General features: G+C 33.5%; 2 protein-coding genes across 2 annotated transcripts; both read left to right on the plus strand.

The window, feature by feature from the left end:
- The first annotated feature begins 41,338 nt into the window (after positions 1–41,338).
- LOC107901650 (ER membrane protein complex subunit 4) lies at positions 41,339–44,074 on the plus strand. Its single transcript, XM_016827727.2, has 6 exons — positions 41,339–41,655; positions 41,752–41,808; positions 42,488–42,641; positions 43,069–43,166; positions 43,266–43,331; positions 43,732–44,074. The coding sequence occupies exons 1-6, from the start codon at positions 41,527–41,529 to the stop codon at positions 43,765–43,767; spliced, it is 540 nt and encodes a 179-aa protein (XP_016683216.1). The 5' UTR covers positions 41,339–41,526; the 3' UTR covers positions 43,768–44,074.
- A 5,128-nt stretch (positions 44,075–49,202) lies between these two features.
- On the plus strand, positions 49,203–55,226 carry LOC107901649 (aspartyl protease family protein At5g10770). The gene is made up of 3 exons (XM_016827726.2): positions 49,203–49,570; positions 52,901–53,341; positions 54,219–55,226. Exons 1-3 carry the CDS (start codon positions 49,393–49,395, stop codon positions 55,040–55,042), a joined length of 1,443 nt encoding a protein of 480 aa, XP_016683215.1. The 5' UTR covers positions 49,203–49,392; the 3' UTR covers positions 55,043–55,226.
- Positions 55,227–72,089: the final 16,863 nt, after the last annotated feature.

The following is a 72,089-nucleotide window of genomic DNA, read 5'->3' on the forward strand; positions in this document are numbered from 1 at the left end:
GTTACTCTATTAAATATATATGTTTATACTTCGAGTTAGTCGATGATGCACTATGTTGCCAGTTTGACGTGCTAATTGACTAATTTGAGTTTTTTCTTGAAAATCTGAGTAAGGTTAATAGGATTATATTAATGCGATTTGGCATTGGTGATGTCTAATTGAATTTGTATATTTTGATATATAAGTTTTAGATGTTTGGTATATGAAATTACTTGTTTTAATGAAGAACGGAATAGGTGAGGTTGGTATGAAATGATTAGATGAATTTGTGATAATTGGTATAGATTTGTCGAAGTTTGAACGATGTTAATGTGATGAATGTTTTGATGGAACTTCGTACTTTTGGTAAGATTCGGGACATAATTAATTACTGCATTTTCATGTCATTTCGCATTATATATTGTTAAGGTAATTCATTATGACTATTCGAGTTGGTTTGGTTTGTTTGAGATTAATATCTGAGACAGGGATTAAATTGAATAAAGTACAAATTTTAGAATTAAGGTATATAAGTCATAAAATTGTGATGTGTTGGTTGATAGGGTTATAACGAATGAATTGCCAAATAGTAAGTGGCATCGCGATGTTGGGTGGACTAATGTAGTAACATGACAAATTGTTTGGTGACGTCATGACGTGGTAATATTGGCATTATAACAACAACCCTGTGCTCTGAAATTTTTACAATTTAGCCCTAATTCGATCACGGGTTAACTTTAAAACTTTTGTAAGATTGTATAGGACCCCAGGAATGTATATTTATTATATTATTTGTCTATAACTCTTGTATTTGCATGATTGATGATGTGTATATGTATCCAATTTGATCGTAGTTGTTCCGACAATGAATGTGGCACACTGTAGCTTGGACCTGACGATCGGGTCAAGTATATAGCGTGTTACAGGCACACTCCAATGGACAAATCTTTTGTTGGAGCGGAAGACTGCCTTCCTTGTATAAATCAAATTATCTTTTCTCCATGCTTTATCGGGCCTACAATGGGTAAAAAAACACTTTAAAGTAAGTTTGAATTAAGACTAATAATATATTAACTTAAAACATAAATTAAATATAAATAAAAAAGTTCCTAGCATCTACTAAAAACTAAACTATAAGATAAACTGAAATACTAAAATCCTACTAGAATAAAAAAAATAACTCTAAGTTATTAGACTTATCAGCAGTTGAGCTTGGAAATAGATTTGCCTTAAATCAATTTTTAGCCTTTCCAAACCATAAACGACGAGATGTGACAACTCATTAGTGCGGCGAGACGTGACAAGCAAGAAATTGGTCTAAGGAAAATTGATTTCCTTTTTAGGTGATAACTGATCAATTTGTTATTGGTCTATATCTTACTATTTTGACTATTAACTGATCTAAAATTAATCTGATTTTGACTAAAACATCATTTATACAAAGTTCACTACTACTTTAAAATTACTATAAAAATAAAATTTTCTAAAAAAAAATAAAAATAATTTCTAAAGTAAATATTTATTAAAATAATAAAAAATCTAAAAATAAAACTTTCAAACATCATGAGCCAACTTAAAATGACTAGAAATAAAGTCTTGGACGAAAATATTGAGCTTCGATTTCATTTGATGTGTCTTGCTTCATTGATTGGACCAATAGCTAAAAATGTAACGACCGGGAGTGGTATTAAAAATTACAATTTCGGAACCTCGTTTCCGTAAACTGAGTCTGTAAATATTAAATAAAGATATTTACAGAGTTATTATATAGATGAAATAAATTTTCGATGATCAATTTGGCCAAAATTGTGGTTAATTAGGGCCCAAGGTCTAAATTGTAAAGTCTAATCGCTATAGATTTTTAATTACAAAATGCCTTGGGGACTTAAATTATAAGTAACCAAAGGTCCAAAACAGCAATTAGGCCATGCCAAAGTAATTGTTAGTGGACGATATAATCATATGGCCATAAACTTAATTAATTTAAGATTTATTTGACTAAATTAAGGTTATTTAACTTAATTAACCTAAATTTATGTGGGAAGAGAGATAAAACTCATCTTCCCCAACCAAATTATAAGAAAAGAAGAACTTTTGATGCCATAGTTAAGGTTTGGAAGCATTTGGCCCTTAATTCAAGTAAGTCTCTAACAATTTTTCTTTGATTTTTATAGGCTTTTTCATCTTGGAAGTTTATTAAGTTAACCCAAGGATCAATTTGATCAATTAGTGATGTTTTGATTAGATTCCATTGTTGAGAATTGAATGATTTAGGTGTTAAATTGATGGAAATTAAGCTTAGTTTAAGAAAAATACTAAATTGTAAAGCTTAATTATTAGTTTCGCAAATTAGGGACCAAATTGAATAAAATATAAAATTTATATGAAATTTCAATATGAATAAGAAATAGGAGGTCCTTAATGAGTAATTGTGAAATTAGATTCCAATTTGAAGCTTTGGATTTAAAGTTATGTTTGTCTTGAGTTTAGGGACTAAATTGAATAAATTGTAAAATATGCTTGATAGTGTGCTCGTTTTGAGTTATATCAAAATAGTAGTTTTGGGACCACAAGTTTGATGAGTAAATTAATATTTTATTATTTATTTAGAGTCTACGGGATTTTATTAAGGTCGTATTAGAATTTCATCAAGAAATTTTGATTTTTGTATGATTAATTAAGTGGAAAGGACTAAATCGTAAAAAGTGAAAATGTGGAGTTCTATTAATTAAAAGGGTCAAATAGCTATGAAACTTTAAAGTAAATGGACTTAAATGGTAGTTGTACCATTCTTAAGGTTAGTGGATAAATATGGACATAGTTTATGTGATTTTTAAAGTTAAAGATTAAGGTTAAAATAGTAATTTGATAAATTAACTTAAACTAAAAATAGGTAAAAATTGGTATCATCTTCGGCATTGGTTTTTCTCCACCGAAATTAAGAGAAGAAGTAGCCATTTTAGGGCTTGAAGTTTCGACTAGCTTAAACACTTGCATGGTATGTGATTTCAGCCCTGTTTTTAATGATTGTTATGTTTTTGAGTTCGTTGTAGCTTAATCTAGCTATCCTGGGGGTCAATTTGTAAAAATTTTAAAGTTTGAGGGTTTTGCCATGAATGTTCTTGAATGGTTTTTGATGTTAAATGATAGATTATGAACCTTTGTTGAAAAATAAACAAGTTTTGTTAAGTGATTTTTGATGAAATTAGATTAGGGACTAATTTGTTAAACGTATAAATTCTAGGGTTTTATTGTGAAATGATGAAAAATATGAGTTGTTTCAAGGTCCCTTGCATGATTGATTAGCATGGATTTTGATTAAAATGGTTATATTTTAAGTTATAGGCTTAAGGACTAAATTGTGAGAAAGTTAAAATGTTAGGGGCAAATTGGTAATTTTTTATAAATATGAATTATGGATTGAATTGAATGTTTGAGGTTAATTGAAATACTTAATTTAATATAATTATCTATTTAGGTCAAGGCAAACCTCAATCGGACTTAAATCAAGGAAAGGCAAAAGCTTCAGATTAGTTCGATTTAACTTCCACGCCCCTAGTCATCGAGGTTAATTCGTATGAACAGCTATCATATTAATGCTATTTAAATTGTATGTTATTTTTTATTTATAATCTGAATGGATCGATGTATAAACAAATCAATGCTATGACGGTTATTCAGTCCCGATTGAACCTTAGGAATTCTTAGGATACAAATGACATGTCATTAGGGATTTCATGTTTCGGGTGCTAGTCTTGAATGTCCTATCGATGGTTGAGGTCTTGCATTTGTTTTGGATACTTCACAGCTCGTGTGAGCAGCATCGTGTAGCTTACATTCTGACCCACAGCTCGTGTGAGCAACAATGTAAAGGAAAGGTTACGGTTATATGTAAAGGCACACTTTGTGTGAGCTTTCCTGAGTATCCGAGGTAATTCTACATGGTTCAACGGGCAAGAAAAGGGAATGAAATGGTAAGTGTTCAAATGGAATGTATCATGAACTTAGGAAAAGGATTGATGAACTAAATTAGGGGTGAGCATTCGATCGAATCGAATCGAATCGAATCGAATCGAATAAAAAATTTCAAGTTAATCGAGTTGATGAATCATATTTTATCATCCTAATTTGATTTGAAATTTTCTCGAATCGAGTCGAGTGAGATGGAATTCAAATCGAATCGAATCGAATATATTTGTTGGAGTTAAATTTTAAAAAATAATTTTGGGTCCTTGTAACCACTGTCACCCATCGTAAGAAAATTTGTCCACCTTAATCAAATTTTTTATTAACTTTCATCACCTCATAATTTATTTATTAATTTTTTATATACTGGTTAGCTTCTTTGCTTGCTTAGTTGTTTCAATTATCTTCAAATTTTTGTCACTATGTATTTTGGAATTAAAAAATATATTAAATGTAAAAATATGATTTTTTTTAATAAAAGTTATTTTAAAAATAAAATGTAAAATTGATACCAATATAAAATTTTAACACGAATATTTTATGGCATAATTAATAATTCAATTTTAATATAAATATTCAATATGACTAAACATTTCAATAATATAAATAATATAAAATATGAAATTTAATTTAATAATATAAATAGTAGATATAAATAAAATTATTACTATTTATGTTTAGTGATTTTCTTTTGGATAATTTTGATTTTTTATTTGAGAGTAAAGGGTGAGAAGTAAAAGTTTAGGGGGAAAATAAAAAGTTTTGGGGAATAAAAGTTTGAGGGAAAGTAAATAGGGGTAGTAAAATTTTGAGAAAAAGTAAATAGGAGAGTAAAATTTTGGTGGGAAATGGATTTTGGGTAGATTGGAGGGTTGGTAGTGGAGGGGAGTAAAAGTTTTGGGGGAAAGTGGGAAGGAGTAAAAGTTTTGGGGGAAAGTGGGAAGGAGTAAAAGTTTTTAGGGAAAAGTAAAAAGGTTTGGGAGTTTGGGATAAAAATGTAAAATATTATAGTTTGATATTCGAATTATTCGAATTATTTGAGTTATTCGAATTCGAAAACTCAACTCGATTTGAACTCGAAATTTGAAAAAAAATTGAGTTGATTCGAATAACTCGATTAACTCGAATAACTCGATTCGTTTAACTCGAAATTCAAAATTTTTTTATTTTTTCGAGTCAAATCGAGTTTTGCTCACCCCGAAACTAAATGATGTTGTAAACATATGGAAAATTTCATGTTTTATGAATGTTTTCATTTATTATATGGATGAATATACTAACTTTTGAGTTGGTGAAGTTGTATAGGCTTATACTAAGCTTATGGCATTGGTATTGGTTTGTACTAGTTCTATGAATTGTTTTATAGAAATGGTAAGTTGCGTTTTAAGTTCATACGAGCTTACTAAGAATTCATTTCTTACATAGTTTCTTTCCTATGTTTTATAGATTATCGGAAGCTCGACTTGGTTGAAAGCTCGTCGGAGATCTATCACACTATCCAAAAGTCAATTTGGTAGTTTTTGTGCATTTTGGCCAAGGTTTATAATGGAGTTTTTGATGAACATGTAAAATAATAACTTGGTATGTTTGAACTTTGATCTTTATGGATTGTTGATGGACTTATAATGCTTGCTTAGGTAAGTCATTTTGTTCACTTATAAGTGCTTATATATAAGGTTGTTTATGGCATGTTTGAAATTGTAACAGCCCATTTTCGATAAAATCAGAACAGTGGTTTTGGGACCACAAATCCGATTCCAAAAAGAAAATTTATTTTACATTTATTTTATGGTTTATAGTACAACAATAATGTCGTATGAGAATTTCGTAAAGAAATTTTAGCGATTACATGTTTAATTTGATAAAGGACCAAATTGCACAAAGTGCAAAAGTTGAGTTCTAATAGCTAAAGGGATTAAATAGCTATAGAACTTTAAAGTGGAGGTCTTTATATGGCAAATATACCATTTAAAAATGCTTAGTGGTTAAGGATGATGATTCATCTATGGAAAATAAAGTAAAGAAAAGAATGAAATTGGAAAGTAAAAAAAATAAAAGATGATAATTAATTAAATAATGAAAATATCATCATTTTCATCATCTTTCCTAGATTATTTCCATGGAAACACTAGCTAAGATAAAGTAGCTCAAGCAAGCTTGCTTTGATCAATTAGGTATGTTTTCTTGTCCTGTTTTTAATGATTTTTATATTTCTGAGATTGTAATGCTTAATCTAGCTATCTCGGGGATTAATTTGTAAAGTTATCAAAAAATTAGGGTTTTTCCATGGATGAGTATAGTTGAATTATGAAGTTTTATGGTAGAAAATGTAAGTTTATTGAAAGATAAACAACTTTTGCAAAGTGAATTTTGATGAAATTGAGATTTAGGGAGTAAATTGTAAAGATATGAAATCTATGGAAAAATTTTGAATTTTATGAAATACATGGGCTATAAATGTTACATGTAAAATTCGACTAGGCTTGGAATAAGGATTAAATTGCATAAATTTTATTTTCCAAGCCTAGGGATGAATGTCATTAATTAAAAGTTTACGAGGAAAACAATAATTTTGCCTAAGATGTGAATTGGACTGAATTGAGTATAATTGCTTTAAATTGATGTTAAATTTACTCGTATAGATCCGAATAGACCAAATTCAGAGTTAGAATGAGGAAAGAAGAAAGTGTCGGATTAGTAGATTTTACGTACACGAACATTATTGAGGTAAGTTCATGTAACTATATTGTGTATTTTTATATGCTTGAATTGAATGTGTTTATGTGAATTGTATAAATGTCATAAATATATGAAATGATCACAACAATGCCCAAAAAATGTCAAATCCCATTTGAATAAATGAAAGTCGATGGATACAGGATTTCTTGTATTGGTTGTGGTCCAGCATATGTTACGGACACACCACAACTCTTACGAGTGTCCTATTATAAGCCCTCTTGAGCTTCCCGTTAATAGCTCTTCAAAGCATCCCAATAGGGTGTGATCATACATGTGTTGTGGACACACCTTAGCTCTTATGAGCATCCCGTTATATGGCTCTTCGTGAGCTTCCCAAATTAGGCTCTTCGTGAGCTTCCTGTTAAATTGGCTCTTTGTGAGCTTCCTGATAGTGCTCGCTTGAACTTCCTGATATATGGCTATCCGGAGCTTCCTGTTACATGGCTCTTTATGAGCTTCCCGATAAGCTCTTCGCGAGCTTCCCGATTAAAAGTTCCTTGTGAACTTTCTGATTATGGCTCTTATGAGCTTTTCGTTATATAGCCCAGATAAGTTTTCTGATATGGTTCTTTGTGAGCTACCTATTATATGGCTCAGGAGAGGGTTTCCCAATTATGTGCTTGAATGAGCACTCCCGACTATGAATTGACGGTTTCTGATTTGTACACTTCGAGTGTACTACCTGTGTATCTATCGATATTTTTAAATAAATTCAACGGGAAAAATCCTAACATGGGAAGATATGAGCACGAAATGAGTTAACACACATATCTGCCTAAAATACATGAAAATGATGATACATATCTGCCTAAAATACACGAAATGAGTTAACATGGAATTGATTTGATGAATGTGTTCATCTATGAATATAGATTTGTACACCTCGAGCGTACTACCATGTAGCTACTGATATTTCAAATGAATCAATTGATAAAGTCCAGGCATGAAATAATCTAAACTCGAGACTAATTATTATGAAAATGTATTTGAAATTCAATGATATGATTCGTATATGTTATATGAATACATGATGAAGAAAGCATAAGTATATGGAAATCTGATTATTGTTGAACCTATACATGTTTATTGATGTTTATATAGAATGTAAAACTGACAAGGGTGATGAGGATATGTGTTAGGGCTCATGATCAAATTGATTGAATGTGCCTTGCATGTTTATCTTGAATATAAATTAATGGTAAGTTAATTACCATGTTATACGAACTTACTAAGCATTATATGCTTACTCTGTTTTATTTTCCTCTGTTCTATAGTAATTCGAAAGCTCGTTGGATTGGAAGCTTGGCGGAGATCACTCACACTATCCATCGACCCATTTTGGTATAAATGGTAAATCAATTATGGCTATACTGGCATATATAGGTCAATTAGCCAATATTGGCATATAAATGTTTTGGTTTTAACTAGCCATTGGAATGACTTGTAATGAACATGTTTTGATATGTATAAATAAGGTTATAACATGTTTGGTGTGTGCTTAAATGGTTGATTGATAGAAATCATGTTGGTATATTGATGATTAATTTTAGCATATTTGGTAAAATATGCATATATGTGAATTTGATAAGTTAAGTAAGTTTGTATATTTGGTTACATGATGGTAAAGTGTCATCTGAGGTGCTTAAGAGCACATTGGTTGTATGTGGTAATATGTCCTTCATGAGACTCAGTTTTGACTTGAATTAATTGTTTTAAAATGGCTTGTGAATATGTTAAAGTATTGGTGGTGGAGGAAGACAAAATGGGTGAGAAACGTGGCTTGGAAAATAGCCTATTTTCGTCCACACAGGCAGAGACATGGGCATGTGCCTCAACCGTGTGTGTGACACAGGACCTAGCACAGAGGCATGTGGCCTGGCCGTGTGTCCCCTACATCTTTAAAATGTCAAAATTGAATGCTTAGAATTGATCACACGGCCTGGCACACGGGTGTGTGGATTGGCCGTGTGACCCAAATCAGAGAGTTACACTGTCTGAGACACAGGCATCTCTCTCGGCCATGTGAACCACACGGCCTGACCACATGGGCATGTGACCCTTGCACCGAGGAAAAAAATTTTAGATTTGGGAAAAAAATTTCTAAGTACCCAATTTAGTCCCCACTCATTTCTAACGTATGTTTTGGACCTCGAAGGTTCATATAAGGGACTTTATGTTTGATTTCTGACATGAATACTGTATAAAATGAAATATCTATCCAGTTGATCTGTATGTTTTGGTAATACTTCGTAACCCTATTTCGGTGACGGATACGGGTTAGGGGTGTTACAGAAATGGTATGATAATGGTTAAGTTTGTGGCATGTTTTGATAAGTGTTGAACTAGGATTTGATGATTGAAATGTGGTAAAATTGACATGTTTAGGTAAGTGTTGTTGTATGTGTTTGAGGTGCCTTGAACGACATATTTGTTAGTTGAATTAGGATTTTTGAAATGGAAAATATATGTATATTTAGATAAGGTTTTGGAGCTTTGAAAGTGTACTCAAGTGGTCTAATTGTTTATGCATGAAATGGTATTGAAAATGGCTTTATTTTAAGTTAATTTAGGTCCACACGGCCTGAGACATGGGCGTGTGACTCAGCCATGTGAGGCACACGGCCTCACGATGCGGCCGTATGTCATCTGATGATTTCTTAAGTTGCAAGTCAGTGAGTTATAAGGCCTAACACACAACTTGGCACACGGGTGTGTGACACGGCCGTGTGACCCTACTTAGAGATTTACAGGGGTGAGGACACAGGCTAGGACACAGCCATGTGTCCCTAGATCAAAGGTTACACGGCCTGAGACATGGGCGTGTGTCTCAACTGTGTGCCTGCCCTTACGGCCATGTGACCCCTATTTCTAAATTTTTGTGACTTTTTTCTAGACTTTCCAAATGGTTTCAAATTGATCCAAAATTACTTCTAAGATTTTTTTAGGGCCTCAAAGGCTCGATTTAGGGACGGTATGTATGTATTTGGTTGGTTTACAATGTGATTGTATTATTGAATGATATTAGGTTTAAATGGTTCTAATGGTACGGTAATGCTCCGTAACCATAATCTAGCGACAGAAACGGGTTAGGAGTGTTACAGTGATTGGTTTTGATTTAATGGAATTTGATAGTATTATATGTTTTATGATTTTATTTAGCTAACATTGACACTAAATAATCAAGAGGGAAAGGAAAATCAAAAATCGTCGACAAATAGCTCGAAATTTCGATTTGTATTTCTATGATGCGGGACCAATTTAATTATTGCATATTCATGTTATCTTACATCATATACTATTGATGTGAGTCGTTATTGGATTATTGAATTGAATTGCTACGGTTTAGATTGAATATCGAGACATGGACTAAATTGAATATAATAGAAAATTGTATGAAATTATTGATATGTGATAGTTGATATGAAATTGAGTTGATATATGTTGTATATATGATGAATAGGTGAATTTATGGATTATTTGGACATGATTAAATATTATTTGAACGATGTTTATAATGAATCAAAAATTTGATTACCTTATTAGATATTCAGACCGAGTCGGATATAGTTGGCATGCCATACCGTCAAATTACTGATTAAAACCATCCTTGTTGGGAAATCTGGGGTGGTAGATATTTGTACATTGAGTCATCATTTTTGAGCAACCCAGGGTGACAGATTGATTAGATTGAGAAATCCATTGTTGCCAGGCAAGCTGGGGTAGTAGTATGTATTGATATAGCATCATCGTTGTCAGGCAACCCGGGGTGACGGATCTATGGATCCGTTTCGAGTCCATTTATGGTTAATAGGGTTATAAACATGAAAAACGATAAATGATTTGTAATTGATTTGTAATTGATAAATGATATTGAACTTTAATATGTGACAATATGCGAAATCAACCAAAATGAGCCCAGGAGGCTGATCGTGTATTAAGATCTAATAAGCTCGGAAATGAAATGAAATGAAACATATGTATATTTATTTTTTAAAGATGAAAAATGAATGAAAATATATGTAATTATAAATAGTATTTGAAATCAATGCAATGAAATATGAAATTTTGAAGAATTGGTAAACTTTTATGTATATATAATAAATTAGTTTATAAAATTTGTTATGTATTTGTCATTTTGAAAATGGAGGTGTTTTGGTACGAATGACATGAGAAATAGTTTGTAAATTGAAAATTTAATTGAATGCATGTACATAATTAAGCTTGTTTTACAATATCTTGAATTATAGATTTACCACTGAGTGTTTTGCTCAGCATATGGTTTTGTTTTCTCTGTGCGCAAGTATGTTGATTCTCGATAGATCAAGAGGTTACCTCAGCATCTAGCAATCTATCCCTGACTTAGCAAAGTTCGTATATTTTTGTTTTATTAAAGTTTGGAATGTACCTAGTTGAGTTAGTTTTAGGTGTTAAAACTATGTCTAGGTAAACTTTTGAACTAGAAGTTTGATTTATGAAATGGAATATATGAATGCAATGTGTATATGAGTTACACAAATGGTTTGATTGGTATGAATTGTTGTAAATGTTAATGATCTTAGTGAAATAGGTATGAATGTGTAGGATTTGAATAAACTGCACTAGATGGTTAGCCTATAAGTGATAAGGCATTGGAATAGTGTGGATAAGGTATTGAAGTGTTTAAATTGATACTAGAAAGTTACATATATTGGTTGATCTTTAGGTGTGAGTGTGTACTATGTTAGCTTGGAAAATTTGCAGGTAATGTTCAATTAAGAATTGCAGAAACAGTATATGACGTCATGACGTCAAACATATGTCGTCTCTACGAGATCCGGTCACCGTGCCACAGTGCGACGTCGAAGATGGTTGTTGCAATGAGGCCTAAACAGTTTGTCATGTTGGGATGAGGAACTGCCTCACGTCGTGACATCAATTTGAATTTTTGAAATATTACATTTTAGTCCCAAATTGATCCTGGTTTAACTTTGGAGCTTTTATAAGCTCGTTTAAGACTTGGAAACAAATGTATAATTTATTGTATGCCTGTATTGATTGTAATTAATAATCAATGTTATAATTTATTGGTAGTTTGATCGTAATTGCTTCAGCAACAAATGTGGCACCTTATAGCTCAAATTTGGTTTGTATGAGTCCCACCATGTGCTATTGCTATGTGTGAGTTTTAGTTAGTTTTGTTGGTTCTAGTCTATATTGTACTAGTTCTTAGCTTGTATGTGATGAAATTGTTTGATTTAACATTTTGTTCCAATTTTTAGTCTGTCTGTACTAAAATAGTTTAATTCTACACTTTGTTGTTGTTTGGAAAGATTATATTTGTACTTTGAATGTACTTGTAAACTTTCAAAAAAAAAAAACAACTGACCTAAACCCAAGCTTATTTAAATTTGAAACCGGCACAAACTAAAACCATTTTGAACCCTCCGTTAAAAAAAATAATTTAAACCCAAATCTATTCAAACTTGAAACAATTTGGAACTAAACTAATCAAAATAAGTAACTCAAAAGTATCCAAGTGAAATTTCAAATTACCAAATTTTGAATTACCTAAATAATTAAAACTTGAAACGATTCAAAGTTAAAATAACTTGAACTAAAAAATTATCAAAACTCAAAATGGCCAGCCCAATGGTCCACCTTTATATATATATTTGAAATATTTATGGTTTAAGTTGGATTCGAGACAAGATTATATATGATACCAATACACTCTATATTTATTTAAATTTCACTCGGTTCAAAATATAGATTTAAAATTTTGTCTAAATTCACCTATATTTATTAATAACTAACTCAAACCTAATTTAGGTTCATACATATTATTTATATATATATTATTTTTTATTTAATATTTTAGATGGTTTTTTATTTAAAATTTAAATTTAGACAAATTAACATATTTTTTAAGGGTAATTATTTGATAGAATTCACAAGTGGATTGAGAGAATAACAAGTGTTATATTTATTTATATATTTAATATTTTATTATTTTATTACTCCTATAATATACCTGACAAACTCTCAATGTCTTTGTGGAGTCTAATAAACTCCACACGAGTATATGGAATAATTTTTTTAAAAATATTTACCTTGTGTTTTATAATCATATATTTAATTTATGTGATTTGAATTATAAAAATAAATTAAATATATTATAAAAGTACAAAACCGACTAGGCCGAGCAAAGATCAGATTAGAGCCCGACCCTTAGGGCATGTTTGGTTGGCTGTAATACCAATATATTACAGCTCAATTCAGTGGGCTCATCACTAAGCCATTGTTTGGTTGGCTGCAATGAGCTATTACAGCCCTATTCCATACGGGCTTATTGTAAAAGCCCGTTTTCAGTGGTGTCAGAAACAGTGGTTTTGGGGCCACCAAATTCGACGAGTAAGTTCATAAATATTAAATAATAATATTTACGAGCCAAATGTGATTTTTAAAAAAGGTTTTTGATTTGATAATTTACGTTATTTAAGTGATTTATTAAGTTCAAGTGGTAAGACCCTAAGGTCAAGTGGTTTTAGAAAATAAGGTATCGGGATCTCGTTTCTATAAACTGAGCCGTAAATATTTTTATAAATATTTACGGAGTGTCATTAAGGTGGTATTAAAGTTTCGTTGAAAATTTTAACGTTTCGATAGATAATTAATTAAAAGGAACTAAATCGTAAAAGATGTAAAACTTGATCACTATTTGATTTAAGTGATTAAATGGTTTATTTAATAAAAGAAATGGACTTAAATGGTAATTAAACCATTTAAGGAGTTATTGGACTTATATGGACATGAATTTGGTGTTTTATTTATTTATAAACCAAGGTTAAAATGGTAATTTGATAATTAATTAAATTAAATAAAACATTAGTAAAACAAAAAAAGGTCGTCATCTTCCTTTCTCTTTTTTTTTTCAACTGAAAGCCATGGTTATAGAAGCTAGGTTTGGCCATGTTTCACTTTGTGCATATAAGTCCCTAAGCTATATGTTTCTAATAATTTTTATGTTTTTGAGATCGTTGCAACTAGGTCCAGCTAATTCGTACCTTCGATTTTGAAATTTTTAAAGATTGTGAATGTTGCAATTGATGAATCTAGTGGTTTTTTTATGTTAAATGATGAATTTGAAGTATTATTTGGTATTTAAAAGTATTTTTAAGTGATTTTTGATGAATTTATCGATTAGGGACTAAATTGTTAATATAATAAAAATACAAGGATTTGTTGTGAAATTTTTGCATAAATGGGCTGTATTGGACGCCATAAGTATTCGGCTAGGTTTAATTTTAGGTAAAAATGGTGAAATTGCATGTTTTAGGCTCAATGACTAAATTGAATAAAGTAAAACTTTAGGGGCAATTTTGTAAAAATTTCAAAAATGACTAAAGTGCATGAAATACATTGTTTTACTGTCTAATTAATAAATTGAATGAAATTATTAATTTAGATCAAGATTGGGTGGAAAACGAGGAGAATGGAGAATTACCAAAATGCCCTTGTACTTTGACATTTCTACAATTTTGCCAGCTAAGTTCGTATGAACTATACTATGCATAATTTTGATTAAATTGAATGCTATTATATGATTTTAATGAAAATGAATCAATATATATATGTTAATTATACAATTTATCGAGTAAAGAAACGATGAAAATTTAACGACGTACGACGACTATCGAACCCCGTTTGAACCTTAGGAATATATAGCATAAAAATGACATGCCATTAGGGTTACCATGTTTCGGATGCTGGACCAAAACATCCTACCGGTGGCTGAGTTCCAGCATGTGTTACAGATACTTGACAGCTTGTGCTAGCAGCAACGAGTAGCTACGTTTCGACTAGCAGCTTATTAGAGCAAACCCATTTATGGCTCGAGAGAGAGCATCTATGTAAAAGAAAAGGAAAGAAATGGTTTCGACCATATGTTAGCACACAGTGTGTGAGATTCTCGCATATCCGATATTATTCTAAGTGGTTCAACGGACATACAAAGGGAAAGAACGGTAAGTGTTCCGATTGGCAATGTCATGAAAGGATGGAAAGGTATGAGTTGTTGATGATTAAAGTATGTATAGCCATGTTCATGAAAAGTATGAATGCTTATATGCTATATTCATGAAAGTTAGTTTATCATGTGGTTATTTTTGCTAAGTTATGTGTTAATTACTAACTTGTGACTATGGCTAATGCTATGTTTATGTCTAATGTGTTATGTAAATGAAATGGGTAAGTGTTCTGTAACAACCCTTACCCGAGACCGTAGCCGGAGTCGAGCACGAGGCGTTACCCGACTTAACTTACTAGTTCAGAGCATAAAAAATTTACTTTTAAAAAATTAATTCACTCCCATTCAATCAATATGTCCCCAAAAAGGACCCTAGAGACCCTAAAACATGCAATGGACACGGTTCGAGTTCAAACCGGGAACATTAAAAATTTTCCGAATACTTAAACAACTCAAAATAATTTATTTCACTACTCACAATAAAACTATCCACTCGCATAACAGTCACTAATTTAATTATAACTTAAGTTACAAAACTCAAAATTTAGATCTGTAAATTTTCCCTAAAACTAGACTCATATATATTCTTACCATAAAGTTTCTAAAATTTTTGGTTTAGCCAAATAGTACAGTTTATTCGTTAAAGTTTCTTCTGTTTCACTATTCGACAGCTCCGACCCCTCTTCACTAAAAATTAATTATATCATTGTACAGAATTCGGATAATATTCTCATTTGTTTTTATTGAAAATAGATTCACTAAGGAATCTATAAATATAAATTATGACTCATAATTATTTCTATACAATTTTTAATGATTTCCTAAAGTCAGAACATGGGACTTCAAAAACCATTCTGACCCTGTCTCACTAAAATTCAAATATCTCACAATATAAAATTCCTTTGCCTACACCGTTTCTTTCATGTAAAAATAGACTCGATAAGATTTAACTTTATATCTCATTCACTCTCTGATTCTATTTCTAATATCCTTGGTGATTTTTTAAAATCACGTCACTACTGCTATCCAAAAACTGTTCCATTGCAAATTTTTACTCTTTTATAATTTCTTTGTATTAACTATCATTTAGGCATACATAACACCAAAACATGTTCTTAAATAGCCATTTTAATAGCAAAACATTATCGAGTACTTACTAACTATTCATTATCCATATCTTAAGGACACACACAAAATGACTAAGTCCCTATACATGTCATAACTTAAAACATTTCCAATCACAAAATACCGAGTTAGTCTGTTGATAGTGTGAAATGATATCTAACATCTTTACGATCCCCGAATTGCTTGGAGATACTATAATAAAGAAGGAAAATAAAGGGGGTAAGCATTAAAGCTTAGTAAGTTTACAAGCAAATAAATAACAACACTTATCATAAATAATTATACTCATAAATTATCATCAAGTATCATGGTCTTTGCTTCTTCTTTACTTACTCTCTTGCTTGTTTACTTACTTGCTTACTTAAATAACTCATGATTATAACTTACTCCTCCCTTGCTGAAATTTCTTTCTGAACTGATAACTGAAATATTCTTAACCTTTATAACTCACCTGAATATATTAATTATGCTTTTACCTGAACTTTCATGTAACATAGTCTATTTACTAGCCTGTTGAACCACTTGGAATAATAAGGATACTCAGGTCTCCTGCCTGATAATAACATGCCAATGCCATGTCCCAGACATGGTCTTACATGGGATGTTTCCTGTACTGCCAATGTCATATCCCAGATATGGTCTTACAAGGGAGTTCTCATATCGGTGCCCATGTCATGTCCCAGACATGGTCTTACGGGGGACCTCTCATCTCAGCACCAACGCCATGTCCCAGAAATGGTCTTACATGGGATCTCATCCCCTAATGTCATGACATTTGTATCCGATACTCCTAATGTTTCAACGGGACTTTTTAATACTGATTCTCTATCATCTCATACTTGAGTCAACATTAAATAATTGCATGAAATAAGTACATAATTGCTGGAAAATAAAAATATTAATAATAATTATTGAAATATTGCATTTATTTACTGTAAACTTACCTCGGTACAAAATACGATCAATTCTAGCAACTTAGTCCTCAACCTTTTTCTTTCCCCGGTCTAACTTCAGATTTCATTCTTCTTGATATATAATAGAAAATTAGCTTATTTAATACTCACATTCATCAAAACAGTCCTTGACTCAAATTTTGGCAAAATTACAATTTTGCCCCTAAACTTTTGCATATTTACACTTTCCCCCAAAGCTCAGAAATTAAACTTCATCCCTTATTCTTATGTTTTATGACATGTTGAACATCTTTCCCTTCTATGGAAACATCAAATTCCCACTCTAACATTTACTTATGAACATTAGGTATTTTTACTGATTATGTCGTTTTACTCGTTTTCACTTAAAATCGCCTAGTAGAAGTTTTTTAACATAATTTAAAGCATCATATTCTAGCATAAAACATCAAAATAAACACATTTCACCTATGGGTATTTTTCCAAATATGAACCCTAACATGAATTAATGGTAGAATAAGCTAAATCCAACTACGAGGACTCCAAAAATGTAAAAAAAAATTAAAAATGGGGCTTGGATGTACTTACAATCAAGCTTGAAAGTGGCCAAAACCCTAGATATGTAGAACTTGTAAGTTTCGGCTATGGTGGAAGAAATATAAGCACATTTTGGCTTTATTTTCCTTTTTAATTCATTCAATTACCAAATGACTAAAATGCCCTTCATTAAAACTTTAGTTATTTTTATCTATGCATGCCCATTTTTGTCTATGAAAATCTAATGTTCTAATTACCATTTAAGGACCTCTACTTCAATTATTCACTTCAATTAAATCCTTTATCATCTAAAACTCATATTTACCCACTTTTGCAATTAAACCCTAATATGCAATTCAGACATGCAATCGCTGAAATTTCTTATTGGTATTCTAACACATGCATTCAATCAATCAGTAAATCATAAAAATTAATCACAATAAAATTTTCTATCTCGAATTCATGGTTCACAACCATTGTTCCGTTTAGGCCCTATTTCGGGATGTTACATGTTCTATATGAATTAAGATATGTATGCATGAAACTCATTGAAATGGTGATACATGGAAAACATGATATGTTATGAGATGGATGATAAATCCAATGGAATTATGCTCAAGTATAATGGTTATCCATGTTAAATTCATATAAATCATGTTTAAATGAACTAACATGTGTTGTTGATGTGCTTAGGCTTATGCCAAGCTTGTGGATATGATTGATGTTTATGATTATACTTATACGATGCATATGAAACGGGTAAGAAAAATGAGTGATACAGTAAGTACATAATTGGGATATATTATGACGTTATAAAAAGGTTTAATGAGATAAATGATGTATTAATATGTTAGGAAATTGCTTATGCATTAAATGAATCTATCTATGTCATGGATAAATACCTTGACTTGAGAATTAATAATGTTATTTATGCTTATGATAAGCATTTGGGAACGGAAAGGAACGTAAGTAAATAGAAAGATATATAATCTTATAAAAAGGTTGATGATTATATATTATGTTTCATGAAATCCTATCATGTTATGAATGGTCAATAAATATGCGACATTAATGAACTTACTCATTTGTGAGTTGATGAATATAGTTTGATAAATCTTGAGACATTAGTATAGGTTTACTTTTAACCTATAAATTTCATTATTGAAATGAAATAATATGTATATTGTTTATACGAGCATACTAATCCTTCATTGCTTACGTAGTTATCTTTCTCTTACTTTACAGATTATCGGAAGCTTGATAGGGTTAGAAGCTAGTCGAAGATTCATCACACTATCCATTGATTTTATCGGTAGATTTTGATGCTTTAGTCGTGTTTATAATGGCATGTAGAGGTGGACGTATGTCTAAGGTTTAGTTAATGATATCGACATGTAATGTTGCTTTGAATATGTGAAACTTATGGTATTTGATTCCTTGATGCTTGGTGTTCTTTTGGCACTTTGATGTTTAAAGGTTGGTGATTATAAGATCAAATTGATGCATGTTTTATGGACAAAGTGGTAAGAGTTGTCATGTTTGCAAAGTGATCATTTAGGGCATGTTTTGATATGAAATTTAGTCAAGTCTGTTTATTTGAATTATGACCATTTGGAATAATTTGGCATGTATATATGTTGGTTATTGGAAGTAGTTGGAATTGGTTAGAATGGTGACATTTAAATGGTTTTGATGCATGTAAGAAGTAGTCCCAATGGTAAGGTCATTTTGGTATGTTTGATATATAAACAAGTTAATCGAATGATTAAATATGCACATATATAGGTGTTTTGTGCTTGATGATATAGCCATTATGTTTGGCTTGTAATTATGGTATTTTGGATGATGCATTAGTTGCTATGTTGGCATGTATATGTGGTTTTATAATGGTTGATATTTTAGCATGTTGGTGTTTAAAGGTTGGGAGTTGGAATGGTATATAAAATGCATGCTATGAAATATTTTTTTGATATGCTTGAATGTGATCATTGAGATATGGAAATTGATAGTGAACATTGAGTTAATAAGTGGCTAGTTTGGTGTGTTTGGATGTGTTGAAATACGGTCCAGTTTGCTTAGGTAGTGATGATAGGTGTTGAATAGTCAAATTGGTATTTTGAGTATAATATTGGTATGTGAACATTGCGGTAAATGTTGGCATAAAATTAGTTATAAAGGTTAGTTTATTTGTGGTTAAACTTAGCAAATGTATAATCATGTTTGATTTGTGTGATTGAGGTGCCTTTTGGGCATATTAGTTGTATGATTAAATACTACGATGATCTAGCTTGAATATACATGTGTTAGGTACATTTTGAATGCTTGAATATAGGTGAAAATGACTTGTAAAGGTGTGCTTGAATTGGGTGAAAGAAATGGCTTGAATTTGGCCTATTTCTTGTCCTCACGGCCTAAGACATGGGTGTGTGTCTCAGCCCTGTGTGACACACGGCCATGTGTCCCTTATAGGTTTTTAAAACTTTCATTTCGAGAGGTACACGTGTAATAGCCCTTTTTTAGTGAAATTGGAATAGGGTTTTAGGACCACAAATCTGAAATTAAAGAAATTATTTTAATATTATTTTTTGATCTACAACATGATAGAATTATGTTATAAAAATTTCGTTAAGAAATTTTTCCGTTTGTATGCTCAACTTGTGAAAAAGGACAAAATCGTATAAAGTGCAATAGTTGTGTTTTATTAGCTAAAGGTATTAAATAGCTATAGAACCTTAAAGTGGAAGTCCTTATATGGTAATTAGACCATTAAATGAGTTATTGGATGTGCATGGCTTGGTAATTGAGTAATTTTTAAAGTTAGGTAAGGCTAAAATGGTAATTAGGTAATAAAAGCTAAATTAAATAAAATAACACAAAATGGCCATCCTTCTCTTTCATTTTTCCACTGAAAATTTCAGCAAGAAACACCATGTTTGGAGCTTCAACATTTGGCTATTGCTCCCCTTGCATGTAGGTGCATTTTTGTCCCGTTTTTAATAATTTTTATGTTTTCGAGAACGTTGTAACTTAACCTAGCTAACTAGGGGACTAATTTGAAATGATCTATATATGATATATGATATATGGATACACGATATAGATGTTACATGTACATGGAATTTAATAATTGTTGAATTCATACATGATTCTCAGTTTTTATAGGAATACATGGCTAACTTGGTTATTTATTACGTGATAGGCTTTGGCCAAATTGAATTGTGTTATGCTTTAAGTTCCTTGTCTAAATTGTGGTTAAATGGTAAGTTTAATTCTTTTTTATACGAACTTACTAGGCTTAATTGCTTACTCTGTTTATTTTTTCGTGTTTTATAGTGATTCAGAAGCTTGTTTGGATTGGAAGTCTTCAGGGATCTCATCACACTATCAAACACTATTTTGGTATTTTGGACCTTACATTTTGGGTTAAATGGCATGTATTGGTCATTTTGGCTAATGGTAGCCTATATGTTTTGGTCATGTATTTAGCCATTTGATTTGGCTTAAATTTGGTATTTTTTGTGAAGTATATATGTGTAAATGGCCTTATTAATTATGGTGTATGGTTGCCATGTGAATGCCTTTCTTGTCAATTGGTATTTTTTGGGTACCAAATGGTTGAGAGTGATGAGTAATATATATGTTAAGCTTTAGGCACAATGTTGCATGTATGTATTGGACCATTTAGGTATGTTTGAGATACATAGTTGCATGATTATAAGTGGTTAATTGAGATGCTTGTGGATATCATGATGTATGTGTGGATATACATGTTATAAGCTTGATATTGTTTGGTTTTGCATGTCTAATTATGCCATGGTTGTATACAAATTGTTGTGTTTAGGTTGGTACCAATTTGAGTGAGAAATATGGCTTGGAAAATGGTCTATTTTTGTCCACACGGGTAGAGACACGAGCATGTGTCTCAATTGTATGTGACACACAGCCAAGTGACACGGCCATGTGTCCCCTGATACTTCTATAGAAAATAAGTCAATAGCTTCACACAACCTAGCACATGAACGTGTGGCTTGGCCGTGTAGCACAAGTCAGTATACCCTCCAGTTTTTACACGGCCTAGCACACGGCCTGGCACATGGGCGTATGAGGCCATTTCGAAGGGTACAGGGCCTGGCACACGGGCGTGTGGCCCCATTTTGAATGCCCACACGACCTGGCCACGCGGGCATGTGTCCCTTGTACCTTTAAAAATTTAAATGATTTTCGAAAAATTTCTTGAGTACTCGGTTTAGTCCCAAACCATTTTAATGTTTATTTTGGGCCTCGAGGGCTCATATTAGGGACCATATGATTGTTTATGAATGGTTTTTGAATTGAATGAGAAATGTACATGAAATGTTTGATTGATTGAACTGTAAGTCTGGTAATGCTCCGTAACCTTGTTATGGCGTTGGATACAGGTTAGAGGTGTTACAACACGGCCTGGCACACAGGCGTGTGACTTGACCGTGTGACCCAAGTAGAGAGTTACATAGGCACATACACGGGCTGGGACACGGCCGTGTGTCCCTACTTCGAATGTCCACATGACTTGAGACACAAGCGTGTGACTCAGCCGTGTGAGTCACACGGCCTGGCCACACGGTTGTGTGACCCCTGGAGTATGATATTTTCTATCTTCTGCCATGAAGTTCTAACTATTTTCAATTTAGTCCCAAATTGTTTCTAAAGTGTTTCTAAGGCCTCGAGGGCTCGAAAAAGGGATGTTATGCATGTGTTTGAACGGAATATAATGTGTTTTATAAATGGTTGTAATCAAAGGTTTTAAGTTAAAAGTTTCCAGTAATGCTCCATAACTCTATTTTGACGATGAATACGGGTTAAGGGTGTTACACTTATTCAGGAAAAAAAATTATTTACCATTTGATGGTCTCCCCACGGAATGGTGATTCAGGGAATGGATGGGTAAGAAATTAGGTCAAGCTTTCAATTTTACACTTACCATTATCATTTCTTTCTCACATCTGAAACATTTTCCCTCTTTTCCATGCTTCTTCCTTCCACTGTAATCATCAACAAATTCCCAACTTATAAATTTAATTTTTTTTAATCCCATTTCCTCCCAACCCTATCTCCCTTTGACAAACCTTAACAAGGCCATCAATTTCAAAACTATTTTTCTAACTTCAAATGCCCTCAACAACGCCTTCTCTTGCTTTCGATTGAGGTGGAAACTTGAGAAGAGAAACAACCGGATAGTAGTTCGATGTGAGGTCTTGTTTCCATTTTATCCTCTCATTTTCTCACCTTGAAAAAGCTTTCACTCAGCCTAATCTCAGTCCCGACCTCCCTTGCTTCCTTCATCTTCAACTAGTAGCAGTCCTCCCTTAGGTAATTCTTTATCGCTTTCGTTATTCCTTCTGATTTCCTCTCTGCCTCTTTTAGTAACCTTAACAAGACTGGTTCAAAGTCTTGAAAACGGAAATGGCAAATCTATGTTTTGCCAAAAGGGTTATCTCCGTCTCCATCTGAATCTCTAATCTGCCAAAAATTTCCCTATATTTGCAGTCGATTCATTTGCCTGTAATTATCTCTTCTCCCATTTTAATTTCTTTTTTTTCCTAATTTTTTTGTTAAATTAGTAGAAATAATAGGTTTCCTTTCAGTTTTGAAGATTGATATTGGCTTTACATTGCTGAACTTTAATGGTGTTATATGGGGCCAAATATAATTGGGCGTGGGGAATGAGAAGTAAAGCTTTCGGACAGTTTCTCGTAACTAATGTCCCTTTCTTCTCATGTTTGCAGTGGAAACAAATCTGCCATTGTGACAAATACAACTGTAAAGATCAGAGTTCCTGATAATGTTATTGACTCTGTTTATGGGGAGAATAGTCGCAATCTAGCTCGCTTAAGAGAGGTAACATTTTTTCTCTTAACTTTTTCTGTATTATTTTATTAGCTTTTTTCCAAAAAGATGTTTGGTATAGTATTTAGTTGGTTAGAATGGTTCTACTCCTAATTCTACAAAGAGTTATACAATCACCGCCTAAACAACTCAACTCTTGATAGAACTTAATGAAGAAATTAGACAACACTACCTGAGAAGAGAAAATCAAAACACATGAATTTGAGACTAAAAACATGAATTTGATAGAACTTGAAGTTGTTGCCTATTTAACTGCTTTTCTTCTTTTATTTTTCAAGCAGTGTACTCTAGTCTAGCCATCTATGCAAGCCTACTCTTTGGTGACAATAATTTAGTTCTAATCATTTACAAATGTTCTGTGGTGAATGGCTTATAGATCACTGTTTTCTATCATATCTTTCTTCTACTGTCTAGTTTTGAGTTTCTTTTATAACTAAGGATAAGAATTTATATTTATTATGATTAATTGGCTTAGTGATGAGAGTCATGAGTCAAGTTGGCTTTTACTTTTTCTAACACTTGAAATGAAGCCTTTTTCTCATTAGCATGTAGAAAAATATGAAAAATTGAAATCTAGATTCATTTTGGCTAATGTACTTATAAAAAACCTTAAACTATATTCCCTTCTATTTAAACAAACCTTTAAATTATTTTTGTAGTTAAATGATTTTTACTCATAAACCCCTTTGATTTTGATTTTGAAGTAAAATATTTTGAATTTCTAGATCCAATTTAATTTCTTATTGATGTAATAGAAATTATATACACTTTAACATCAACATAAAATTTAAAAGATCAATCAAAAATTTCAAAGTACTTCCAAAAAGTATTTAAGTATATCTACTTTCAAAAAATTGTGAAATATTATTTATTTTCAAAAATCACAAAACCATCTCAAAATATAAAATTAATTAATTGTTTCTCCGTTCATTACGAATTGTAGTGAGAAGGAGATTCAAGAAAACATCATGAAAAAAATCATAATTGGTACATTAAGACTAAAGTTAACTCACAAACAAGATTAAAAGACTTTCACATGTTACATTTCTTTTTCAATTTTTTTTAATTTTAAACATATCTTAAATTATGTATGTCACTGGCTAATCCTGTTTGTAAAGCTTAAAAACATCAACAACAATAATCGAGATAATTTCTATTGGAAAGAAAAATGCAAGATGAACCAAATACATGATAATAATGAGTGAATGACACAAGATTGTAGCATGAAAGATCAGATTTTCTAAACCAAAATATTGGTGACAAAAGAATCATGAAATCAAACATGGTAGGGAGAAAAAAAAAACTTCTTGTCAATGGCTAGCTGTTCTTATTGAGACCACGAGCTTAATATGAGGCTTTACTTGGTTCCTCAACTTTGGTTTTTACCAATTTGGTCTTTTATCCAATAAGCACCCTAATTATCCATAATCTACAATCTAAATGGCAAAATGCTTGATCTAATGTTAGAGTAAAGAATGCATGATCCAAATTATTATCCAGAAAACAGGAAGTGTCTCATAACATGTTACATGGTTAGAAAACACGAGGGTAAGTGTCAGATGTCGATATTTATTCAACATGGGTATGCTCAATTTTTTTTCATGTCTTTGAATGATGATATAACTAAGTAATTTAATCCTTATACAGAAATGTTGGTGCAAACAAGTAAAATTGATAAACTGCGTTCATGGATAACAGTTTAAATGTGGACCTCAACTTCTAAGACAATATAAACTTGTAGATAGAACTGATGCAATAACATAAATTTCTTCTATTAAAGGAAATGTTTTTTCATGTTTCAAAAGTCTGTGTTAGCATTTAGATGGTTTGCCGAACATGACATTGAATAAGAGTAGTCCAAGGAAAATGAACAGACTGTAAGGGGTGTTGCTATTTAATACCATTGTTGTTCGTTTTTTTTACCATGTAATCTTACAAAACTTGCATTTTAGTGTGATATACCTTAAACCATTTCCTAAATTGTCTTTTTTTCCATGTTTTATCGTTGTTACGTGTTTGCACTACTTGTTTGAGTCATTTTAGTTTAGTCATATGCTAGATAAGTATGTTTTAATTGTTCAAACTTATGTAATATTATGTTTTCATCTTTAGTTTTATTGGTTTCATGTTTTCCATTCATTTTTATGATAAACGGTGAAGGGTTGAAGGAACAGTAAGAGCAGTAGCAATTTAGAATTTTTTCAATTTTTGTTCATCAACTAATGCATTTTGCTTTTGGTATTTTGTTAAGTTTTTTTTTTTATTTGGATTTTTTAGTTGGAACCATTATGTGTTAAATGTGTATCCTCTTGAAATAATGGAATGATTTGTGTGTTTTAGCTAAAGGAGTAGTTGAAGGTAGCAACAATAAAGGGAAAGATATCGCTCAAGGGTGTGCTAAGGTAACAATACCCTCCTAATGTCTTTGTTATAAGTTAGTTATGTGTTCAACTTTGAAAAGATGAAATTTGTTAATGGAAAAGGAGGCTACTATGGTAAAGAGCGACACACCTTTGTAGGCTGCCAAATGCCAAGAGTCAACAGCAAGAGAAAAAAATGAACAAGGAAAAGGGATACAAACAAATATCTTCATCAGAATGAATACACCATTACTGTTTTCTAGTAATACAGGAAAGGCAATATATACATGTTAAACCGCATTTACAATTCGGATTTAATCGTTTTACTTTAAACAAGAACATTTTGGTTATATTTAATTTGCGATATGTTTTTATTTTCGATATGTTTGATTTAAAACTATTTTAATCTTTTAATATATTTTAGAACTATTTTTATTTTCGATATGTTTAATTTATGTTATATTTAATTTTGGTCTTTAAACAATATTTTATATTACTTATATTATTTGATTAAAAATTATAATTAACACTACAAACTTATTTTATTTCAAAAAAACTTTATCTACAATTGTTAATCTGGTGTATTTAATTTAGTATATTTTTAAATTAAAATTTTAAAATTAATAATAAAAATACCAAAACTGCATGTGAACTCATTACTTTTAATAGGAGAGTTGAACTTCTTTTATTCAAATATAAAATTATCTCAACAAACGAAACAAAAAAATGTAAAATGCTACAAACAAATCATGTTATGGTAAGAATGTAATGTATATGGAGTTTTAGATTTTATTTAGATAAAAATGATAATCGAAGATTTTAAAATACATAATTTTTAAGATATTTAACACACTGTATACCTATAATTGAATTAAGTTAATACAAAATAAAAGAAGATAAGACCTTATTTAAATACCTTTTTTAGTTTAATAGAAATGTTATGTTAAGGAAGTTGAGCCCTTTTTATTTAACTATTCAATATGTACCTTATAAAAAGATTAATATATTCAATTATTTCTTTGCTTTTCCCACAAAAATTATTAAATTTATATTATTTTTTTCCTTTTACTAATTTTAACTATTCAAACAAAATAATATATCTTTTTCTATTCACTATTATTAATTCAAATACAAGATTAGTTAATTACAATGTGAGGATGAATACAAGCTTTTAAATTAAAGATCGAATTTTTAAAAAAAATTCATATAATATATGTATATTTCTGTGAAACTGGAAATTATGTAATTTGGATGTGGATGTATTAAATATTAATTTTTTTTAAATAATTCTTAAACATAAGTCATCAATTAATCAAATCCACAAAAACACATTCTTTTCCTTTCTTTTTTTTTTCTTTTTTGGGTGATTGATAAAGAAATGAATTTCAAGATTTTTACTTGCAAAGATAGTTGTAATTTTTATTTTGTGCTTTGTAAAGATTCTTAATATGTATTGTTCATTTTTCTTTGACGGTATGTTATTGCTTCCTCTTCTTCTTTGGCTTGCATGATTGCTTCTTCCACCCACAGTTAAGTGTCTTGTAATCATTGAATCATTGTAAATTCTTTGGCAATTAAATTCTTCGATTTTGTTTTACTGTTATTAAAGTTAGTATTGAAGAAATGTGACCCTTTTACTATGATTTGAAGATATGTAACACTTTAATATCTTGTAGTAATGGCTTGACTGCCTTTAATAGTACAAAGTGAGAGGCATAAATGAATTAGTCTTGCATTGGCAGTATGGTTGCAAATGTGTACAGTTGCGAGCTGGTTCTTAGTTACATTGGGTGTCATCCACAGCCTACATACTTATAGACCAAGGATTAGTGTAACACCCCGTACCCGAGACCGTTGCCGGAGTTGGACACAAGGGGTTCACAGACTAAATTCGCTTACTATCGTAGTCCATTTAAAAAAATTTCCAGGCAGTTGGCAACTGCGTCACTGTCACCTTAAAAATCATATCTTGAGTTTCACAACTCGAAAATCAGTTTTGTAATTTTTCCCTGAAACTAGACTCATATTCCCATCTACATATTTTTTTCTAGAATTTTTGGTCGGGCCAATTGGTACAGTTTATTAGTCAAAGTCTCCCATGTTACAGGGATCGACTACACTGACCTTTGCGCATTACGACTTGGATATCTCCCTTTACAGGGCTTCAATACTGATGTCGTTTGTTTCTATAGAAACTAGACTCAGATAAGAATCTATACATATATGGCATGACTCCTAATTATCTCTGGTTAATTTATAATGAATTTCCAAAGTCGGAACAGGGAATCCAGAAACCGTTCTGGCCCTGTCTCACGAGAACCTAAATATCTCTTAACATACTGTCCATATGATAGTTTCGTTACTTTCCTATGAAAATAGATTCATCAAGGTTCGTTTACATAATTTATTCACTATTTAATTCCATTCCTACTATTTTTAGTGATTTTCCAAATCTACATCACTGCTGCTGTCAGCATCTGCCTTTAAGGTAGACTTTACCTATTTCATAGTTTCCATGATTCAACTAGCCCTTTTAGCATAAATAGCACAAATTATGATAGTGATTAACCATTCCCATGGCTAATCCTTGTTAAGCATATCCACACCTCTCAATAACCATATCCATACCCAATGATTATAACATTATGCTCAAACATATATAAGCCATTTTCGCATGGCTATCCAAAATTATACAAATCCAAAGGGTCCATGACCCACAACAAAAAGGGTAGTCCTATACATGCCATTTTCAGAGTTCAACCAAAAGTGTACCAAAAGGGCTTTGATAGTGTGGGAGACTTCGACTTCCAAAAATCCCGAGTCCGATAGCTGACGAACCAAAATCTATAAAACAGAGAAACAAAGAAACGGAGTAAGCAATTTATGCTTAGTAAGTTTTGAGCAAAGGATTCCAGCACAACAAAAGTATAGCATTCATATAGCTAAACGGATAATTTCATATGCACAAATTTTCAATATCATACTTACTTCACATTACCAACCCTTATGTTCATACACAAAAGATCAACTTAGCCAAAGGCCGGTAGCTCATTTATCAACTGAGTGAATACTTATTTGTAAGGGCTCAACTAATTCAAAGCACATACGAAACATACCTCAATGTTGGGATGTTACAAGCGTATTAACTGAAATTTTTACAGCAAGATCATTCATTCCCAAATCACGTACCTTCGGAATTTAACCGGATATAGCTACTCGTTCAAATGCCTTCGGGACATAGCCCGGTTATAGTGACTCGAACAAATGCCTTCGGGACTTAGCCCGATTATAGTTACTCGCACAAATGCCTTCGGGACTTAACCCAGATTTAGTAACTCGCACCAATGCCTTCGGGCTTAGCCCGGAATTAGTAACTCGCACAAATGCCTTCGGATCTTAGTCCGGATATGGTCACTTAGCACAAAGCCTTCGGGACTTAGCCCGGACATCATTCAAATAACCATGCACATTTAACAATAAATCATGACACATTCGTATTTCATTTTCATTAGCAAAACTCAAACACAAGACACTTATCATTCTTGCAATTTCGGCTCAATAGCCACACACAAAGAGCATGATTTTGATTTGCTTAAAACATGATCTAATCAAATCATAATTTAAGCTCTATTACTCAAGAACTTACCTCGGATGTTGTCGAACGATTTCGATGGCTATTCGACCACTTTTTCCTTCCCTTTATCGGATTTAGATCCCCTTTGCTCTTGAGCTTAATTAAACAAATAAATTGATTTAATCATTTGAGCATCGAAAAGAGGAACACTAGGCACTTAGCCCATATTTATACATTAGACATTAAAGTCACATACATGTGAAATCATGCATCAACTCAACATATTAACCCACACTCCCTTTTAGCCGATTGTCCTAACCAAGATATAGGCATCAATATGTTTGCCTCTAACCGAATGCATGCAACACAAATCTTCTTATGTGGCCGAGTATGCATGTATATGTTAAGGCCAATTATATGCTTAATACTTCCCACAAGTATGGTTACTTGTATTAGTTATATACCGTTTCGTTTCAAATTCAAAACTCGGCTAATACGCATTTATACACTAGTAATCAAATACTAACATTTTGCATTTTATCTTACTACCATTTCACTTCTACTTTCTACCATGGCTGAATGCATCAAGACACCATTTACCCTTGCAAGGCATAAATTTCATCATCAAAACTAACAAGCTTATAATCCCATGACCGAAACTTCTAACAACACCAATTAAAATACTTCATGGGTTTGAGGTAAAACCAAGAAAGAAACTCATGAATATCGAGATATAAGCACTAACATTGTTCATCTAGATTTAGCATGACACAACATCCATCACCCTTATATTTACCATAGCCGAAAACCTTACTCATTCCAAAAATTCAAATCTCAACTTGGTCACAAAAATAACTTGGTATCTCACCAACACAACATCAACACCAAGCAAGAATGATGCATCCATGGCCGAGTGTCATTTCCATCACATAGCAAGATTTAGACCATGGGCTAGGTAGAACTCAAGCTAACAACTAAAACATGCATGCATCTCATGGAACATCATCAAACATACCTTAGCCTAGTTACATGCATGGCCGAACCTCTTCAACCTTTCTTCTTCCTTCCTCCTTAAAATTTTCGGCCAAGGATGAACCAAAGGATGAACACTTTTTTTTTGTTTTTCTTTCTAGTTTCGGCAAAATGGGGGAACAACCACACACTTTTTTTTTGTTTTCATCATATTCCCTTTCATTATTTTATTCCCATGCTCCTTATTTTATCATACTTCCCATGAAACACTAACTTAACATGTTTATGACATGTTCTTGCCCATCACACTTGGTCTACCATACTTGTCATGGCCGGCCACTACTAATTAGGGGGGAAATTGACATGCAAGTCCCCCCTTTTTATTTCATGCACTAATAGATCCTTATGCTTTGACCTACCACATTTCAAAATTTTCTCACATAAGTCCTATTTACTAAAATTCACCTACAATTAAACAAAATTCAAATATGAAATTTTCACACATGCATATATACATATAATAAGCATCAAATATGACAGCTAATTATTTTTATGACTCGGTTTAGCGGTCCCGAAACCACTTTCCGACTAGGGTCAATTTTGGGCTGTCACAATTAGATTTTAGATTTTAGATTTTTATGCAAAACGAGATTATGTGAAAAGATTTGTATATGCTTGTAACACCCCAAACCCGGCCTAGATGTTCTGGCCGAATCTGGTGATGTCACATGATAGTGTGTTTGAAAACTGATGCTCGTGTTGAAAAACCGTAACTTTGCTTAAAAAAATTTTCGTTTAGATCTCGTTGTTATCTTTTATTAATCCTAAAATAGTGATTTTTATTCATTCGTTAGTTTGCAAAATATTATACGTTGCGGAAGCTTTTTAAAACAGTTTGTGTCCTTGAGGGTATTTTGCTAAAATACATGCATTCCTTTTAAACACACATGTTTTATCTACCTCTAGCAAATATAAAACATAAAGTAGTAAAAAAATCCAAATTTTAAGCAAAAACTCATAGCGGCCATTATTACAGAAAAATACATTAAATAAAGCTTTTAAAAAATAAACCTTATTAAATACGAAACAGTAAAAAGGAGTCGTGTGGCCACAGCTGAGTCATCCGCCACTCCGATCCGCCTAAGTCTGAGGATTACCTAAACAGATGAATCAGAAGCATGAGTTTACTAAAACTCAGTGTGTAATCTCCACATAAACAAGCAGACAGTATGCAATCATAGTCTGGGCCTAAGCCCATTTTGGTAACAGTTTCAGTTTCAGTTTCAGTTTCAATTAGGGCCTTAGCCCATTACAATACAGAAGCAGTCATGCATTTGGGCCTTGGCCCATTACAGTATAAATACTCATTACTGTAATAGATATGTAGTATCAAATCCTACCCAGCCAAGCTCTACACTCCAATTCCGTCCAACCCTACGGTCTATGTGGGGATATAATCAACCCACCCATCCCTACACTCAAAAAAGTACCAAATGCGGCACTAGACAGTAGTTTGCAGCTGAGCTGCTAGTAATTTAGGCTCGAGGCTTTTCAGTACACTTCCTCCGGACAATGTAACCCCACCCCACCCTAATGCAATGCAATATACATATATGACATGCTAAAACATAATATCATGCATAAAATCAGGGCATACAGTATCAAACTAGTAGGACATCATCATGCTTAATAACATGCATAATCGTATTAGCCATACAGTCATTTTAGTCAATTAGGGGTCTAGGTAAGCTTACCGACCCTACAGTAGGTCCACAGTCTACTTGGGCGACCCGTGCAACCTTAGTAGTCAAACAGTAAAAATGGACCCACAACCCATGTTGCATGCCCATGTGTGCACACACGTCCGTGCGGCCCACACGACCCAAAATGGCCTTAACCTTGTGGATCTCACGGCCTGGCCTAATATTCTCATACACCCGTGTGGGGCCCATGTGCCCGTGTGGCCCACATAGCCCAATTCGGCTTGACCCATGAATTGCACATGGCCAGCCTCGTCGATCACACGCCTATGTTCGATTACATGGCTTTTCATCATATTTTTTGGCTTTTCATCGATTTCTATTTTTAGAGTTGTGTTTACACACCTGGTTCGTTTGTCACATAAAAGCACTTCCAAGCTCAGTAGTTCCTAAAATTGATCATTCACTTTAATCGTTAGTCTCAACTCATGAAAGCACAATAACCCCAAATCAAATATACTTCTATTTCAAATGCACGATACCTACCTTGAAACTCTGAACGAATATACTAACACTCCACAGAAGAGGGACCTCAATCAAAACGATTCATTGCTGTCAAAACGATAGCAACATCTGATCAATATTTAAATTAGGCACAAAACAAGGTGTTCAAGTTTTACTTACCAGAATAGTAACGAGAACCAAACCACGAGAATAATCAACGATAGAAAAACAGAATGGTAGAGTGGAGGAGACAAGAATCGGCAATATGAAAGAGGACGAAAAGAAAAAGAATCGGCCTAAAGATCAACAATTTGGTAGCAACCAACAGGAACGAAAAGGAGGTGACCGCAAGAAAAAAAAAGAAAGAAAAGATGGGTAGGGAAGTGTGCAAAACTGAAAAGAAGAAAAAAAAATAAAAAGAAGTAGTAGAAATTCACTAGCAATATTCGGCAGAGGAAGGAGAACAGTTGACAGAAAATTAAGAAGAAACAAAAGCTAAAGCTGACCTTTGGGAAATGAATAAGTTTCGGCACCACTACTGACCACCTTCCTTGATCCACTCCTCAAAACTCTCCTACTATCCCTCCACAAACCGTCCACTTCCCACCACACCTCAAATTCCTTATTTTCCTCCACCAATCCCACAACTATTGAAATCTCCCTCATTATCCTCCTAAAAATTGGCCACAACCTCCCCACACTCCTCAAATACTCAAAATTTCGATCAAACTATAACAATCATACAGCACAATATGCGTGGGATCAGAGTGGTAGCACCTCAACATAGAGACGTAGAACACATCGTGAATCTGATCCAATTTCGGAGGTAACTCCAACTGGAAAGCAACTGGTCCCACTCGCTTGAGCACACGGTAAGGTCTAATAAATCTAGGGCTCAACTTGCCCTTGCGACCAAATCTCAGTACCTTCTTTTACGGTGAGACCTTAAGAAAAATGAAGTCCCAGACCGAATACTCAATCTCTCGACACTTCATATCCGCATAGGACTTCTGTCTGTCTGATGCCGCATTTAGTCGGTCTTGAATCAACCAAACTTTATCCTCAGTATCAGAAACTAGTTCAGGGCCCAGAACATGCCCAACTCAGTCCAACATGAAGGTATGCGACACCTACAACCATATAATGCCTCGTAAGGTGCCATCTGAATACTAGACTAATAGCTGTTGTTATAAGCAAACTCTGCTAGCGACAAGTAATCCTCCCAACTGCTTCGAAAATCAATCACGCAACTCCTTAACATGTCCTCCAATATCTGAATCACCCTCTCTCACTGACCGTTCGTCTGAGGATGGAACGCAGTACTAAAGTTCAATCTTGTACCTAGAGCTTCATGTAGCTTCTTCCAGAATCGAGACGTGAAGTGAGGATCCCTATCAGATATTATTGAAATCTGTACCCCATGCAGTCTCACTATCTCAAACACATACAATTTAGCTAGCTTCTGTAGAGAGTAGTCAGTACGAATCAGTATAAAGTGAGCGAATTTGGTCAATCGATCCATGATGACCCACACCAAATCCTTCTTAGTGGGTGTGAGGGGTAACCCACTAACGAAATCTATAGTTACACGCTTTTATTTCCAAAGTGAAATCTTGACTGGCTGTAGCAATCTTGAAGGTAACTGATGTTCAGCCTTAACCTGCTGGCATGTCAGACACTTAGCCAAAAATTCGTAACCTCTCACTTAAGACCTGGCCACCAGTGTAACTCACGAAGGTCAAGTTACATCTTATTACCCCCCAGATGTATAGCGTAAGGGCTACTATGCGTCTCTCTTAGAATAGACTGCCTCAATTCTGTATCTTTCGGTACACAAATTCTCCCACAAAAATAGAGTACCCTTTCGCTATTCAGTCTAAAATCCACAGTATTCCCACTCTCAATTTGTCAGAAGTGAAGACCCAAAGACTCGTCCTCTAACTGTTTATCTTTAATTTGCTTTATCTACATCGGTTTAAATTGAAGTTCGACCAACAAACTACCATCATCAAATAAACTGAGGCGAGAAAACAACCCTCTCAAATCAGTCACAGCCCTACGACTTAGTACGTCGACCACCACATTAGCCTTATCAGGGTGGTATTCAATCGTACAGTCGTAATCCTTAAGCAGCTCAATCTATCTACGCTGTCTAATATTTAGCTCCTTCTGAGTGAGGAGATACTTGAGGCTCTTGTGATCCATGTAGATGATACACTTTTCACCATATAGGTAATGCCTCCAGATTTTCAATGCGAACACCACTGCGGCCAACTCTAAGTCATGTATCAGATAATTCGCCTCATGAGTCTTAAGCTGACGAGACTCATACGCTACCACCTTACCCTCTTGTATCAACACACATCCCAAACCGACATGTGATGCATCACTGTAGACAGTAAACTCTTTTCCAAACTTTGGCTGTATCAAAACAGGGGCATCAATCAATACAGTTTTGAGCTTCACAAAGCTCTCTTGCTACGCATCAGTCCAATTAAACAGCACACCCTTACGTAGCAGCTTAGTCAAGGGTGTTGCAATCAGTGAAAAACCCTCTACAAATCGTCGATAATACCCTGCCAGCCCCAGAAAACTACGAATCTCAGATACAATCTTAGGTTGTTTCTAATCCAACTCTGCCTCAATTTTTCGAGGATTGACCCTAATCTCCTCAGCAAAAACCACATGGCCCAAAAATGTTACTTCCTGTAACCAGAACTCACATTTATTGAACTTGGCGTACAGTTGTTTCTCTCTTAAAATCTGCAGAACCACTCTGAGGTGTTCATCGTGCTCATCCTCAGTCTTCGAGTACACCAGTATGTCTTCAATAAAAACTACCATGAACCGATCCAGACAGGGCTAGAACATTCGGTTCATCAAATCCATGAAAGTTTTTGGTGCATTCGTCAGTCCAAATGCAATCACTAGGAACTCATAATGACTGTATCGAGTCCTAAATGCTGTCTTGTGCATATCAGTCTCCTTAACCCTCAAATGATGATATCTCGATCGAAGATCAATCTTTGAGAAAATCGAAACACCTCAGAACTTATCAAACATATCATCTATCCTCGATAAGAGGTACTTATTCTTTATGGTCAACTTGGTCAGTTACCGGTAATCAATACACATATGCATGGATCCATCTTTTTTTTCACAAACAGAACCGGTACTCCCCATAGAGACACACTAGGGCGGATGAACCCACGATCTAGTAACTCTTGAATCTGAGCCTTAAACTCCACAAGTTCTTTTGGTGCCATTTTGTAAGGGGCGATGGACACAGAGTTATACTAGGAAGGAGCTCAATCCCAAATTGTACTTCATGATTCGGAGGTAACCCAGGTAGCTCTTCAGGAAAAACGTCCGAAAAGTCCTTAACCGTCCTGATATCTTTAACCGAAGAATCCCTAGAATCTGAAATATTAACGTAAGCTAGATACGCCTCACATCCCTTACGAATCAACTTCTCAGCCGTCAATACAGAAATCATATTCGATACGTAGTTACAATGTTCCCCAATTATGATCACCTCGCTGTCCTCCTCAGTTCTCAGTACAACCCTTTTTGTGGCACAGTCCAAACTCACTCAGTGTTCGACCAACCAATCCATCCTCAGTATTAAATCGGACTCCCCAAATGGGAGCTCTATCAGATCAGCCCGAAAGGTTACCCCTTGCACCTCTAAAGGGACGTCTCTAAACAGTTTATTTACCCTTATAGATTGTCCTAGCGGACTCAGTACAGTCACCTCACTCACAGTGCTTCCAACCAAGATACCCAAGTTCTCGGACACAGTACAAGCTATATAGGAGTGAGTGGATCCTATATCTTCAGTGCAGTATAAGGTACATTATAAATAAAGAACATACTCGTGATAACGTCCGGAGCATCTCCATCCTCTCGACGACGTACAACATAAACTAGAGTCGACTGCCTCGCCTCAGTATGACCAGCACCTCTATCCGATGCTCCCTGACCACGGCCTAACGTATTACCACCTCTGGCCTGACCATAGCCTCTTGGTGGCCACTGAGTTGCTCTCGGTGGTGGTGCAGTATCGGTACCTGAAGCTTGCATCAGATTAGACCTCCGCGGACACTCTTTAATACGGTGCTCTAATGAACCGTACCTTAAACAAGCCTCAGTTCCTTTCCACCACTCGCCCTGATGGCGTCTACTATAGTCAGTACACAGCGGCTGCCTAGTAGCAGCAATGGAAGGCCCAACTCTAATTGGCCCATCAACTTTGGCCTTTTTCTTAGACCTCTGAACGGAACTCGAGGGCTCCGAATCCCTCTTATTCCTACCTCTCTCTGTGACGGTTCTGGCATTCAGTGCACTTCACTTTCTTGGCGATCTTTACCTTATCAACCAGTACAGCAAAATCTCGCTTCCTCTGTGGAGCTATCATAACCCTCAAATTATCTCTGAGGTCATCCTCGAAGCGGACACATAGCTCCTACTCAGTCACCACCATACCACGCACATAGCGGCTCAGCCGTAAAAACTCAGCCTCATACTCGACCACTAATCTAACTCCCTAAGTCAGATTTAGGGACTCCCTCCTACGGGCATCCACATAACTGGCCCCAACATGCTACCCCTGGAAGGCGATTTTAAAGAACTCCCAGGTCAGTCGATCGAGCTGAATGCCCTCCTTAACAATGAGCCACCACTGTGTGGCCTACCACACTACCTACAACACGGCCTACCACACGGGCAACTGGATGCCCGTGTGGCGTCGACAATCACATTTTTTAACTTTTCGCTGATTTTCGTTTTCAGAGTTGTGTTTACACACCTGGTTCGTTTGTCACTTAAAAGTACTTCCGAGCTTAGTAGTTCCTAAAATTGATCATTCACTTTAATGTTAGTCTCAACTCATGAAAGCACAATAACCCCAAATTAAATATACTTCCATTTCAAATGCACAATACCTACCTTGAAACTCTGAACGAATACACTAACACTCCACAGAAGAAGAACCTCAATCAAAATGATTCATTGCTGTCAAAATGATAGCAACATCCAATCAGCATTTAAATTAGGCACAAAACAAGGTGTCAAAGTTTTACTTACCAGAATAGCAACGAGAACCAAACCACGAGAACAATCAACAATAGAAAAATAGAATGACAAAGTGGAGAAGACAAGAATCGACAATATGAAGGAGGACGAAAAGAAAAAGAAACAGCCTAAGGATCAACAATTCGGTAGCAACCAACAGGAACAAAAAGAATGTGACCGCAAGAAAAAGAAGAAAGAAAAAATGGGTAGAAAAGTGTACAAAATAGAAAAGAAGAAAAAAATAAAAATAAGTATAATAAATTCACTAGCAATATTTGGCAGAGGAAGGAGAACAATTGATAGAAAATTGAGAGGAAACAAAAGCTAAAGCTGAAATTTTGGGAAAGAAATCAGTTTTGGCACCACTACTAGTCACCTCCCTTGATCCACTCTTCAAAACTCTCCTACTATGCCTCCACAAATCGTCCACTTCCCACCACACCTCAAATTCTTTATTTTCCTCTACCAATCCCACAATTCTCGAAATCTCTCTCATTATCCTCCTAAAAATCGGCCACAACCTCCCCACACTCCTCAAATACTCAAAATTTCTGTCAAATTATAACACTCATACGGCACAAGCAGTAAAAATAAACCCCCTTGATCATGCAAAGATTCGAACACAAGACCTCCAGCATATTTACACTCCACTTAACCACTAGACCAGCAGGCCCATTCTGACATATTTTATCAACATTTATTTATAAGCCTACTGATTAGAGATAGGGGTTTAGTCATTTAAAAACAACAATTTGCCCAAGCTAAGGCTTGAACTTGGGACCTCTCACACACACCCAGAACACTTAACCACTAAATCTGACAGATATTTGTGTCACAAACATACAAAAATAAATATATAAGGGATTTTGAGGGTGTTACAATGCTAGTGATGAGACCTGTATTGAACAAGTGAGGATGAATAGAATCACCTTTTTTAAACTATGTGAGATGTTACAAACTTTAGGTGGATTGAAGTCGTCAATGAGCATACTTGTTAATGAGCAAGTGAAAATGTTTTTACATATCATTTCTCATCACATTAAAAATCGAGTTATCAAGTATCACTTTAATAGGTTCGGGGAAACCGTTAGCAAATCATTTCACAATGTTTTAAATGTTGTCATACGCTTACAAGATGTGTTATTTAAAAAAGGAGAGCCAATTACAGCTAATTCTACAGGCCTAAGGTGGAAATGGTTCAATGTATTGGATTGAGTTTCATATATAGCTTGTACATAATTTAGTTGATTTAGATTTAAATATAGTATCCTAACCTGAGGTTTTATACATGTGATGTAGATTGCTTAAGTGCTTTAGATGAAACCCATATCAAGATTAGGGTTTCAACAATTGATAAACGTAGATATCGAATGTGAAAATGTGATATCTCAACAAATATGTTAGGTGTTTGTACACCAGATATGCATTTTGTTTATGTTCTTCCTAGTTAGGAAGGTTCTGTTACTGATGGATGGGTTTTTCAAGATGCTATTAGTAGGAGACATGGACTAAAAGTTCCTCATGGTAAAGTGCAAAATTAGAGGAATTTGAATTAATTTTTAAGATCATACTTTTTGGGGAAATTAACCATGATAAATAGTTATTTTATAGGTTGTTATTACCTAGTTGATGTTGCATACACAAATTGTGAGGGATTTCTTGCGCCTTTTAGAGGAAAAAGATATCATTTGAATGAGTAGCGTTAAGGTTACTAGCCAAGTACTCCAGAAGAATTTTTCAATATTGAACATGCTTCAGCGAGTAATGTTATTGAAAGATGCTTTGGGTTATTAAAACTTAGATGGGGAATACTTAGAAGTCCATCATTCTATCCTGTGAGGGTGCACAATAGAATCATTATTGCATGTTGTTTTCTCCATAATTTTATTCAAACCTATATAAGTCTTGATCCTATTGACGCGGAGTTGGGAGAAAGATTACCTAGTAATATGATAAATGACGATGAACCGAATATCGTAAATATTCATCCATCGGATGCATGGGCTACTTGGAGGATGAAACTAACCAATCAAATGTTTGATAAATGGCAAACATCTAGAAATTAGTTAGGTTTAGGGTAAAATAGTAAACGTTAATTTGTTTATGTTATTTCATGTATCTAGTTTATGAAACTTTGGTGGTGTTTGAATTGTTTTTTGCATTGTACAAGACTTGTTGAATTATAATTTATTTTCTTTTTATTCATCATGTGTTATAATTTTATAAAGTGTTGACTTTTTGATTCATAATATTGAACTTAATTTTAATTTGCGTTTTTCTTAAGATAGTTATGTCAGGTTTTTCACAATCAAGTGTTTATTCTCAAAATTCTTGAAGAACCAAAAGGAAATGGGTTTCAGAAGAAGATGATTCGTTGGTTTCCTATTTGGTTGACTTGCACAATGTTGGAACCTTTAATGCAAATACGAGATTCAAAGCCGATTATTTAAATGAGCTGGAAAAATGTTAGAAAAAGTTTTACCCCATGCTATTTTGAAGGTTAAACTTAATCTTGAATCGAGGATTAGGACATTGAAAAGGGATTGGGCAATCATTTATGACATGCTTAGTGGAAAAAACAATAGCGGTTTTGGTTGGGACGAGCATAGGCAGCTTGTTATTGCTGAATATGCTGTGTGGAATTCATATATAAATGTAAGAATTATTTCAAGTCTTTATTATCTTATTTTGACCAAACTTATATCTAATATGGATTCGTCATTCTTTATAGAGTCATTAAGAAGCCGGTCAATTCAAACATCGTAGTTTCCCTTATTATGACAAATTTACTGCCATCTACGCAAAAGATCGAGCCACTGGGAAAGATGCTCAAACAGGCGCTGATATTATTGAAGAAATAGATATTGAGGATGTAGCTACTACAAATACTCATGAAGAAAGAAATGATTTCCATGGATGCGAAGCTAATGTTTCTTTGGATGACATGGATCTTTCAGCTACACAACTGCAACAACCTAGAAACCAAGGTGATTCCACATTTTCAAAGAAGAGAAAAAAGATTTTTAATGCAAGTTATCATATTTCTTCTACTTCATTTACTGATGCTGCCACTTTATTGGCGAAAAACATATGAACCATTGGCCTTGAAATCAGTAGGAGTTTTGCCTCCGAAGTGCTAATTCAACAAAAGTAAAAAATGACCATTCAAGAAAGTGCTCTAAAATTATATCCAACGTTAAGTGAAGTAGAAGGTTTAACTGAGGATGAGCGCTATCGCAAGTTGAGCAAAATTCCAGACCATCCAACGCAAATGTTCATTTTCTTTAGTTTACCTTCTTCTGTGTGATTGGAATGGGTCAAAAGATTTCTTGCTGACCATTAAAAATCATGGTTGTGTTGATGGTATTTCGGTAACTTTTTGTGTTTGTAATATTTGGATGGTATAATGACATGATAGAATGTCATTAAAATGTTGTAACTTTTTGATGTTGTAAAATTTAACATATGGATTATGATATATAAGCTAATGAAATCATGTAACTTTTTGTTAATATATGAATATTATGTTTGGATGTGAAATATAATTCTCAAGCTATTTATAACTTCTAATATTTTGTTTTTTATTGTAGAATAATTAAATTATTTGTTCCACTAATGATATTTTAGCAAATTAAATATGTATTGCAGTTTAAAAATAATAAAGTAGGTTATATATTATTTTTATAATATTATATATTATGATTTTTTTAATTCATATAATAATTATATTAAGAATATTGTTAAATTATATATTATTTTATTAAATTGTATTTAATAATTATGTTAAAATATGATTAAATTATTTATTATTATTTTTAATAAAATATATTTAACAATAATTTTATTAAAATTTAATAAGAATAACAGATCTACCTAAAAAAATTTTGTTAAGGGTACTTTGGTCATTTAAGACAGTTTACTTATATTATTACAATATTTATTGTATTCAACCAAACACAACAATATTATTAGAGTTTTATTCCATTTTATTTAACCAAATAATTGAATTATTGGTTAGGGGTTTATTTCATTGCAACTCTAATATATTATTGCTATATTCAATTAGAACCGTACTCCGTTATAGCGATCCAATCGTAACCTTACACCTTGAATGTTCGGATATAGATGGGTATCGGATCCATGAAGAGCTCTAATATATTTTAGTGAAAGGAAATTAATCAGAAGCAAAAGGACAATGGAGAAGGGAAAAGGAGTAATGGGTGCCGGCCGAAGATGGGCCGTCGATTTCTCTGATAATTCCACCGCTCCTTCATCGCGTGACATCCCCGATCCCCCCGGCTTCACTCGTGCTTCCGTCGATCAGGTTCCCCTTTTTGCCTTTTCTCATCTCAAATGAACAACTCGCTTTCAATTTTGTTATTATGATAGGGTTTCAACTTCACCTTTGTATTTTTGACAGGACGATTCGGCTGTGAGTCGCCAAAAGAAGGATGCTGAAGCCAATTGGAAAGCTCAGGTACTTTTTTTCTCTCTCTGTAGTTTACTTAGTATCGAAGAACAGTAAGGAGATGCTTAATTAACGATTTGAGTTGGTTTCGTTTTGCATCTTAAAGATTTGAAGTATTCAACTGTTAGGGATTTAAGTGTTTGTGATGAAAACTTATGGATCAATTCAACTGCAAAACTGTAGTCACAAACCATCATTAAGTAAATTTAATGGATCTATAGGATTGAGTTCCAGCATCTGAGAAAATGTTTACAACATTTGTCTGGTGCCACTTCTATTTAGAAATTACGTACTAAGGTCTGTATTGTGGCAAAGCAGCAGCCACTGGCTATTTAATGATGCATGGATTGTCGAGGTTCTTAGTTTACTATAACTATGACCTTAAATCAATTGTAAGTTCAGTAGGTGTTTCATAGTACATTGAGTTGGTGTTTAAAAGAAAAAGGTAAAGGGGAAGCAGAGATTTCTTTTCTTGTTGCATGGTTGAGGTCTAGTGATTGATTGATTCAGTAGATGGACGTAGTATTTGATGGCAACATTGAACTATATCAATGAAGTTTTTTACTGGTCTAGGTGGTCATTTAGGTAAGAGTTCCTTTTTTGCAATTAGGTTTTCAAGGTAAAAGCAGAGGCACAATATGGAAAAATATAACTGATTTAAGATTATATTTCTATTACTTTTGAACAGAAAGCATGGGAAGTTGCACAAGCACCTTTCAAGAATTTGCTAATGATGGGCTTCATGATGTGGATGGCTGGCAGTACAGTGCATCTCTTCAGCATTGGTATCACTTTTTCAGCACTTTGGCAACCTATTAGTGCTCTTCAAGGGGTTGGGAAGGGTAAGCTAAGCTATGATTTTTATTTTTCTCTTATGCTGTATTGTTAGTTAGGGATGTCTTTACCCTTTGTTCTTTATTACTTGTTCTACCTTGTACTCATAAAAGTAGTGAAACAGTCATAAGAGGAAAGATTAAGAGGGGCAAGTTATCCTATCCAAGAATGAAATGTTAAACCCTTATAACCGCGAGGTTACTAATGATTGCCACTTAAGTATTCTGAAGAAACCTATCCAGTTTACTGCTATATCTCTCCTTTTTATCGGTAGACATAGTAGCTGATTTCCCTCTTGTAAAGTGTATACAATACACAAGCAACCTCCAGCCCACCAAGTGCCACGAAAGGCTAGATTTTCTGTTCTTCAGATGTTATGGTTGTGCAATTTCTATTTCTAGTTTGATTCATCCAAATTTCATTTTGATTTTGCAGTTTTTGAACCGTATAAAGACAATAAAGTAGATCTTCTTGGACCTAAGTTGCTTTTCATTGCTCTTAATTTGGGTGGTTTAGCACTTGGTGTTTGGAAGGTGAGCTGCATTTACCTTTGCATCTTCTTAGTGGAATTTTCAAAACCTGTGTTTTCTAACCCTTTGCATTTTCTTACTTTGTTTCTTATGTTTTGGCAGCTTAATACATTGGGACTCCTTCCTACACATGCATCCGACTGGGTGTCATCCTTGTCCCCAGCTCAGGTTTATCCCTTCTTCCTTTTTGCTTCTTGCAAACTTAATTTTCAGATCTTGTTCCAAGAACTTGGCAAAATCCAGCAATTAAATTTTTAACTGAAAATTTAAAGGGAGGAGGCAGGATTAGTGAAAGCTACGTCACATCAAAAGTAACGGCTGATGATGTTTGATATTTTCTGGGAATATTTTGTCGTGGATTTGATTTAAAGTGGGGAGGGAGTTACTTGCTAATGGCTATTTAAAATCTATTTGAATTGTCTCAACAAATTTATTCATACTTGTTAAACATATTTGGCTGTCATTGTTATCAAATGGTTAGACTTAGAGTAACTAATGCTCTGCCTTTGTCTATGGTGTTATATGGAGCCTTCTACTAACTCTAGCTTTAAATTGATCAAATTTGCAGGAGGTTGAATATTCAGGTGGGGGTATTCCTCTGTAATATCGTCTTCGTGCGTCTGATTCTCAGACAAATTTCTGGTGCCAGTGAGGGGAAGTTGCAAAGATAGGTAGAAAGAATTTGGATGTTTATACCTATGTCTTTTGGAGATGTAGAAGAGGAAGACCACTATAGATTTTCATTCCCCCCGCCCCCCCTTCCCTCTTAAAATTTGATGAACCATGTTAGCTGCAATGTTGCATGGCATGATTAAGAGATGTAGAGGTTTGTTGTATTTTTATATAAACTTGCTAAAATCTTAAACTATGCTAAAAAAATTGATGCTATGTAATAAAGAGAATATTTAATACATGTGCTAAAATAATTAGACATAAAATAAAGAATAATTAGTACAATTTTAAACTTAAATATGAAATCAGAAAGATGAGTAAAATTTTTTTCAAAATAAATTAAAATATTTTTTGTGTTAAAAATAAGTTATGGTAGTGATTAATTATTGCTAATTAAAATTAATTTATTGCTATCTTTTTGACTAAACTATGGTGAAAAAATAATTCTTAAAAGCACAAGTGTTTCTATAGTTGGGATGATGTAGGGATTCAAGTCTTCGCAAATTCAACGCTTTCACATTTTGGTTTAGCCGGGAAGGATTGGAGACGGAAATCTTGAACGTATTCTGCCACGGTTTCACACCGAGTAGAAATAGACAAATACTTCAAATCAAACTGTTTTTCTTTTTCGTCAGAACATGAGGAACTTATGTGGACTTGGAGGATTCTATGATGGAATGATATTATCAATGAAAAAGAAATGTAAGGTTTAAATTGGAATGTGAATCAAGGGTAACCGAATCAAATTTAACCGATTTAGATTGGTTCTAAATTTTTTTTTTATAAAGAGAAAATATTTCATATAATATTCCAAAGTTTTTGTTTTTGCTTATTTAAATAAAAATAAAATTCGACTTAGATAATCATAATTGAGAACTGAATTGAATTGAATATAATTAGGTAATTGTTAAAATTACACCGAATTAAATAGACTAAAAATCAAAATCTAATTGATGGTTTGAATAAATTTGTTCGTTTTTTCAATTATTTCCCGGTGATGGGAATGTGCCTGAACCACTTAAGCCTATAATTTGATATAAAGTTTGAAAGATAATGAGAATCAATATTTTTGTCTTTGCTTTGCATTTCATTAGCCAATCCAATGGCATGGAACCTATAAATTATCTAAATTGCAATTATTTGATTAGTGGTTTCAACTATATATCATGAATTCAACCTACGCTTCTACTTCTTCCTATCTCCAACTTTTAACTCAAAATAAAATATCATTTATAGAGTAATAAAAGTTTAAATTATAATTAACTTTAATGACATTTTTCTAAAACTCGATTAAATTAATTTATTTAATAATAGTTATACTAATTTAGTAAAGCTCTTGTAATAAAGAGATCTGTTAAATATTTTCAACTCTTTATGTATATGAAATAATATTTGGTATATTAATAAGAGTGGACAAATGTTTTATAAAAATATAATTAAATATTTTAAAATGTAAATATTAAAAAAACATATAACAAATTATTTTTTAATAACCACATCACAAATTTTTAAAATTACTTCTACAAAAAAGTACTGTAGATATATATATATATAAAGTTGAAGAATTACATGATAATGATGATGATAAATCGTGAACCCATCCACCTCTCGTTTTCTATGGCTGTGGTAGCTGTGAGAGAGATTTCAGCACTTACCCACCATCATCACCATCGCCACCACCATCCACTAAAACGATATTTGATTGGCTTAAAAGAAAAAAAGGGTTGATACTTAAAAGATCAAACTCAGTCTCTGCCAAAAGATTCTAATTTTGCTAATGCATTGCCCACTCTTACTTTATACTATGGCCTTTGAAGTAGGACAAGGATTAGCAGCCATTCTTCCAAACTAAATTGAGGACCCTACTCTTCCATGTCTTTCGTTTGCACATAAAATGACCTGCACAACCTTGAAGTAGGGTTAAGAAAAAGAATTAATCGCATTGTTTGGATGGTTTTTAGAATATAATTAAAAAATTACGATTAATTGAATTAAATAGAATTTTATTTTTATTTAATTTATAATTATAGATATTTTATATTGAAAATAATTCAAAAAATCTATATAAAAAATATGACATTAGAGAGAGTGATTATTTTTTATTTAATTCAAGAATGAATATTTAACAAACTTCTGGTTTGGTATTTACCAAAATCTATTGAATGAATCAAAAGATATATTTTCATTTGGATTCATTCAGATATCATTATTTTGAATTTTAAATTATTTTAATGGAAATATTTAGTATATTAATATAAAAAATTAAGATGTGTGTCTTTTTAAAAATATTTTATCATATTCATTTAAGACACTTATCAACTTCTAACTCTGTTTATTTGTGAAGTCTAAAAACTCAATTGATAATTTGAATTACATGTTTTTTTTTCAATCACAAACGAAGGAAGAGATCTTGACCCACGAAATATTTTTTTTTCTCTCTTCATAAAAATTAAAACATTCAATTTAAGTTTTTTAGTTTTTGATTTTTAACCCTTTTTGAAGAATTAATAATTTAATTTAATCGGTTTTAATTCCAAATTTTTATAAATTTATCTTGACTCTCTTAAACAAAATCTTAACCTGGCCTTAATCAATTCGGGATTTGGTTACTTGATTATTTCCTTGGGTTTAATTAACAAATAATTAAAGCATTGTGTTGTATATTAAGTGGAGTCAATTATTTGTTAGGTGCATGTTTGGGGAGTTGCCCTTTTCGATTAGCATTAATATAAATTTGGACCCATTCCTTAATTTTGGCAAGCTACAAAAAGCAGCTAAGCTTGAATTTTGATCAACCAAATCCCTTATAAATTTTAATTTTTGCCTCCTCCTAAATTTTGATTACTACAATGCATGCTATTTTTTTATTTTTTATTTTAACTTTATAATCACATTTAAAAATATTTAATTAAAATAAATTATTATAAAATAACACACTAATACCAATATACTTCCATCAATACTGATTTTAATAATTTTCAAAGTAATGGGTGCTAATTAGGGGTGAGCATTCGATCGAATCGAATCGAAACTTTTCGAGTTAATCGAGTTTTCGAATATCATTTTATCATCCTAACTTTATTTGAAGTTTTCTCGAATCGAGTCGAGTGAGATGAAATTCGAATCGAATATATTTGTTCGAGTTAAATTTTAAAAAATAATTTTGGGTCCTTGTAACCACTGTCACCCTTCGTAATAAAATATGTCCACCCTAATCAAATTTTTTATTAACTTTCATCACCTCATAATTTATTTATTAATTTTTTATATACTGGTTAGCTTCTTTGCTTGCTTAGTTGTTTTAATTATCTTCAGATTCTTGTCACTATGTATTTTGGAATTAAAAAATATATTAAATGTAAAAATATGATTTTTTAATCAAAGTTATTTTAAAATAAAATGTGAAATTGATACCAATATAAATTTTAACAAGAATATTTTATGGCATAATTAATAATTCAATTATAATATAAATATTCAATATGACTAAACAATTCAATAATATAAATAATATAAAATGTGAAATTTAATTTAATAATATAAATAGTATATATAAATAAATTATTACTATTTATGTTTAGTGATTTTTTTTGGATAATTTTGATTTTTTATTTGAGAGTAAAGGGTGAGAAATAAAAGTTTAGGGGGAAAATAAAAAGTTTTGAGGAATAAAAGTTTGCGGGAAAGTAAATAGGGGGGAGTAAAATTTTGGAGGGAAAATATTTAAAAAAATTGGAAGGGAGAGGGTTTGGGGTAGATGAGAGGTGGGATGAGAAAGGAATAAAAGTTTTAGGGGAAAAGTGGGAGAGAATAAAAATTTTGGGGGAAAATAAAAGGTTTTGAGGGTTTTTGGGAGTAAAATTTTGAGAAAAAGTAAATGGGAAAGTAAAATTTTGGTGGGAAATGGATTTTGGGTAGATTGGGGGGTTGGGAGGGGAGGGGAGTAAAAGTTTTGGGGGGAAAGTGGGAAGGAGTAAAAGTTTTGAGAAAAAAGTAAAAAGGTTTGGGAGTTTGGGGTAAAAATGTAAAATATTATAGTTTGATATTCGAATTATTCGAGTTATTCGAATTCGAAAACTCAACTTGATTCGAACTCGAAATTTGAAAAAAAAATTTGAGTTGATTCGAATAGCGCGATTAACTCGAATAACTAGATTCGTTTAACTCAAAATTCGAATTTTTTTTTTGATTTTTTCGAGTCGAATCGAGTTTTGCTCACCCCTAACGCTAATTAAGCAAGTTAGGCAAAAGGGGACTTAATTGGACAACTCACGCTGCATTAATGAACACAAGTAATTAAACTATGCCCAAAATTCCAAAGCTTAAGCTCCTTCCAACTATTCTTTAAGACAGCCTTTATATTTTTCATGTCAATTGATGAAATGTGGGGTTTGTGGGTCCACTCTTTATTTCTTTTTTGGCCATTTTTAAAATTTAATTATTTAATTTAAGCTGTTTTAGTTTTAACCTTCTAAATATTTTATAATTTTATTTTGATTTCCTATCAAATGCTCTTTCTTTGGGATCATTTGAGCTTGTCACTCAAATTTTTGGATTTTGAGTTATTTTAAGTTTGATTTGAGTTATTTAATTTTTAAAATTTAATCAATTGTTTTCCATTACAAATGGCCAACACCAACAGGAATCACAAGCAAATAACAAAAATTATCCATTCATTTTAAGAACCAATGTTCTGTAAGTCAAACATAAATTAATTCCAATGTTCAAAATGGTAAATGTAGCTCACAAGTCCTTTTACTTTTATAAATAATTAAGTTAAATTAATTTTCAATATTATTTAAAATATCATTTACTGTTTTAAAAGTTGTTTTATGTTTTTGCAAATAAAATAGTTTGTTTGGAGTTGAATTGTAAATGAAAAATAATATTTTTTGTTTTTTGTTTTAATAATAAATGCTAACTCTTTTATTATTTGATCTTATTTAATTCTTTTAAATAATACATGGATTGAGTTTATTCATTTAATAGTAAAAACGACTAATTTGATTCAGTCTCTATAAATATAAGGGCTTCAAAGATACTTTCACTTTTATCTTTTATCAATTTGTTGTAGTTATATTAAATTCTGAAGTGAACAGCTAAACAAATAACAAATTCTCTTAATACTATTTTCTCTAATTATAATACTCCAACCTAATATCTTACTTAGAACATAAGAAAGTAGTGTACTTAACCCATATTTTTAAAGCGGGAATATTACGTCATAATCGAATAAAACCCTAATTAAATTCAGTTTTGCTTAGTTTTAAAAAACATTGAATATTTAGTTAAAAACAAATCTGTGGGTGGGCAACGTACTGTCTATTGGTTTAAAAGATAGTCTACCATGCTCAAATTTAATATAGTTAAGCCATTCAATTGAAGTTTTTATGAGCAGAGTTAAATATCAAATAAGTTGAATTTAAAAAGTCACATGTGAACATATTTTAGTTGTTTTCTTTTTCCTAAAAAAATTCTCTGCTGTATATATATATATATATACGAGGGTGTGCTTGTAAGAAGAGACAAGGAAGAGAGAACCAAAGTGGAGCATAACATGGGCGCCATTACCATTCTCCCAACCTTCCTCTCTGCTAATAAACTCCTTGTTTTTGTATGCCTAATTGTGTTGTCATTGAAAGAAGGGTATGCCACTGCTGAGGCTGAGAGTCATACCATCCATGTCGCCTCTCTTTTACCCTCTTCTGTTTGCACCCCTCCTGCTACTGCAAAAGGTCAATTATGATCTCTCTTCTATATGCATGTGTGTGTGCGCCCTTGCTTTCTTCTAACTCAAAACTTTGTTTCCATTACTGCTTGTGAATGATTATGCTATTACAATGGGTTTTGATATTAATAAGTTATATGTACGTTTTTCTTAGGAAATTTAGTCATGATATTTCCATTTATTATGTATGTGATAACTTGGCTTCTTCATTCTTCTTCCAACTTGAACTTTGTTTCCATTACTAGTTGTGAATGATTATGCTTTACTGCAATGGGTTCTGGTTTTTCCTTATCATATTGATATATCCATTCATTATTTATACCATTAAAATACTTGAATTTCGTTTTAATATTTAATTTGATATTTAAGTTCAATTTCTCAATTTGTACTGGAATTTGGTTTTAATATTCAAATTAGTACTTGAGTTTTTTCTTGTCTTGATTAAGCATTTAAGTTTGGCTTCAATGTTCATTTTGGTATCTAAGTTTTTTTTCCCAATTAAGTACCTATGTTTTTTTTTCACAATGGTACATATGTCAAACATTCATTGGGCCACATGATGTTGTTTGCTCTAGGTACAAAATTGAATAGTAAAACTAAACTCAAATACCAAATTGAGTATTGAAGTCAAATTCAAGTATCAAATAATATATAACCCTTATTTATATTATATAGGTACGTAAGTACTAGGTTGTCTTATAGGCTTTTTCCCTCTTGATTTTTGTGTCTGAATTGTATGCACCAGAAACCAGTGGTGAGGATATTTTTAGAGCAATTATAGCATAGTTTGGTAATGAGACACTAAGAAAAGAAATACTTTTGGAGTTGAGACAAGAGAAGTTTGGTCATTGATAGTTTATTATTAATTTTTGTTCTTCCAAGCCACCCGTAGCTGGTAACAAAGGAAATTGAGGAATATTATTTGGTTAAATTATGGTTTTAGTCCCTCAATTATGTTAAAATTTGAGTTTAGTCCTTAAAATTTTACACAATTTTATTATTTTATTTTTATGATGTTGCTAGTTAGTCTAAAAAGTTAACATTATTTACTATTCCAATAAAGACGCTAACATGGATTAAAAAACAATATTTTTTTAACTCATCATGCTATTATGGTAAAAGTACCATGGAGGTATCTGTACTAGAGTTGTTCATTAGCCAGGCCGGGCCTGGACTAAGCCCTAACAAAATTCTAAGTCTGGTTGATAGGCCTGGCTTGAAAAATGAGCTTAAATTTTTGCTCAAGTTCGGTTCAGATAAAAATGCTAAAACCTGAACCCGGCCTGCTCGTATTAAAATTTTTATTTTCATTTAAAAAAATATAATACATGAAAAACACTAAAAACATTAAAATAAATGTTTTCCAACAAATTGAAAATAAATTTAAAAAAATCTTTATACTTAAATAACACTAAGATAGGTGCAACTTAATAAGCAAATGTTTTTAAAATAGTAGCAAAATTAACAATAAAACAAGAGCTATACAATAGTCAAACAATAACAACAAAATAGTAACAACATAATACTGAAATGACAACAAAACAGTGGAAAAACAATAGCAAAATAATTTTTTTTTCCAATTCGGGTTGGGCCAGGCCAAAAAAACCTTACCCGAGGCCCGACCCGTTTTCTAAATAAGACTTATTTTTTTCTCAAGCTAATTTTTTCAAGCCTATATTTTTGCCCAAACATTCCACTTTTCGGGTGGGCCTTCGAGTCGAGTGGCCCGACCCATGGACAAGTCTACTATGTACTAGGATCAGATTGTATTTTGTCTCCTCTACTGAAAAAATGGGCAAATTAGTTCTTGTACGTTAAATTAAAGAGGAAATTGGTCATTTCTGTTAAAAATTTCATCCACTTGTACTATTAAAAACTGGGATAGCTTATGAAATAACCTGACAGTAATACATGGTGTGCCACATGTATCTCATGTTGATGTATAAGGACTAGTTTTTAATAGTAAAAATGGAGAAAGTTTAAATAGAATGACCAAATTGCTCTTTGATCTAATAGACAAAGACTATTTTACCTATTTTTTAAGTAGGTAGGACAAAATGTAATCCGACTCTTAGTACAGGGCCTCCATGATAAGTTTACATGCTAACATAGATTCTTTTCAAATGTTAGAATGAATTTTTTTTTTAGATTGAATTCAGCATTTTGTCTACAATAGATAACATAGTTAACTACTTGAACTAACCAATTATATTATAAAAATAGATAATCAAAATATTCTAAATTAAAATATAAAAGGATTAAAGAGGCCAAATTCAAACATAAGAATCTCTTGCACCAAATAAACTGCCAGACGACATATTAATTAAAAGAAATCTTAGATATTGGTTTAGGATAAATTGCTTGAAAATTTTGGGTTCTTGTTTAATGGATAGATTCTGCATGTTTGAATGATAATGATACATATATTAGATATTAATAAATGACTATTCTGACATAACTTTTGTTTTTATTTCCTTTAGAAAAAGGGATGAATTTTATATATAATATTAGAATATGTACACTCACCATGTTTTGTAAAAAAAATTAAAAAATTAAAAAATTAAAAAATTAAATATTATTATGATATAGGTAATGGTTCAATTATTAAATAAATAAAATTAAATATTAAATTATTTGAAAATTTTTATTCAAACTATGGAAATTGAAATATCGCAAAAGATTAAATTATTAAAAGTATTTGTCGCGATTAAACATATCAAAATTTATGTAAAATGAATTATTAACATATAAAGAATTATATAAATTTATTCCATAGATCATAAATTATATAAATTAATAATATTTTACACATGAAAATATAACGAGAACACGATAGAGTGTTTAATTTTTTTTTGTTTAAATTAAACCATTATGATAAATTGTGCAAAAACATGTTATGAATTTACATATAACATAAACAAACAAATTATTATTAAAACTAAATCACAATAATAACGAAGCAAAATGAAAAATAACGAGAACATGATTCAGATGTGCCAAAATTTATATAAAACTCGTAAATGTATATATAACTTTATAATCCCATATGGACAAAATTATATATATTAGATAAACATTATAATATTTTCTCAAAAAAGTTATAATATAAATTTATAATTTTAACACAAAAAAGAGCTCAAACATAATGTATGTATGTATATATATAATGTAATGCACCAAATAGCCTTTTGAATCCATGTATTAATGACAATACTTAGTTGTTTTAAGCCCATTTTATCCAAATGTTTACTTCAAAAGACAATGTATAAGTCGCAGAAAATCAATTAAGCTTCTCAAATTCAAATTCGACACTCTCCTTCAATGGTTCCAATTTCAGGTTTGGACAAAAAGTCATCTTTACAAGTCATCCACAAGCATGGCCCATGCTCACAACCCCATGAAGAGAAAGCAAATATTCCCACACATGTCCAGATCCTTCTCCTAGACGAAGTAAGGGTGAAGTCAATTCACTCAAAGCTAGCCAAGAACCTAGGCTCCGTCAATGTCATGAAGAAGGATGCTGCCGCCAATCTCCCAGCCAAGGACGGCAGCGTGGTAGGGTCAGGCAATTACATAGTCACGATGGGTCTTGGCACCCCAAAGAAGAATTTAAGACTCATATTCGATACCGGAAGTGACATCACATGGACACAATGCCAACCTTGCTTAAGATCTTGCTATAAACAACAGGATCCAATTTTTTCACCCAGTTCGTCCTCAACTTATTCCAATGTTTCCTGCTCCTCAGCAGCCTGCACTTCATTGAATTCTGCTACAGGTAACTTTCTTGACAAAATTGGGAAAATATATAAGTTCTGTATACAATTGTCAGATCGGTTTTAGGTCAAGTTAATATTAATTTTCATATTATATTTTAAAAATTTTGGGTCAAATTGGGTTCAAGTTTACTAATTAGTTTTTTCGGATCAAACCATTTTGAATTTCGATTATTTCAAGTTTTGTCATTCAAGTTTTACATATGGGTTTGGTTCATTTTGGGTTCATAGAGCTTGATGAAAATTTGAGTTATTATTCCATGTTATCATTTTAAGAGTAGAAGCTAACAGTGTTATAAAATTTGAACCTACTAATAATATTATAAAAATAAACAATCAAATAATATCAAATTAAAGTAAAAAATGTTAAATCTCAAGTTTTAACGTAATATAGGGACTAAAATTTTGGACTAAAATGTTTAGGGATTATAAAAGTAAATCTCAAGTTTTAATATAGTATAGGGATTAAAATTAGATTGTTAATCTATAAAGCAAATTTGTTGGAAATTACAATATTCAAAATTTTGGATTCACTAGGTCAATTGGGTGGATTGGGTCAATTTAGATCAAGTTAATTCAATTTTTAAAAAATTAAGATTGAGTTTTAGGTTCGAGTCATTTGAATCCAAATAATTTCAAATTTACTTTTTCAAGTTGTTTTGAATCACAATTAATTACAAGTTCATTTTAGGTTCAAGTTAATTAAGATTAGGTTGTTGATTTTCTATTGTCATATCGAGTCGAGTCAAGTCAAGTCAAGTCTAAGTTTGAAATGATTGAAATCAATTTTCAAGTTTAGGTCAAAATTAAAAGGTCTAAGCCTACCCAAGTAATAATTAATTGAAAAGGAAATGTTAATTCAAGCTTGTATCCTTTCAGGTAACTCGCCTGGCTGCTCATCATCAACTTGTGTCTATGGCATCCAATATGGAGATTCATCTTTCTCGATTGGATTGTTTGCTAAAGAAAAGCTCACTTTGACATCAAACGTTGTGTTTGACAACTTTCTATTTGGTTGTGGCCAAAACAATCAAGGCCTTTTTGGTGGTGCTGCCGGTTTGCTAGGACTAGGCCGAAATAAACTATCTTTTCCATCACAAACAGCCATAAAATTCAAGAAAATATTTTCCTACTGCTTGCCATCATCTCCAAGCTCAACCGGCTTCCTAAAATTCGGCAATGATGGTCTCTCAAAGTCTGTAAAATTCACAACATTATCAACAATCTCCGGAGGGGAATCCTTTTATGGCATTACCATTATTGCTATGAGTGTTGGTGGCAAGAAACTATTAATCTCGGCATCGATTTTAGCGGCTGGTGGTGCCATCATCGACTCTGGAACCGTCATTACACGGTTGCCTCCAACTGCCTACTCGGCACTGAGGTCTGCATTTCGAAAACAAATGAACCAATATCCAATGGCAAAACCACTTTCGATATTGGACACATGTTATGACTTTAGTAAGTATTCTACAGTTAGTATACCTAAGATAAGCTTGTTTTTTGAAAAGGGTGTTGAGGTTCCGATTGATGCTAGGGGAATTTTGTACGTTAACAGTATCTCGCAAGTGTGCCTAGCATTTGCAGGAAACACTAACGATTTCGATGTGCTGATATACGGGAACACACAGCAGAAGACATTGGAAGTAGTATATGATGGTACTAGACGAATGATTGGGTTTAGAACTGGTGGTTGCACCTAAGTTTAGCTGATAGCAACCATGATATGAGATTAAAATTAGTTTCAAGCATCTTCTTCTTGTATCTATAATTCCAAGGAAAGAGGGGGGAACTTTTATACAACAATAATTCAAACATGGTTTTCTAGTGTAATGTTTTAAATGCAATTATATTTAGGTATATAAGAACTATCAATGGAATTTCCAAGATCAGCCTACTATTTTTTTTTGTCATGAACTGTGAGAAACTATAATATATAAACAAAGCGAAAACTAGTCATGATGTTTCCAACAATTGAGAAATCTTATTTATAGGATAATAATGACTTTTTCATGTAGAATGGTATGTATACTGAATTTTGAACCATTCTAGAATTAGTGTAGAAGCCAAATAGCTAAAAGAAGAAAGAAAGAAAGTGCCAAAGAATTGTTACTTCAGTTTTTATTTGTATTTTTTGAAGTGTGTTTTAAGAGCCCTACAAATAATAATTCATTTAATATATTTCATAAGTTTTTGGTAAGAATAATAGTTTAGTTTTCTGCTGAACAAATCTTATTTAGAATAGTTCTAATTTAAAACAATAATTGTTTGAGAATAGTGGTGCTTGGAACAACTATGTTCAGAATAAAACTTCAATTCAAATCAATTGCCATTTAGAGTAGCTATCATTCGAAAATATATTCTATTAAGAACAAATGCCATTCATAATAACTTTTATTTAGAATAATTATTCTTCATAAATACCTATGTTCAAAACAACCCCTATTTATAATAATTGTTCTTAAAGATTAATCATTATTTAGAACAATATCTTTTAAGAAAAGTACCTTCAAAGAATAACTTTTAGTGGAACTAGTCGGAAAGAGATTCTCTATGAGATGTTTCACGTAATATTTGTAGCACCCCAAATCCGGCCTAGAAGTTTAGACCCGAATCTGGCGTGTCACATTGAAGTTTTTTTGAAAACCATGTTTTCATCAAAAACCCTTCTTGAAATTTTAAACTTCTTGTCATTTAAAACTTGTATAAAACCTCAGTTTGTGTTTGTTCATTTACAATCGTGGTTCATTAAAAAGTTATTCCTTTTTAAAATGTTATTACTGTTAAAACCTTATTTGTTGCGGAAGCTTAATTTAAAACAAATGATTTACGAAAACGTGATATTTTAAAAAAATGGTTGAGTTGCAGAAACGTAGTATTTGAAAATAGTTATTGTGTTGGAAAGCCGTGTTCTATTTCTAGCAGATATAAATCACAATCAATAAAATCCCAAATTTAAAATTCAAAAATTATAGAGGCCTTATTACAACCCGAATCAAAATCAAAGTGCTTAAGTAAATGAGCAAAACAGAATAAAACATGTGTAGTTGTGTGACCCTCTCTAAGTCCCTCGTAGCTCCGAACCGTCTAACGTTGAGAATTACCTGTACGGTTAGACATAAGGGTGAGTTTGCGAAAACTCAATGTGTAATCCCCTATCAAATAGTCAGAATACAACATGCAATAACAGTCTGGGCTTGAGCCCTATTCAGTAACAGAACAATGTGGGCTTTAGCCCAAAACAGTAAAAGTGTAGTGTGGGCCTTAACCCATTACAGTATTAGAATCAGAAACAAAATACATATGGGCTTAAGCCCAATATAGCGACAAAATCAGTATTAGAAATGCAACAATGCAATCATGCAACCCATCCCAATCTAGCCAACACACCACCTGTACCAACCAACACACCATGTGGGGATAAAATCGACCCACCCAGCCAACACACTAATATCAGGACTGGTTGCGGCACTAATCAGTATCGCAGCAAAGCTGCCAGTAACCAGAATGGCTAAGAGCTGTAAACAGGATAGCTATAAGCTATAAACAAAATGGCAACAAGCCATAAGTACATTAATATGATTGGCACAAAGCCATCAGTAGTAGTAATATGATTGGAACACAGCCATCAGTAACGGTAACATGATCGGCACAAAGCCATCAGTAGCATCGCAGCAAAGCTGTCAGCAACAGTATCGCAACAAAGCTGCCAGTAACAGTATATGTGGCCAAGTCACCAGTAACAGTGATTGTGGCAGAGCCACCAATACAGTACTTCCTCCTTAACAGTATCCCAACCCCATGCAGTATGTCGTGTATGTAGAATGCCATGCTCAGAAACGGTCAAACAAATCACAGACAAATCAGTCATAAAAATCATAGAAAAATCAGTCATACATAACATAAGGCCATAACAGTCATTTTATTTCCTAGGGGTATAACAGTCATTTTCATCATGGACAAATCAATCATTTAACCTCGAGGGGCAAAATAGTCATTTTACCCTTTGGGGCTATATTGGTCAATTTACCTAACAGAGGTATTGCAGTCATTTTACCTACAAGGGCATCACGGTCGTTTTACCCTACAGGGACACTTCGGTAATTTTGCCCATCAGGGGTATTTTAGTAATTTTACCCTTCGGGGGTATTTCGATAATTTTACCCATTGACGATATTTCGATAATTTTACCTATCGAGGGTATTTCGATAATTTTATCCATCGAGGGTATTTTGATAATTTTACCTATCGGGGGTATTTCAGTAATTTTATCCATTGGGGGTATTTCAGTAATTTTACCCATCGAGGGTATTTCGATAATTTTACCCATCGAAGGTATTTCGATAATTTTACCCATCGAGAGTATTTCGTAATTTTACCCATCGAGGGTATTTCAGTAATTTTACTCATAGAGGGTATTTCGGTAATTTTACCCTTTAAGGGTATTTCAGTAATTTTACCCTTCGAGGGTATTTCAATAATTTTACCCTTCGAGGGTATTTTGATAATTTTACCTATAAGGCCTAATATTTGCCTGGCCCGTAATAAAATAAACCAATCCAAATTTAAAAGTCCTCAGTCTAAACACATGGGCCCCGCATGGCCCAAATCGTTTTTAAACCAATACCCATACAATTGAAACCCTAAACCCAGACTTAACCCGGACCCAATTCCTAAAACAGTGGCCCAACTACTATGAGGCGCAATGCCCAAAAAGATTCCAAAAACCCTAAGGCAGTAGGCAAACCCGAGCGCCGCAACAGCCCCACTCGTCTGCGCGTGTCAGCCTTCTGCCCTCACGTGCGCCTCCGTACCCTCTGCATCTGCCACGCACACCGCTACATCAGCACCGTACCTGTAGCAAACACAAAAATAACAACAGAAACAACCATGCAAAAAGGAAAATAACAGCAAGGATAAATTGGAATTTTATTTTTAATTTTTATTTGGATCCGGCTATATAAAGTCGTTTTTGAATATGTAAAAGGGGTTCTTTTTTCTACACAATATCAATACACAGAGAGATTGAATACAAAAAAGGGATTTTGAGAGGTATATTGTTTTTTTTCTTTTGCGTTTTTCTTCACTGTTCTTTTTGGTTTCTTCGTTTAGGAAACATTAAACAACAGAAAAGGAGAGGTTTAAGGAAGGGAGTCTACCTGGGTTGCTAGACTGTCGCTTGTTTCGTCGCAGTCGAAATCAAGCGGTGGTTTAGGCGCCTCCAGATGTTCATCGTCGAACGGCGCAAAGAGAGAGTTTTTCTCTCATTTCTTTAGTTTTTTTGTTAGATTAGAAAAATGGTTAATATCTTAGGGTTTTGTTTTCTAACCACGAAAGAAACGACGTCGTTTGCCCACAGCGACACGCGCGGTGACTCGATCCGGGGAAGGATCCGCGCATTTTGGTCGTTTGGTCAATTTGCGTATAAGGTCCCCCTTTCTTCGTGGTGTTTTCATATTAGTTTTTTTTATTTATGAATTTCATGCTTCATTTTGCTTCTGCTATATTTTGGTCCTTATGCAACGCAGCGTTTTGGGGACAGGATATTTCCTGTTTCAGTCCCCCATTTTATTTGCGCATTGCACATGGCCCTCAGTTGGCTTTATTTATGCTTATACCCTAGTAACTCTGTTTTAGTTGCAATTTAATCCTTTTCGTATTTGTTTTCTTTTTGTCAATTAATTTAATAATATTATTATTTATTAATCCGACTGTTATTTGTATTATTATTTAAACTTGTCACATATTTTAGGTAAATTCAATATAGTTTGTGTATATTCATTATTAGTTTTATAATGGTTTTTTATCTCTCTTTTATGCGTCTTTATGTTTTAAAGGATTTGCATGATAATATCCTTATACAATAGTATTATATATGTATATACATACACATACTTTATGTTAAATTATTTTATTTTATATATTATTGGTTTCATATTATTATAATTATTGACCTCAAGTTTTTTTACATATGCTTATATGTTTTTTTTAAACCATTTTTTATATATACAAATTATTTCTTTTAAAATACCCTACTTCGTATACTTTATTTAAATATTATCTTTATATATTATTAAATTTTCATATTGTTATATACTATTATTTGTATTGTTGTTAAACTTTTCATTTTATACATATGTTACATATTTAAATTAATATATGTCTATTATTGATTTTAAATTCATTAGCTTTTAAATGTTAATATTTACATGCAACCATTGCTCTTATGTATACAATATTGTTTGTTTGTATCAATTGATTGTTTGTATTCATTAATGTACATTTTGGGCTTACGAATTATCATTTCACATTGTACATTAACATTTTATTGCATTATATCTGCTTAAAAGGTTACGTTTTATATGATTTAAATATCAAAAACACTTTTATTCAAAAAGCTTTCAAAATAACGTAATACTCGAAATTTAGAGTCTACGAGAGAATTGAGCCCTAACGCATTCGGTTCCAATTTTCCTCGTTGAATCTAAATAATTGAAAACTTTCCTTAATCAAAACACATTAATAAAAAGCTCATTCTCGGGAATTCGATACGTGGTGTCCTAACGCATTGGATATGATATATTGTTTTCTCGAGACGAGGATTTTTTCTAACAAATGGAAATAAAGGCAATATTCGATATTTAGGAATTTGGTGAAATCGAACCCTAACTTACTGGGTTTGATTTTCTCATTTGATCCAGATAATCGGAAATCCTTCTCAAAATGCACAAGTTTTAAAAGTCAAGAGATAAATTTAATTTTGAGGATTTAAAATGTTGCACTCTAACTTACTGAGTGTGACGATTTATTTCTTTGAAATAAGTGAATCTCATCGTCTAATTCATTTTATTCAAAATAAAAGGATTTTATTTTAAAATATTTCCAAAATTTCGACATTAAGACATTAAACAATCGATTCGGTACCAATTTTGGGCGTTACGAGGGTGCTAACCCTTCCTCGTGCATAACCGACTCCCGAACCTATTTTTTTCTCAAAATTCGCAGACCTAAAATTATTTTCAAGGTGGTCCGATCACACCACAATAAAAGATTGGTGGCGACTCCCCATTTTATTTTCAAAGTCGATTCCCGTTCGTTTTTCAAACTTGAAAATGGTTTCAACAGCTTGGCGACTCCGCTGGGGACCTTTAGAGAGTCAAGCCGTAAATTTGATTATTTTCTGTCTTATTGTCGAAAATTGAAAATTTGATTTAAAAAATTACGATCTTTTCTTTGCACTTGTTTGCTTCGTATACTTTGGCATCATATTGCATAAAGATTATTAGTCTTTCCCTTTTAAGTGAGAGTGAGAAGCTACTCCTTCGTGAGGTTTTCACCTCCGTGCAGGATAGTGGACCACTTTCGGAATACATCCGTACCTATGTCTTCGAGAGATTTTTATCTCTGTGCAGCCATAGGGAAATGTATTCCCCTGAACTGAACTCGGTCTGTATGAGCCTATAATGGGTGAAGATCGAGGAATCTGCTGGTTCGGGTATCTTGACTTTAGAGCCAAACCTCATATAGTGGACTTAGGAACTTAACCTAGGTAGAGCCACTCCAAATCCCTAGTGGTTACCTGATTAGGTACTTTCTGTTTCCTTGTTTACTTCTATTTTGTACTAACCCTTTTTGTTGTGTTTTGATTGTGATTGCATTACATTTGCATCTTAGGAAAGAGATATTGATTCAAGTCCGATTACTAAATTAGAAAGCTTGTCATGGAATACGGATTCCTTGATAAAGTGGAAAACAATACGGCTACCTTAATATATTCTGAAAAACACATGGAAGAGTTCGTGACCTTGCTTCGTGGCCTGAGGATTCAAGGCGATTGTCTAAGAGCCTTCGACGTTCCAACCCCCTTAAAGAAGCTAACGAGCCTTATGAAGATGGGCAGATGATGGATCGCGACCAATATCAAGAAAAGGAGCTAGCAGTGGCATCTATTGGAAATTGGTGAGATTATCTCAAACATGCGCCTGAAGAAAAAGATCAATGTTGTTTCTTGGAATATGAGGGTGAGGCCGTACATGTATCCATTTTATGTAAAGAAATTTGTCTTCTAGAAATTTTTTCTAAATGTAATTGAATCAGAATCAACGTCTCTTTAGGCATTCATTTTATGCATCTGCATTACATGCATTAAAATCCATTGAAAGAGTCTAATTGGGTCAATTTATTTTAGCTAATCTGGAAAACCACCAACCAAACATCCTTACGGTACTCGTCGCAAAACTAAGGAAATGGATCAAAGATTAGAGAAATTGGAGCAAATGCAAAAAGAAATACAAGATCAGCTACAGAAACAAATGAAGGAGCAATTGGAAAAAATTTAACAGGACATGATAGAAAGGATTCGGGAGTCTCAAAAGGACATGATGACTGAGCTGACGTAATTACTAAAAGGAATTAATAAGGGGAAAGGCCCTATGATAAATGATGAAGAAGAAGACAAGGATAGACCTATCTATCCTCTAGGCTTTATGCCTCTACATGCGTAGACTCAGACCGAGGTACCTCCGCGCAGATCCTCTATTTCCATTGGGCCTCAGAGGTTTCAAATCGATGTTTCATTACCGATGAACTTTCTGGCCGGATCAGGTCCTACCCTGGTGATAATCTGGTTAATCTTGCCGTCCCGGATTTTGATGAAGCAGCTAAGGAAGGAAAGGCAAACGCAGAATTGCCAAACAGTGGGAAGATAGGTGTAAATGGTTGGAGGAAAAATTCAAAGCCTTGGAAAGTGCCGAAAATCACCATGGAATCGATGCAAAAGATCTGGGCTTGGTTCCAGACTTAGTACTCCCTCACAAGTTCAAGATGCCTGAATTTGAGAAATATAGTGGGACCAGTTGCCCAGAAGCCCATATCACCTGTTCTGTAGAAGAATGACTGGGTATATTAATAATAATCAGCTATTAATACATTGTTTTCAAGATAGCCTTATTGGAGCAGCGTTGAAATAGTACAATCAGTTGAGCCGTACCGAGATTGGTTCATGGAGGGACCTAGCACAGGCATTCATGAAACAATACAGTCATGTAACGGATATGGTTCTCGATAGAATCACCTTGCAAAATTTGGAAAAGAAATCGAGCGAAAGTTTTAGGCAGTATGCACAGAGGTGGAGGGAGGTTGCAGTCCAGGTTCAGCCACCCCTCTTAGAGAAAGAGACGACAATGCTCTTCATTAATACACTGAAAGCCCCGTTCATTACGCATATGTTAGGAAGCACAACAAAAAGCTTTTCTGACATAGTTATGAATGGTGAAATGATTGAGAATGCTATAAGAGCCGGAAAAATTGAGGCGGAAGAGAGTAATAAGAGGTCAACCCCAAGGAGAAGAGAAAATGAGGTGAACAACATAGGTTACTCAAGGTCAGTAAGTCATCCAGGTAAAGGGGTCGCTAGTAAATAAGGTTCATCAAGACAAGAATCTTATGTGAAACAAGGCACTGAGAACCTCCAGTTCATGCCAATTCCGATGTCGTATAAGGAGCTGTATCAAAGCTTATTCAACGCGCACATTGTTGCCCCTCTCTACACAAAACCTCTATAGCCTCCGTACCCCAGATGGCACGATGCAAATGCACAATGCGATTATCATGCGGGAATGACGGAACATTCCATAGAAAATTGCATTGCCTTTAAAAAACTGATTGAAAGGCTTATCAGTATGAGCGTCGTCAAATTTAATGATTCCTCCAGTGCGGAAAATCCATTACCCGATCATAATGGATAAATGAAGTGAATGCAACGCATAAAGAAAAGTGGGAAATGTTCACATCGATGAAAAAGCAACTGAAGAAGGGACATTGTTAGATATCCGCCCTCATAACCCTGGGAGTGTTCTAAGAAATTAGACTGCGGAAGAAATCCCTGTAGTTTTTAAAGCTTATTTAGAGTAATGTTCAGAACATTTTGTTGTTTTTAGCCTAGAAATAATAGAAATTCCTTGTGAAATAGGCTCATGTCTGAACGTTGTTATTTTAATGAAATACATCTTTGCAATCATTACTGAGGCAATATTTTCATTCTTTACAAACAATTCCAGATTCTTTCATTCTTTTGGATTTTCTTATTATTCATTCATTCATAATCATATAGTACAAATAATTATTCATGAATTTATACATTCTTTTGTATATTCTTCGGTACTTATCATGGGTCCCCAGATATCAATTACGTGAATGACTCTGCTACGGACCCAGATTTTCCTTTTGAGCGGGGCATGTGCTAAGAAGGATCTCATAACTTTAAAAATGACAAAGATTGTAGCTTATCTCCTGACTTGTTGAGGATGGTTGAACAAGAGGATAGACAGATCCTACCTCACACGGAATCATTAGAAATTGTGAGCTTGGTGAAGATTAGAATTTACCTAATCGCAAAAATAAAGTGAGACCTCATTAAGTTACCTCTAAAGTTCGAAGATATATTTGTAGGATCATACCAGGTTATGCCCGGTTTAAGCACTATAATGAAATTTGCACAACAGCACGATGTCAAAATTTGTATGAACGATGTAATTCTTTGCTAGGGCAATGCCTTTCTTGTTGACTCAGTATAGCTTTGCCTATTTGAAGTCGAGTTTCCATCTCTTCAAGTTTTGTTGGATTTTATCTTGATTAAAGAGGAGGATCCAAAGTTTTCTATCGAAGTTTCACCCCAGAAGGCTCTATGAAAGAAATCTGATACCAAAGAAGGTTTTTCGCATACAAGATGAAAGTGGAAGATCTTAGGTGGAGGACTTTATCTATAAAAACATTGATTCTGGTCGAAAGAGGATAACAAGGACTTGCCTAATCCTATGAGTGTAGATTCAAAAAAACAAAAAAAATCTAAAAAAAATCAAAATCAAAGTCAAAAGAGAAATTAAAAGAAAGAAGAAAAAGAAAAAAGAAAAGAAAAGGAGAGACCAAGACAAAAACCCGCAAAGGGCGCTTTATGACCAAATGTGGTTTTGAGTTGAAAACCCGAAAAGGGCGACTCAAATTTTAGGCAAATGGGGCATAGACATCACCATTATCGAAGACTTATAATGGGCATTACCTCATTTTTGAGATCATTCGAGGCTGTTTCATAAGCCAATGTCGTCATATGCTTATTCCAAAGAAGATGGTATTGGAAAATGCATTGAACTTGAATGACGGCACGATAGCTGAGGGCTGAAATCAATTCAAAATTAGACACCATGGTTTGTCACCGTATTGCAAAACAATGAATTGCAAGAAATGACTGAGACTTACAAGGGTTGGCATGTGAAGTTACCATCTGCCTTCTTTGTTTTTTGGAACGTTTATCGGAGCTTTGACTGGGGCAACACTGTTTTCTCTGATTTACAAGACGGAAGTAGTTCTACCAATTGAAGTAGAAATCCATGTTCTCTGGGTTATAGTTGAGTAGAATGAATCCAATCTGATCAAAAGAAAAGGATAAAAGCTATTCAGTACAGTTAGATGTACCAAAGGCAGATAATGTGAGCCTACAATCAAAAGGTTTGCCTCAGAGAATTCCATAAGGGGAACCTAATTTGGAGAAAGATTCTTCCTACACAAAAGGATTTTAGAGGAAAATGGATGCCAAATGCCTTTTCCGAAGAAGCTCTGATCTTGAGTAGGATAGATGGTAAAACTCGCCAAATCCTATAAACTCAGATTCAATCAAGAATTACCTCACCTGAAGAAGGAGAAAGGGCCAAGGTGAAAACCTGCAAAGGGTGCCTTGATTCCAAAAAAAAGGGGGTGAAAAGTGAAAAATGAAAATGAAAAATGAAAATGAAAAAGTAAAAATGGAGAGGCTAAGGGAAAAAACCCGCAAAGGGTACCTTAGGCCAAAGGGGATTTGAGTTGAAAACCCGAAAAGGACGGCTCAAATATTGATCAGAATGGGGCATGAAGGGATCAGAGCAACTCGTATCTTGATCAGATTGGGGTATGTGGTAATCTTGTTATACCTGAATCAACAGGAAAAAGTAGGCGACATCTTGGGGCATCGACAAAGCACTGTAGATCTCCTAAACACATGTCAAACTCAGAATGGTCTTCAGAAAGTTTGTACAGAGAAGTTCAAGCTGCGATATCTGGGGCACCCAATTCTCATATTATTTATATTAAATTTGTTGTTCTTGGAATACCTTTTTCTTTTCCAATATGTACATTCCCAATCAATTATTTTATTATCCTTCTTTACTATTTTTTATAATTTATTCATTTTGAGCTATGCTTAGAACCAACTTTATTCTTATCCATTGTCATGACCCTTTTTGCAAGCATGTTGCATTGGAATAATGATCAATGGACTAATAAAAATTTCACAAAGGAAGTTTTGCATATTACTCTGAAAAGTTTCTAAATAATATAGGAGCCTGAAACAGAACTATTGTTTAGAACGCACTAGGTAAAGGTTGGAAATTTGAGAAGGAAGAGTCTAAATTTGGATTTTCTCTTTGGATTTTGTTGTCAAATGCATTGATTGAACAAAATGATAAGATGACGGGTTAATGACAAAGCTTAAATGAACAAGCAAGCAATAATCATCAGGCAATAGGAAGAGGTCACCTTGGAGAAGAGGGCCTTCATCTACACATAGGTCTTTGGTATAACACCCTGAGAATGGTGTAAGGAACCAGAACGATGTAGATCCTATATCCTTGAATTGTGATAAAAGAGGATTGAGGAAAAGTCATATTTCTACCCTTGAATTACAGTGGGAGAATGATGGTACAAATCTTGCGCCCCAATGGATTGAACTTTTTCGGTTTACAGAGGGGGCAATCTGACTAAGTGTTTCTTCAGAAAACGCCAGTAGAGAAGGAAGGTGTTATAGCACTTCAGTGACAAAGCCTTAATAAACTTCGAGTAATGACAACCTAAGCGGGATCATTCTCAAAAAAATAAAATTTTGCATTCATGCAAACACCATTCACACATGTCTAGTTAGGAGCATCTGATTCATTTTGATCATGCCATCCTAATCATTAGGCATAATTAGGTCATGTTCCCCAGGGAAAAGATCAGTGAAGATAGCAGATCTTTCCTTCCTGCATTGACAGTGAAGCAGATTGAAAACAAAGCCTTGCCTCCATCGGTTGTAATGGAGCTGGTTAAAGATAGTAGATCTTGCCTTCCTGCATTGACAGTGAAGCAGATCGAAAACAAAGCCTTGCCTCCATCGGTTGCAGTGGAGCTGGTTAAAGATAGCAGATCTTGCCTTCCTGCATTGACAGCGAAGCAGATCGAAAACAAAGCCTTGCCTCCATCGGTTGCAGTGGAGTAGGTTAAAGATAGTAGATCTTGCCTTCCTGCGCTGACAATGAAGTAGATCGAAGAAATAAAGCCTTGCCTCCCTCGGTTGCAGTGGAGCAGGTTGAAGATAGCAGATCTTGCCTTCTTACGCTGACAACGAAGCAGATCTAAGATACCAGCCTTGCCTCCCTCGGTTGCAGTGGAGCAGGTTAAAGATAGCAGATCTTGCCTTCCTGCATTGACAGCGAAGCAGATCGAAAACAAAGCCTTGCCTCCATCGGTTGCAGTGGAGTAGGTTAAAGATAGTAGATCTTGCCTTCCTGCGCTGACAACGAAGCAGATCGAAGAAATAAAGCCTTGCCTCCCTCGGTTGCAGTGGAGCAGGTTGAAGATAGGGGATTTTACCTCCCTGTGGTTACAGTAAAGTACATTGAAGCCAGTAATTCTATCTTCCTGAGCGGTGCAGTGGAACAGATTAAAGCCACATCGGTGAATCTTGCTTCCCCGACATTGCAGTTAAAAAGATTAAAGCTACAACAGCGAATCTTATTTCCCTGGCGGTGCAGTGGAACAGATTAACGCCACAATGGCGAATCTTACTTCTCCGACATTGCAATTAAAAAAGATTAAAGCTACGACAGCGAATCTTGCTTCTTCAACATCACAGTTAAACAGATTAAAGTTACGAGTTACAAATCCTATCTCCCCGACATTACGGTAGAGTGGATCGAGACACCAATTCCTGTACCTCTGAAGATGCAGTCGGATGGGATGAGGCTACTTGAAAAGCAGGAGCACCAAAGTCCAAGCACGACTGGGCAAAATTGGCCATTTCTGAGTATTTGCTCTGTTCCCGCTACACAACAACGAGCAAAGAGGGGCAGCTGTAAGGCCCAATATTTGCCCGGCCCGTAATAAAATAAACCAATCAATATTTAAAAGTCCTCAGTCTAAACACATGGGCCCAGCATGGCCCAAATCGTTTTTAAACCAATACCCATACAATTGAAACCCTAAACCCAGACTTAACCCGGACCCAATTCCTAAAACAGTGGCACAATTACTATGAGGCCCAATGCCCAAAATGATTCCAAAAACCCTAAGGCAGTAGGCAAACCCGAGCACCACAATAGCCCCACTCGTCTGCGCGTGTCAACCCTCTGCCCTCACGTGCGTCTCTATACCCTCTGCATCTGCCACGCACACCCTACATCAGCACCGTACCTGCAGCAGACACAAAAATAGCAATAGAAACAACCATGCAAAAAGGAAAATAACAGCAAGGATGAATTGGAATTTTATTTTTAATTTTTATTTGGATCCGGCTATATAAAGCCGTTTTTGAATCTGTAAAAGGGGTTCTTTTTTTTCTACACAATATCAATACACAGAGAGATTGAATACAAAAAAGGGATTTTGAGAGGTATATTGTTTTTTTTCTTTTGCGCTTTTCTTCACTATTCTTTATGGTTTCTTCGTTCAGGAAACATTAAACAACAGAAAAGGAGAGGTTTAAGGAAGGGAGTTTACCTGGGTTGCTGGACTGTCGCTTGTTTCGTCGCAGTCGAAATCAAGCGGTGGTTTAGGCGCCTCCAGATGTTCATCGTCGAACGGCGCAAAGAGAGAGTTTTTCTCTCATTTCTTTAGTTTTTTTGTTAGATTAGAAAAATGGTTAATATCTTAGGGTTTTGTTTTCTAACCACGAAAGAAACGGCGCGGTGACCCGATCCGGGGAAGGATCCACGCATTTTGGTCGTTTGGTCTATTTGTGTATAAAGTCCCCCTTTCTTCATGGTGTTTTCATATCAGTTTTTATTTATTTATGAATTTCATGCTTCATTTTGCTTCTGCTACATTTTGGTCCTTATGCAACGCAGCGTTTTGGGGACAGGATATTTCCTGTTTCAGTCCCCCATGTTATTCGCGCATTGCACATGGCCCTTAGTTGGCTTTATTTATGCTTATTCCCTAGTAACTCTATTTTAGTTGCAATTTAATCCCTTTCGTATTTGTTTTCTTTTTGTCAATTAATTTAATAATATTATTATTTATTAATCTGACTGTTATTTGTATTATTATTTAAACTTGTCACATATTTTAGGTAAATTCAATATAGTTTGTGTATATTCATTATTAGTTTTATAATGTTTTTTATCTCTCTTTTATGCGTCTTTATGTTTTAAAGGATTTGCACGATAATATTCTTATACAATAATATTATATATATGTATATACATACACATACTTTATGTTAAATTATTTTATTTTATATATTATTGGTTTCATATTATTATAATTATTGACCTCAATTTTTTTTACATATGCTTTATGTTTTTTTTAAACTATTTTTTTATATATACAAATTATTTCTTTTAAAATACCCTACTTCGTATACTTTATTTAAATATTATCTTTATATATTATTAAATTTTCATATTGTTATATACTATTATTTGTATTATTATTAAACTTTTCATTTTATACATATGTTACTTATTTAAATTAATATTTGTCTATTATTGATTTTAAATTCATTAGCTTTTAAATGTTAATATTTACATGCAACCATTGCTCTTATGTATACGATATTGTTTGTTTGTATCAATTGATTGTTTGTATTTATTAATGTACATTTTGGGCTTACGAATTATCATTTCACATTGTACATTAACATTTTATTGCATTATATCTGCTTAAAAGGTTACGTTTTATATGATTTAAATATCAAAAACACTTTTATTCAAAAAGCTTTCAAAATAACGTAATACTCGAAATTTGGAGTCTTCGAGAGAATTGAGCCCTAACGCATTCGGTTCCAATTTTCCTCGTTGAATCTAAATAATTGAAAACTTTCCTTAATCAAAACACATAAATAAAAAGCTCATTCTCGGGAATTCGATACGTGGTGTCCTAACGCATTGGATATGATATATTATTTTCTCGAGACGAGGATTTTTTCTAACAAATGGAAAAAAAGGCAATATTCGATATTTAGGAATTTGGTGAAATCGAACCCTAACTTACTGGGTTTGATTTTCTCACTTGATCCAGATAATTGGAAATCATTCTCAAAATGCATAGGTTTTAAAAGTCAAAAGATAAATTTAATTTTGAGGATTTAAAATGTTGCACTCTAACTTACTGAGTGAGACGATTTATTTCTTTGAAATAAGTGAATCTCATCGTCTAATTCATTTTATTCAAAATAAAAGGATCGTATTTTAAAATATTTTCAAAATTTCGACATTAAGACATTAAACAATCGATTCCGTACCAATTTTGGGTGTTACGAGGGTGCTAACCCTTCCTCGTGCGTAACCGACTCCCAAACCTGTTTTTTCTCAAAATTCGCAGACCTAAAATTATTTTCAAGGTGGTCCGATCACACCACAATAAAAGATTGGTGGCGACTCCCCATCTTATTTTCAAAGTCGATTCCCGTTCATTTTTCAAACTTGAAAATGGTTTCGACATTACCCTTCGAGGAAAGTTCGATAATTTTACCCTTCAAGGGTATTTCAGTAATTTTACCCTTTCGAGGGTATTTCAGTAATTTTACCCTTTCGAGGGTATTTCAATAATTTTCCCATGAATCGCAAGTTGGGCTTACCACTCGAGTAGCCGTACGCCCGTGTGGTCTCGAATGCCGTGTTTACAGCTTTTCGGCTTTTGTCGCTTTGTAGTTGAGAGAGGGTGTGATTACACACCTGATAGTGAAGACGCGTTAAATCCACGGACACCGAACCCAACTTCGATTGAGCGAAGAAGAACGGTTCACTTACTCAGGTATTTGCCAACCTTCGTCCTTTCACGAGATACCTAGGCACCAACTGTAATTGATAATTGCTTAAGTTAACCGGTAAAGGGAATTACCATTCTATTATACTTACCAATAATGCGCGAGAGAGCGACCACCCAAAAGCAAGACCCACGATTGGCCTCTAAGGGGTGGGAGGATTCGACAATCAGAGAAAAAGTGGTCTAGAGGAGAAACCGACAAGATGAGAAGGAAACATAAAAGAAGAGGTGGGAGAAGAGTGATATAGAACTCGGCCACAAGGATTCGACTTAAAGAAGAAAGAGTAAAAAGTTTGGGGTTTGGAAATAGAAGAACGAGAAAGAAAGCAACAGTGTGGACAGGGGAAAAAGGAAGGGAGTGTAACACCCCGTACCCGAGACCGTTGCCGGAGTCGGACACGAGGGGTTCACAGACTAAATTCGCTTACTATCGCAGTCCATTTTAAAATTTTCCAGGCAGTTGGCTAACTGCGACACTGTCACCTTAAAAATCATATCTTGATTTTCACAACTCGAAAATCAGTTTCGTAATTTTTTCCTGAAACTAGACTCATATTCCCATCTACATATTTTTTTCTAGAATTTTCGGTCAGGCCAATTAGTACAGTTTATTAGTCAAAGTCTCCCATGTTACAGGGATCGACTACACTGACCTTTGCGCATTACGACTTGGATATCTCACTGCACAGAGCTTCAATACTGATGTCGTTTATTTCTATAGAAACTAGACTCAGAGAGGAATCTATACATATATGGCATGACTCCTAATTATCTCTGGTTAATTTATAATGAATTTCCAAAGTCGGAACAGGGAATCCAGAAACCGTTCTGGCCCTGTCTCACGAGAACCTGAATATCTCTTAACATACTGTCCATATGATCGTTTCGTTACTTTCCTATGAAAATAGATTCATCAAGGTTCGTTTACATAATTTATTCATTATTTAATTCCAATCCTACTATTTTTAGTGATTTTCCAAATCTACATCACTGCTGCTGCCAGCATCTGCCTTTAAGGTAGACTTTACCTATTTCATAGTTTCCATGATTCAACTAGCCCTTTTAGCATAAATAGCACAAATTATGATAGTGATTAACCATTCCATACCAAATGATTATAACATTATGCTCAAACATATATAAGCCATTTTCGCATGGCTATATACATTAACCAAAATATTCTTCCGCCACTAGTCTATTTTATACATGCCATAAGATAATCCAAAACATAGCAGTACCAAACAGTGGATAGTGATAGTGTGACTAGTTGCTGACGATCCCCGAGCCTGTAGCTTCGCAATGAGATCTATAAAACAGAGGAAACAGAGTAAACGGAGTAAGCATTACAATGCTTAGTAAGTTTTAAGCAGTGTCAACAGATAACAATCAAATTATAACATAGTTGTTCGTATTTTTATTTCACTCTTCCTTCGGGCATACCATCCCTTTACCGAATATGCACATCTCATCATATATAATAGGCAGATAAATTTTCACATAAAAGTGAGCTCATGTGACATAGATATATCGTATGATTTCACATCACCTCTCACACTGATCCGATGTCACATAATCATAGGAATAGTCTCATAGATTGCTCTCGTATGCATCACATAACTACCTTATGATTTAGTGCAAATCAAGCTCACATATAAACTTGGAGTACATACCTGTTTAACCTTTCGCATTGAATATATTTAT

The sequence above is a fragment of the Gossypium hirsutum genome, chromosome D06 (assembly GCF_007990345.1).
Source record: "Gossypium hirsutum isolate 1008001.06 chromosome D06, Gossypium_hirsutum_v2.1, whole genome shotgun sequence".
Classification (NCBI taxonomy): Eukaryota; Viridiplantae; Streptophyta; class Magnoliopsida; order Malvales; family Malvaceae; genus Gossypium; species Gossypium hirsutum.

Excerpts from the sequence above, each read along its gene's own strand:
- LOC107901650 (XM_016827727.2), top strand. The coding sequence starts at position 41,527 with ATGGAGAAGGGAAAAGGAGTAATGGGTGCCGGCCGAAGATGGGCCGTC. Across the intron at positions 42,642-43,068 it reads TCTTCAAGGGGTTGGGAAGG|TTTTTGAACCGTATAAAGAC; the intron begins GTAAGCTAAGCT and ends TTGATTTTGCAG. Across the intron at positions 43,167-43,265 it reads TAGCACTTGGTGTTTGGAAG|CTTAATACATTGGGACTCCT; the intron begins GTGAGCTGCATT and ends ATGTTTTGGCAG.
- LOC107901649 (XM_016827726.2), top strand. The coding sequence starts at position 49,393 with ATGGGCGCCATTACCATTCTCCCAACCTTCCTCTCTGCTAATAAACTC. Across the intron at positions 49,571-52,900 it reads CCCTCCTGCTACTGCAAAAG|GTTTGGACAAAAAGTCATCT; the intron begins GTCAATTATGAT and ends TTCCAATTTCAG. Across the intron at positions 53,342-54,218 it reads TTCATTGAATTCTGCTACAG|GTAACTCGCCTGGCTGCTCA; the intron begins GTAACTTTCTTG and ends GTATCCTTTCAG.